Source organism: Benincasa hispida, chromosome 11 (genome assembly GCF_009727055.1).
Source record: "Benincasa hispida cultivar B227 chromosome 11, ASM972705v1, whole genome shotgun sequence".
Taxonomy (NCBI): Eukaryota; Viridiplantae; Streptophyta; class Magnoliopsida; order Cucurbitales; family Cucurbitaceae; genus Benincasa; species Benincasa hispida.
The window spans coordinates 82,034,329-82,106,417 of NC_052359.1; the positions used below are offsets into that span (position 1 = coordinate 82,034,329).

The 72,089-nt window shown below is 32.9% G+C and overlaps 2 protein-coding genes across 2 annotated transcripts; both read right to left on the minus strand.

Moving 5' to 3' along the window:
* Nucleotides 1–38,588: 38,588 nt before the first annotated feature.
* Nucleotides 38,589–42,202, minus strand: LOC120090059 (3-dehydroquinate synthase homolog). Its single transcript, XM_039047545.1, has 10 exons — nt 42,047–42,202; nt 41,685–41,936; nt 41,032–41,198; nt 40,490–40,588; nt 40,307–40,375; nt 40,090–40,230; nt 39,925–40,014; nt 39,653–39,820; nt 38,957–39,035; nt 38,589–38,847 (listed from the first exon to the last, which is right to left on the minus strand). The coding sequence occupies exons 1-10, from the start codon at nt 42,129–42,131 to the stop codon at nt 38,726–38,728; spliced, it is 1,272 nt and encodes a 423-aa protein (XP_038903473.1). The 5' UTR covers nt 42,132–42,202; the 3' UTR covers nt 38,589–38,725.
* Nucleotides 42,203–49,175: 6,973 nt separating this feature from the next.
* Nucleotides 49,176–52,613, minus strand: LOC120089767 (galactose mutarotase-like). Its single transcript, XM_039047157.1, has 5 exons — nt 52,352–52,613; nt 52,191–52,240; nt 50,458–50,581; nt 50,118–50,225; nt 49,176–49,999 (listed from the first exon to the last, which is right to left on the minus strand). Exons 1-5 carry the CDS (start codon nt 52,596–52,598, stop codon nt 49,377–49,379), a joined length of 1,152 nt encoding a protein of 383 aa, XP_038903085.1. The 5' UTR covers nt 52,599–52,613; the 3' UTR covers nt 49,176–49,376.
* Nucleotides 52,614–72,089: the final 19,476 nt, after the last annotated feature.

Here is a 72,089-nt window from a genome sequence, read left to right on the forward strand (position 1 = left end):
TTACCTCTGCATTTGTATGAAGTGATATCATGAGAAGGGAACATATCTGATGGCACAAAACCTGTTTGATTTTTAAGCAATCCTTTTAGCTTTAAACCTTACATAAAAAAAAACAAAAAAAACACAGATAAATGCAAAAAGATAGATTTCTAAGGTAAGCAATAGTAATCACCTATTCATTTGGAACTAATATCCTGAAAACAACAACATAATTTGACAAAAGGAACCTACAAGCAACAAATAAAAATTAAGAAAAAGAACATGAAGAAAGGAAACTCATTAAATTAGTAAAGAATTATGATGAGACTCCATGTACGAGTATAGAAGTATCTCTTATATGATCAACGATTCCAATTCCAAAAAGATCACAACCATTTCAGAAAAACACACATGTCAAACTCCTAACACGGGGACTTGTAGAAATGGAAAGAAAAGAAAGAATTAGACTTTGATTTCCACAAGGCAGCGAACAAATCTTTTCATAAAGAGGAGGAAACAACCCTTGCTACAAAACGAATTCACTGTGAATGTGCCTGAAGCCTTCAAAATCCATTATACATCTGATTTCAACGGTGAAACTAGTCGCAGATTGGAAGCCATCGCTGGGAGCGATCTCGGAGGATAAGGTAGTCCTGGTAGTGATGGGTGAAGCCATTGCTGAAATAAGCCTTACAAGAACGGGGAGGGACATGGGAGTGAGACCAAGGGAGATAAGAAGGCAAGATGGGCTAGGGCTTGGAAGAATATGGGTTTTCCGGGAAGGGGAAGCGTTTTTCGGAAGTGTCTTAAATAAATTTCACGGGGCTTGGAAGAAGATCTTGAGAAAGAAATAGGGAAATGAAAAAAATGGGTGGAAAAATAGAAAGTTAGAGGAAAAAGTGAAGCGGGTCTTTAATATCGATTTAAAACCGACATTAAAGGTACCCCTACAATGTTGGTTTAAAACCGACATTAAAGATCCACTTTTTTTAAAAAAACAAAACCGACATTATACATCCGATTTCACTTTTTCCAACCGACATTAAAGCCCAAAATTCTTGTAGTGTGGACATCCATTGAAGAGCCAGAAGATTCTTCAATTAATGAATTATCATGTGATGCTTGCTCTCAAAGTCAACTAATAATTAAACCATCACCAATTAAAGTGGGAATTGAATCACCAGCATTTTTAGAACAAATTCATGGTAATATATGTGGACCTATTAACCCACTAAGTGGACCATTTAGATATTTTATAGTATTAATAGACGCATCCAGTAGATGGACACTTGTGTGCTTATTATCAAGTTGAAACCTTGCATTTGCAAGATTACTTGCTTACATAATTAAGTTAAGAGCACAAATTTCTGATTATACAATTAAGACCATTCATCTTGATAATGCTAGTGAATTTACATGCCAAGCTTTTGATAATTATTATATGTCAATTAAGATAAGTGTTGAATATCATGTAGCTCATATTCATACACAAAATGGTTTAACAAGATCATTTATAAAACGTTTGCAATTAATTGCTAGACCATTGCTTAGAAAAGCTAAGCTTCCTACATTTATATGGGGACATACTATTTTGCTAGGACATGCTATTTTGCATGTTGTATCACTTATACGTATTAGGTCAATAGCTTATCATAAGTACTTATAATTACAATTAGCTTATGGCCATGAGCCAGATATTTCTCATCTCCGAATTTTTGGACGTGCAATATATTTTCCAATTACTCCACCACAACGTATTAAGATGAGTCTTCAAAGGAGGTTAGGAATATGTTGGATAGGATTCCCCATCAATTATAAAATATCTTAAACCCCTAACGGGTGATGTATTTACTGCACAATTTGCTTATTGTCATTTTAATGAGACAAAATTTTCAACATTAGGTAGAGGAATTAAGAAGATAAAAAATATAAATTACATGGAATACATCGTTATTGTCTCATTTAGATCCTCGTACAGATCAATGTGAACTTGAAGTTTAGAAAAATAATTCATTTACAAAATATAGCAAATCAATTACCAATGTATTTATATATGCTAAGAAAGTAACTAAATAACATGTAACAATTGCAAATGTTCCATAAAAAATTTATATCCCAACACAGCAAGTTGTCACTAATGAAATCTTCGAAAAATAAAAATAGTCAATAGTAAAAAAGACTTAGTTTAGGATATAAATACTCATGAGGAAATCCTGAATAGTGAATAAGGTGAAATACCTAAAGATAATAATGAGATTTCAATAAACTATGTCATGATAGAAAAAGATGAAACCGAACTAAGGTAGTTATTGACAACATTTTTGCGTATAATGTTGCTCTTGATATTATATCTGAAAATGAGAATCCTGAACCAAAACTTGTTGAAAAATGTCGAAACAATTGAGGCAAAATAAAACTCACTTTCAAAATGTCAGTTTTTTTAATCAATAATCCAAACACCAGAAGATGTCAAATCTGTGGGATACAAATGGGTATTTGTGGGAAAAAGAAATGAAAATAATGAGGTTGTAAGATGAGAAGCAAGACTAGTTGTACAAGGTTTTTCACAAAGATCTAATATTGATTATGAGATGACATACTCTTTAGTGGTAGATGCAATTACATTAAGATTTTTAATTGGTCTGACTATGTATGAAAGTCTGGACATACATATCATGGATATTGTCACGACATATTTATATGGATGTCTTGATAATGACATTTATATAGAATCCCATAAGGATTTAAGATACCTAACATATATAAATCAAGTTCTCGGAAACTGTATTCAATGAAGTTATAGAAATTACTATATGGATTAAAACAATCAAGACGGACGTGGTATAATCGCCTGAGTGAATTATATTTGTTGAAATAAGAATAACAAAATGATCTAATATGTTCGTATATTTCTATAAAGAAATCATAGTCTGAATTTACTATTATAACTATATATATTGATGACTTAGATATAATTGGAACTTTCGAAGAGGTTTAAAAAATAATAAAATATCTTAAGAAAGAATTTGAGATGAAAAATCTCGGAAAAATAAAATTTGTCCTTGGCTTGTAAATTGAGCATTTAGTAAATGGGATATTTGTTCATCAATTAACTTATACAGGAAAAATTTTGAAAAGGTTTTATATAGACAAAGTACATCCATTAAACATTCCAAGAGAAGTTTGTTTACTAGATGTGAAGAAAGATATATTACGACATCGAGATGATAATGAAGAACTACTTGGTCCTAAAGTACCATATTTTAGTACAATTGGTGCACTTATGTATCTTGCTAATAATACGAGATTAGAGATTGCATTTTCAGTAAATTTCTTAGCTAGATTTAATTCTTCTCCAACAAAAAGACATTAGAACCTAATTAAGCATATATTCTGTTATCTCCGATGAACAATTGATATGGGCTTATTTTATTCAAATAAAATAAATTTTGATTTAGTTGGTTATGCAGATTCTGGATATTTATCTGATCCACACAAAGTTAGGTTATCTGTTCATATATGGAGGAATTATTGTTGAGTTATAATAGTTTGTGTTTCGGGTGTAGATTATTTAAGTTTGGGTTATAATAGTATGTGTTTGAGGTATAAACTATTTTATTTTGAAAATGAAACAGTAAACATTATAACAAATAATAAAAAATGATGAAGGTAAAATAGTAACAACTACTACAAGTAATAAATACTGTAGCAAATGAGGATTTTGAAATAGTGTTAACTGTAGCTAATCGGTTATTTTCTTTATTTTATTTATTTATTCCAAATTTTAGTTATTTAGTTATTTTATTTTATTTGTTTTTATATTTTATTATTTTATTATATTTTCTTCATATCCATTTTTCCATTCTGCTCCTAAATTGCACAACAAAATTCTAATTTTTAAGATCATGGGGACTAAATTAACCTTTTCCAAAATATAGGGTTCAAATTTGTAGTTTACCATTTTTCTTCCTTTTTTTTTTTTTTCTCTCTCTCTCTCTTGGTTGAGAGAGAATAAAAGTTAAAATTTTGATATGGTTTTTTTGGTTAAATTTCACTTTGAGGCAATTAGTTTTTGCTGTGGCCAAATGCCTAAAATGGTTGGAAATTAGTTTATCATGTATGTAGTATTTTAAAAATATTGTCTTTGTATGTGTTCACATGAGAATTTTGAAGAAACGTGTTTCATGGAATTGAACTGAAACATGTTTCTTACATATAAAAGTAAGTATTTAAGGACACATTATTAGAACTTTTTTTTATGAACATAGCTACAAGTTTAGAAATAAATAGCTATTAGAAATTTTGTTGTTACAAAGATGATTCCGACTTTAAAAGAACCCGTTTGATAACGTTTTCGTTTCCTATTTCCTGTTTTCCATTCCCTGTTTCCAATTTCCTATTTCCTATTTCCTATTTCTTTATTTAGAATAAGAAACATGAATATGTTTGTTAACTATTTTTATTTCTTAAAGGAGAAAAACAGAAACAGAAATTTGTTTGATAATTATTTCTTATTTCTAGTTTCTTAGTTTTTTTTTTTTTTTTTTTTTTTAACAATATAATATAAAAAGAGAAGATATATTATACATTAAACATCGAAAAAGATATTATCAAAAGTTTATGTCATCTAATACAAATAAGTCCTATTGAAAACTAAATATAATAACAAATTGTATCATATTCTTTATATGTCGCCTAAATTTGATTTGCACTGTCCTCTCTAGCTCGAGTCATTTTTCTTAAACGATGTTAAGTCAAATTGAACTTAATTATATTATTATGCAAATGTCGTGGTTGTAAAATATTAAAGTTAAGTTAAATGAATGTCTTAATTGACAAAATTTATATATACTGTAATAGTCTACTCAATTTCAATTATATTAAAATATTAGAATTAAGATAATATATAAACATGTATATTGCAAAATTTAATAATCAAAAGTTGAAATATAAAAAAGAGTAGTATACATATTGAAAATTAAAGTAATATATAAATCTAAATATAGGAAAATTTTAAAATTCAAAATTAAAATAAAATATAAATATAGCAACATTATTTTTGTAAATAGAAAAATTAATAAATAAAATATAAAAGATGGAAATAAATATAAAAAAAACAAAGAGTAAATAAAAATGTAGAGTTGAAATTTGAAATATAAAAATATTAGAGAATTAAAATAATACATAAATCTAAATATTAGAGAATTTTTAAAATTTAAAATTTAAATAAAATATAAATATAGCAGATTTTTTTTTTTTGTAAAAATAAAATAAGAAAGATGGAAATAAATATAAAAGAAAATAAAAGTGCCTCTTAGGGTTTGAACACACAATCAAGTGGTGAGACAAAATTGTAGATATTCAAAACTATCAATAAGCCAATGATGTATTATTTTAAAGGAAAGAAACAGTTTATATAACACAGAAACAAAATAGTGAGAAACTTAGTTTCTCAAAATTTATCCATCTTTTAGGAACGTTCCTCAAATTTTAGGAATAAGAAACAGAAATAGTTATCAAACAAGTTTGTTTCTTAAAAAATGACAAACATAAATAAAAAACAGGTATCAAACGGGCCCTAAAAATTTAATTTCGAGACTAAACTTAGGAATTGGTCCAGTCTCCTATATGTAAGAAAATTATTAATATGACCTCAATGGTGTTGCCATTTTAAGATATATATATATATATATCTATATATATTTTTTAGAAAAGGTTTTTTTGAATATCTTTTTAGTCCTCGTATTAATGGAATTAATGATAGAAAAAAAAAAATGTTGCCTTTCGCTCATTAAAACAAATTCTTTCGAAAAAGATTCACTTCATTCAATGTTTTTAGTATAACAAAAGAAAAACAAGATAATTTGAAGGTAAAATAAATTAGAATGGAGAAGAGAAAGCACCCAAGGAGGGATGTGGTCAAGCCAAGGAGTCAAAAATGAAAATTGCAACATCAACGGCTAAATTAGGTGACAAAATTATTCCTGTGATTGACTAAAGAGAAACTCTGAAATTTAGTAACCATTAAAAAAAAAGGTTTATTATGGTGAATGTTGTTGAGTGAATGTTGTTCTCATATTATGGTGGAAAGATTTCTTGCTTTGGACCCACCGGTTTTTTTAGATGGATATTTGTTCTTTTAGTATTAGTTTTCTAAGGCGGATGTTTATTCTTTTGATCTTTCTTAGTGTTGTTATTGATGTTTGTCTAAAAAAAAATAGTTGCATTATTATTATTATTGTGCAATAGTATAAGAATAAATAAGCCCCATTTGGTTGAGGCATAGCTACATGAAACTAGTTTCACAATCTCAACTCAATTTTTTTATTATTTACTATTAATTTAAAAACATCTCATTCGAGAATAAATTCAACTAATATGTCTCTCATTTTCACCTATCAAACACAATTTTTTTTTGGTTTTAACACTACTTTTTTTTTTGGCGAATATAATTTTTTTAGCTCTAAATTTTGGAAATTATATCAATTTAAACCTCAAGCTAATAATTATATCATTTTTAAACATTGAAATTTGGTGGTTCTATCAATTTAAACTCTAACTTTCATAAATATATAATTTAAATCCTGAATAACTGTATAAATTTACACTTTCTTCCATAATTAGTTTGAAAAATATCATGCAAAACACTTAATTTTTTCAATTAAACTTATAAATTGTTGTAAGTGAATCAATTTATAACCTTTATTAGGATTCTATTTGAAAGTCGTGAATGCATAAATTATTATACGTGTGTATAGACTTCTATAAATGTCGATTTAACAAAATTGACGATTATAATTTTAATGGATAATTTTAAAATAAATTTTAATTAAAAGTCTAAATTGATTCGCTTGTTTAGAAGTTTAATTGATAAAATTATAAGTTTTACATGAAGTTTATCCAAGAAAAATCGTAATAAAAGGTTTTAATTGATATGATACACACTTACGAAAGTTCAAGGTTTAAATTAATATAATTATTAATTTAGAGTTTGAATGGATACAACCCTCAAAATGGAAGGTATAAATTAATATTTCCCATTTCTTTTCATTCGCAATCATCCAGAAAAACCCCAATTATATAGACGCTTTATTTGTAAGCCATTTCATGTTCAAACCTCTTATTAAGATTGTTCCTTATTTTATTTTATTTTTTCATTCCGATTATGAAGGTATAATAAAATATAAACACCAGGGGCAATAGTTTATTTTATTTTATAGTAGGTCAAATACGTTGCAAATTTATAAGGACTTCACACATATCATTAATAATTTTCTTCCGTTATTCTAATTGGCCGGCTAGTGGAATTGATGGGGTCTTTCTAGATAGAAAGTAATATGAAAGACCTAGCCATTTGAAAATGATGGAAGACCATAACATAAGAAAAACTACTTCCCTATTTAAAGTTTGAACACTTCATAAGCAAGTTGATTAATCTTATCTAAATGCTCAAGTGTGAAACTGTATTCTACTCTCAACAAATGTGACATAAGACATAGAGATGAAACCAATCTCTGCACTTCCGTAGAGATTGAAACCACCTCCGTAAGATGAACTTCTTCATGATTCAAGATACGGACAATGCTAAACAAATCAATCTCTACCACCAATGCATGTAAAGGGTCCACACCAAACAACCAGAGCTCTTCTACAATAGCCAATAATTCCAATGGAAGAACTGAGAGAGTCCCTTACATCAGGTAGAACCATGCATTCTTGGTTTGTCTAGAACCATCATGAACCAACCAACCAAGACCACTTTATAAGCCTACTCCGACCAAGCTGCACGCATAGCAAAATAATGCCAACGAATCCCTTAGAGGCGAAATCCACTGAGATACAAGCGGAGAAAGAGTAGGCATTGCAAGAACAACTGACTCCAACCCCATAGAAATTTCTTCATAGCACCTTAAATGTGTTATTTTTCTTGTGATTGTTTTGCTACTTAATGTGATAAAGATATTATTTTGTAGATATCAAGCACCCAAGAAATAGAACCAAGCGAGGAAGCTAACAAAACTAAAACATATCAATTCAAAGCCCTAACGAAGCAACTAGGTCAAACAAAAGAGAAGAAACATAAAAATGATGAAATTGTCCTCGGCCTCTGCTCAGTGTTGCGTTCGACGCAATTTCTAGAAGTACTTGTTTTTGGAGTAGCACCACGATGCTCCAAATTTTGATGGAAAGATTGCATGCCTATGCTCCTCAATACCCACCCCTCTACGCTTCAACAAGCATGGCCAGTGTTGGGCGTTGTCTCTTGGAGTTGAGGCGCCAATCCTTTTTATAAAAGGATTTTGGCCGATTTTAAGGTAAATGTGCTCGGGCTTTCAACACTAAAAATCAATTTTCTCATCTCCTCTTCTCCTATCCTATGTAATTCTTAGTTCTTGGGTATATTTTATGATTATAATTCTCGTCTTGGATCGATCTCATGGCTAAAATGATTAGCTAGCTTAGGTCTATGGTGAAATCCACGGATCTATTTTGAGGATTTTTTTCTTTTAGTCTATAATTTTTTTTTTATTGATTTTCTGTAATTCTTGAATGTATTTAAATTTCTATGCTTAGAATGTATGTTATATGACCAATCATCATATATTCTTTGTTAGGCAAGGGATGAAGGCATCTATGTGTATGAATATCATTAGAGCAAGGGTTAAAACATGCTTGTTTGTAAATTTTAGGTTGTTTAGAACAATCCTTTTACAACATTGCATGATTAATCAATTCAATAATGAAACCGATTAGTAACTTAGACTATCTAGGTTATTAATTGTCTTAGCTGAACCCATCAAACTTAATGTGATTGTTTATTTGTTAGGATGATATCAAATCCCAAACAATTGAACAATTAGTCTAATTAAGAATTAAATAGATAAATGTAAAAGTTTTGTGGACATTATTGAATCCAGTTAATCGAGCATCTAGTTTAATTAAGTAATTAATTAGCGATCAAGACATTTCTCTCGGCTATCCGAGCAAGTTGACTGCGCATATTAAATCATAAGAAATAATTCATAGTAATCATATGATCAATCGAATATTAGGTGGATCCTAAGTTTTGAAGTAGGCATTTTTACTTTTCTCTCATTTTTTACTTTTTCACTATTTACATTCCAACACTTTATTTTCCTCGCATCAACATTCAATCTATTCCAACCCCCTTCCCCCATTACTGCTTTAACTAGGGAATCTAATTAGCTTAAAAATACATTCGTGATTCCTACAGATCAACCCAGATTTGCCACTACTACGTCTTTGTAGTAGTAGTTGTAGCGTTCGATATATTTTAAATTTCATTTGATTAATGGAGGTTTGTAGGCGACAGTAAATTTCCTCTATCAAATTGGCATATTTGCCCAAGAAGCCAATTAGTTTCAGCTTATTGCTTTTCTAGCTAAAGTTTTCTTTTGTTTTAATCTTATTTCCTTTGAGTCTTAGTTCTATCATGGTGAATGAGGCTTTATGTCAATATTATACTTTGTGTGCAAGGCATGCCACTCAATGTGGTTAAGAGGTTAATGAGCTTTCTGATATTAGAAGTTGTTTATTTTAGCTAACCTTTATTGTTCGAGATTGAGCCATTAGGGAATTGCAAGATTTGGAGGCATGTAGAGTATGTTCACTTCAAGGTCACACTTTTGAAGCATGTCCTCAGCTGTTGCGTACCCCTGTGCGCAATGGCTACCCCTCATGAGAGTTTCCTAGCCCATACCTCTCTTATGGTGATTCTCATACATACCATCTTAGATGGGAGGACCATCCTTAGATGAGCTTCGGAGGCCAAGATGAGTAGAAGATTCCTAAAGCTTCAAGCCAAAGTATGACACTTGAATAAATAGTTTATAAACTTGCTAATTCCTCTTCTTAGCTCCAACAAGATTTTCTCCTAATCAAGGAAGAGTAACTTTAGTTCCAATAGGACGTCCAAGTTGAGTTGCAGAGCGTGGCTGGCCTTGTCGCTAAGCTAACCGATTCAGTGCTAAGGTCGGAGAAAGCACAAGAGCAGAATGGTGTCCATAACACTGAGGTCGAGTTCTTGGAGGAGTTTTACCTTTCATCGATTACGGTGTTGACTGCCCTTGCTATGTCCAAAACAAAATTGTGAGGTTAAGTATGAGCCCAAGCTTCATCTCGAGGAGCCTCAGATGATTGAGTTAGAGGTTGTTAAGCCTCATCCTATTCTTCCCTCTGACATCTTATATATATTTAAATATTGTTAATCTCATCCTTATAATTCTATCAGGTCTTTATTTCTGGTTGAGTTAGTCCTTGAGTCTTTTGTTTTAATTTTTCTTTATTAAATTTAAAAATCCAAAAAGACCTATTTGGTACTTTTCAAATGTAGGAATTCTTGGTAGGCTTTATTGACTCAAACAAAAAAGGACTAGAGAAATATGAGAATTTCTACATACCCTGATAGGCGAACCCCCTCGAGCATATTGATGTTAAACATGTTTCACTTCCTAGAGGCAATTAGGATTTAAATTTAATATTCACTTAGACCTATGTTAATAATATTTCTAATATAATTAGAAATAGGTTTAATCTTTTAATTTTCATTTAATAGGATTAAATTGGATTAAATAAAAGAGTAAATTTATAACATAATTACCTATAAGGAATCTTTGTTTAAGGAAGGTTCTGTCTAAAGCTAGGGTATTTAAGGTGACGAAAACGAAACACCCCTACCTGACAACTGAAGTGAAAGGTGAACTAGACAATAATGTTACATGCAATAAATGATTGTGGTTATTAAAATGTTTAATAAATAAGAATCATATATTGTTAGATTATCCAATACATGAGTTATATTGGGCCAATTTAATAATTCACTTAGATAAATTTATTAATCTAATTTATCTAAGTAATGAACCCTCGTTTGTAAAGCACTCAGTGGGATGACAATGATATATATGATATTTCATTTTTCTTTTCACGTTTCTCCCTAAATAGTTCACACCGTGAAATCTATGCTCGGCCTCGAGACATCTTTGCTTATGTCTCCCTATGGATGGTGGTTGCATAAGTCAATATCAAGGTGAATGGAGAGAATGTGTATAGTAAATGGGAGAGGGAAGTGTGTTAATAGATCCCATGGTCTCCTTCATTGGCTTACAGTCTTTCATGCTCGACCTCGAGACATTTTTGCTTGTGTCCCACTACGGATGGTGTTTGCATGAAATTTTATTCAAACTCTAGAAATGGATAGAATTGTTTTAGTTTTTTGCCCCAATCAATTTTTTTCTAAAGTTGGCTCATTGAGGCGGAACTCTAGAGTCTAAAATGAAGGGTTATACTTATGAGAAATGGTTAAGCAAGTTAATGGTTTCTTGACCAAAATATGGTAACTAAATATTATAAGAATAAGAGTTATTATGGTGTAATATTTGGTTAAGAATGTCTCATCCAGTGAAGGAATAACTGACTGCCCTAAGGTGGATTTTATTCTAACTCACTAGAGTATCATAGCAATAGAAATTTTGAATTAAATGAATGGGATTCATACTAAATCTATTAGGTTCATTCTTTTAATTTCTATACTGAATAAGAATGGATAATAGATTTTATATAGTCAATTAACATGTTTTATATAATTCAAAGTTATGTCATTTTCTTTCAAGGTTTTAATTTTTTAATTATTGATATAAGTAAAAGGGTTTGATAAATATGTTACTTTGAAAAGTCATCAACACATAACGATAGTGTAATTTTATCTTTTATTTAGAAAATATTCTCAAAAGGAATTGTTGCCAATTCATGAAGTGTTCATGAATAATCTTTGCAGTGATAGCTTACTTTTATTGTCTAGATTAACTATAAGATAAAGTCATGATGAAACATATTGTATGTTGGAGTTATGGGAAGCTATATGACCTCCAAAGTTAAGTATTATATGAGTCCAAGAAAATAATTAGAGCTAATATGGAAAGTGTTTCGAAATTAGTTTGGAATGTCACATAATGAAGAATTTTAGAAATGCCTCCAAAGGAAGAAAAATAAGAATAAGTAAATTTGATTTACTAAGTTCTTGGTGGAGAATACAAATTCATACTTTGATAGTTGAATAATGATTCACCATCATAATTTTTCTTCATTATAATTAATTGTAAATCTTGGCCAATATTTAATTTAGTAAAATAGTTCTACTAGTTGGAAACAGGAAGCTCATCTTAGTTAGTGGGGACATTAAAATATTGTTTATTTATGTTGAATATGGTGCTTTTATCACCATAAGAGAAATTCAATTTCTCCATATTTTATTACTAAACATTTCATAGAGTATGAATAGTTTTAGTGATAAGGCATGTTTTTAAAAAATGTTTTGAAAATATGTTCAGCTTTAAATAAATATATTTTTCCATGTTAAATTAAAATATTGTTTATTTACGTTGAATGTAGTACTTTTACTACCATAAGAGAAATTCAATTTCTCCAAACTTTATTACTAAATATTCCATATAGTATGAATAGATTTAGTAATAAGACATATTTTCAAAAGTTGTTTTGAAAATATGCTCCACTTTAAATAAATACATTTTTTTGTAGGTTAAAGGTTAACATATCTACATACTAAACTGAGAGCGTGTAAGGATTAATAAAACCAGAAAGAAAGAAAGAAAGATTATATTCTCCTAAAGGGATATATATCTTTGGCTTTTAAATGACAGTTACAGGTAATTCTCTAAGAGTTAGAGTTAAATTATTATTACCTATCAAAAGTCTTGTTTCTCATGCAGGTGTGTCATTAACACCTTATTAGATAAGGTTACCTGGCCATTATTAGACTTTCTTATTATGACCCAGGTGGTTTTATGATTGAAAGCATAAGTCTGGCTTCATAAATAAGTCATTAATATGATTGATGAGTATTTATGAATAAATGTGGCTTATTCTAATGCAACTTAAGTCTTATTTTCTTTGAAATGTTCAGACGAAATCAAACTAAAGTTTAAGTCATTTAGGTTGTTGGGAATGTCCTAAAACTCACAGTTTGTAATTCTGGAAACATATTCTATTTATCAATAAAAGTATTGTTAAAGAATTTATTCAATAAAAGTGTTATTGAAATTTCATTATGTTATAAAATCCAATAAACGAACCCAAGACTATAGTATAAATACTTTAACTTTATGTAGAGACATAAAAGAGTATCAAGTTATAGTATATAGCATAAAAGTTTTATAAGTGTATGGATGAGATTAGGTACCTCGTCCTAGGGACATTATGAATGCGGCTCACTTTGTATACTGATATAAACGATGTGATCCTGAAATCGTTCATGTGGAGACATCCTATGCAAAAGATGTATGCATAAGACCAAATCACAAAATAGTCACTTTTCTTTATAACGACTCTTTACTGCTAAAACTGACTATTTCAAATTCGATGACCTAGGGTAACTCGATCTTAACCCTGTGCTAACTATGAACTCCTATTTATTTGGGATTATCCTTTGATTTGTATAGGTGAGAGTAGTTCAACAGGATTACTCAACAAGCCTCCATTTTTGGGATAGGACTGGATAGATAGCTAGGGACATAGTTCTACAAGAAGGAATTCACTCCTACCCATTTTACGATTAACAAATAGGTTGTTCTCTTAAGTACTGATTCTCGATCTTGAACAAAGGGGTCTCACCCTCTCACGGCCAGGACAAGGTTTATTAGTTGAACTATAAGCCAGTTGTTCAATAGAAGATCAATGGTGACTTAATGAGCAAGATGTATTACCGGGGTAAAACTATTTTTGATCTAGTTGTAAATACGAACTACTGATCATGGTTAAATCAATGGACATAAATACATCTACAGTGAAGAGAGTGCAACCATCGAGCTATAGTGGTATGTCTCGGTGGTTCAGAATATTGATTGATTCGGGATAAAGAGTTTAACCGATTGATTTCAAATCATTGGAGCTCATGATCAGTAGGTCCATAAGGTCCCTCTACTAGCTCAAAGATTAAACCTTGGATTAGAAATTGAGTGAAATTTAAGTGTAAAAATTTCAATTTAGATTTGAATTTGAAGGGTTTGTATAACTATATTCGATATAATTAACGTTTAACTTCTATTGAAATTAAATGTAATTGAAGAATTCAAAATATTTAAATAATAATTTAAATATTGAATACATGAATGGGGATTCATGTTTGAATTAGGTATTACATTAATTTAATATTTGATATTAAATTATTAATATTTAATTAATTTCAAATTTAAAAGAAAATTCAATTTTTTGTAATTGAATTTAGATTATATTTAATTTATTTTAAAATTAAATGTACTAAAATAAATTGAATTAAGAATTTTAAGTTTGAGTAGAAAAATCCAACATTGAGTTTTTTAGTGGATTTTTCCACAGTTCAACACCTAGGTCACTCACTTAGTGCTAATTGAAGTGTCAATTAGCTGAATGAGTAAGTGCTTGCATGATTCAATTTGATAAATACTCCAAATTTTTAGAGTATTGATTTCATGCATTCTGAATTTTGAAAACTTTTCAGCTAAAATATTTTTTACTCTCAAGCTCCCCAAAGTCCACTTAAATCCCTCTCAATTTTGAGTTTCCACTATTCAATCTAAGGCTGAAAATAATAGAGAAGATTCTCTTGGTAGTCTACTGAAGAAATTGAAGATCAATTTTGTGGATCAAGCAAGGAGCAAGTGGAAATCTTCAAAGGTATACAATGAAACCCTCTTTCTGTTTTTTCAGCATGCTTTGTTATCAAATTAAGTGTAATTAGAGTGCTTAATGATTTTGTTAGTTTTCATTTTATGCATATCAGATCATAATGATTAGTACAAGATTATTATACTAAGCCTAATTGAAGAGATGAGATGAGATCTCAATTTTGAGAATTAGGAACAATTTGGATGAAATTGTGTTGCAACAAGAGTAATTTGACCTAGTACTTTGTTAAACATAGTCCTAATCTTTTAAAATTACACTGATGTCTAACTCCACTAAGGATATGCAATGAAGATTGCAGTTTTGAACCTTATTTTCTCCAAAATGTTTGCAAAACAATGTTGGATTATGAAAGTGTTGTAAAACTAGTTTATGACGTTTCAAGTTTTGGGTTGGTTGAGACACTTGTTTCAAAACAAACCTTTGATGAAATAAATGTTCAAAAGTATGCCTAGATGTAGGCAGTTCTTAAGGAGTCAATAAATGGCCTTTTGGATAGTCCAAAGCAAAATGATATATACGTGTGACAAATATTGATTCATTTGGAAAGTAAAAGATTGCAGATTTGCAAAAAGGTTAAGTTGTGTTGATGAATTAGTTTCAAGTAAAACCACGTATTTTCATTTGAGCATCAATTTCTAATTGTCAAATAAATAAGTCTTCATCGTAGTGGGAGAGTTATGAGATAACTCAACCTTTTACAAAAGGCTTACTTGAAGTTTTTATTGTCATATAAAATGACAAGATGAAAACTTATAAATCTTGCAGTAGTGGGAGAGTTATGTGATGACTTAACCTTCCCTATGATTTATTGGAAATCAAAGCTGTCATATTGGATGACAAAAATCGAATGGAGTTGACAAAGAGAAATTTTGTTAAAGTCATAAATTTGAGATAAAGTAGTGTACTTAATCTCAGTTAGCTTTTTATAGATTTTCATTGATGGGGTCAACCTCAAAAGATATGAATAGATTTACAAAAATGGAGACTTGAAAGTGTAGTAATGAGAGACAGAGATCTTCAAAGTAAGACTCTTGGCATCAAATGAAAACCATCGCTAAAACTGTAGGGTGAAAATGGACTGTGAGTCAATTTTCTAACTAGTTTTCATAACATAGTCTTTATGCATTATTTGATTCATTATTGCATATGAAATATGTAAAAATGAATAATGTCTTTTATAAAAAGAAGTTCAATGCTTCCAAACAATTTCAAGAAAATGTTCAAAGATTGAATTGCAAAAAGGTTTGCAAAATTCTAATGTTCATTTGAGAAATAAATTTCACAATTGGGATCTTTGAGAAGATGGTTTGATATAGTATCATAAACAATAACTTTGAACAATGACGATGTTCTTGTATAGACAAGAAAATGAAACATCGATATTTATCTGTTTTATATTGGTATTTGCTCATTATGAATGAAGTGGAAATCAATATTAAAGTTTAACTATTTAACCAATTTCAAATATGTAATTTGAAGTATTTTTGTATATTAAAAATCCGCATATAAATGTATAGGACATGATGTTAAATTTGTCTCATGCATCTTGTGTTTACAAAGTAGTTGTTTAATGTTTGATGCAATTACTTCAGATTGAATGGTAATGTACTATTCTACAATGAAGTCGATATGTCTAAGGGAAAAGTTTTCTAAGACATATCAAATGCTGAGGGGATGTAAATCTTACTTGAGACTTAATATACAATTGGTTAGTTAAATCGATAAAGTCAATTGCATGAGCATTGATTTTTTAAAAATTAAAACTTATGAATAATCAGATGTTGGTATATATATATAGTTTAAGATTTGATCTTTTACGGGACACACTATTTCATATGGATTTAGAGAAATCTGTGTTTTATCCTAGTTGATGAATATTAGACGGTAAGGAAAATTTTTGTTTGTGAAGCAATAATTTGCAAAAATCAAGTATGTCCTAAGATATTTGAAAGTTGTTTCGGATATAACTTAATTTGCCCACTTTATGAGATAATATGGCGCAAGAATTGAGTTTGAGGACATATGTAACCACCAAGTTGTAGGGATAAAACAGAATAAGATAAACATTTTATTGGTGAATAGAGGGTTCTTGTTGCTATAACAGTTTGAATTATATAAAAGAATTCTCTAGGCTAAAGTGTGAGAGGATCTCCTAGACTATCTGGGACTACGAGACATGTCTCTAATATGCTAGGGCAAGTGGGAGAGTATGTAGGGTATAGAGTATGCCCTAGGATATATGTCTCACCGACTTACATTTCCTCGACTTTAACCCAAGTGGAAGATTGTTGGGATGTATGCTCTAAAGCCTCATAGTTATGTGTTATTTGAATTAATAGTTGATTGTTTTATATGAAATAATCCATTAAACAGAGATCCAAGATTATTTGATGTGACTTAAACATGTACGTGGAGACATACAGGTGAATCATGTTTAAGTGAGAATCAAATTAATTTTGGTTTAATTTGAATTGTTCAAATTAATTAAAGAAAATTAAATATATAAGGCACAATTAAATAATGTACATTGATACATTATAATTTATGTTGTTACATTATAAAATGTAATGTATGTTGATACATTATATTAGTTTTTTTTAGAGGAATAAATATTTGATATAGTTCAAATATTAATTATATGAATATGATTCATATAGAAATTATATGTTAAAATTAATGTGAATGTGATTCATATTAAATGTATATAGTTTTATGAGAGAAACAAATACTTGAATATGATTCAAGTATTAATTATGTGAATATAATTTATATAGAAACTATATGCTAAAATTAATGTAAATGTGATTCATCTTAAAATTATATAGTTTTATGAGAGAGATAATCATTTGAATGTGATTCAAATATTATTTATATGAATGTGATTCATATAAATACTATAGGTTAAAATTAACACGAATATAATTCTTATTAATACCTTAGGTTGTTTGAAAGAATAACAAACTAAAAATTATATTATATGTAATATATATAAACTATAGATTATATGTTATATGTGATATAACATATAGTTTATATATATTAAAATGGTTAATATATATCAAATTCAAATTTTGAATTTGTATTTAATTCAATTAACAACTCCCTCTAGGAGTTATTCTCTCAAATTAATTAGAATAAGGGGATGTTATTGTAGGGAGAGAAAAATACGTGAAACGGTTTTTCACTGGAGAGATCATCTTCTTTCTCCCCCTCCCCCTCTCTGAGTGTTATTCTTTCTCTCAAGCTCTTCTCCTCTCTCTTTCCACTAAAATCGATCATTAGAAGCCCACAACTCTCTAATGATTCTTGTCCTTGAGAATAACGAGGAAGACCTCGTGGTGGTATCCTCTCCTGTAAGTTGTGTTCGTGGTTGCAGGTTCGGGAGATCGAGAAAGCAGTCCATCTTCGTGCTTAAAAGAGGAAGCGAGAAGACGCTATTCTTCAAGGATATGTGATATCCCTTCCCTCTTCTCTATTTTCATCACAGTACAAGCATGCTTAGAATTAATTATGTTTCTCCTTTAGTTCCCGTCACTCTGAATTACTCTGTATGTTCTGTAAAACAAAATTTAGAGACAATGGCATCCAATTACTTCCGTTGCGGGGAATTCCAATCCTTTCGATATAAACTTATATGCTTAGAATGTATGTTTGATATGACCAATCTTCATATATTCTTTGTTAGGCTAGGGATAAATGTATCTATATGTATGAATATCATTATGACAAGGGGTTAAAGCATGCATGTTGGTAAATTTTAGGTTGTTTAAGACAAAACTTTTATAACATTGCATGATTAATCAATTCAAGAATGAAATCGATTAGTAACCTAGGCTATCTAGGTTATTAATCATCTCAGTTGAACCTATCGTACTTAATGTGGTTGTTTATTTGTTATGGACACTAATGAACCCCAAACATTTGAGCAGTTAGCTAAATAAGAATTAATTAGGATAGATGTAAGATTTCTATGGACATTATTGAACTCAGTTAATCAAGCATGTAGTTTAATTAAGTAATTAATTAGTGATAAGGATGGTTTCCTTGGCTATCCGAGGAAGTTGACTGCACATAAAATCATAGGAAATACTCCGTAGTAATCATTTGATCAATCGAACATTGGATAAGTTTTGAGTTAGCCATTTTTACTTTTCTCGTAATTTACTTTTTCATAATTTACATTCCAGCACTTTATTTTCTTTGCATCGATACTTAATCCATTCCAAACCTCTTCCTCCGGCTACCGCTTTAGCTAGGGACTTTAATTAGTTCAAAACTACTTTCACGTTTCCCTGCGGATCGACCCGAATTGGCCACTATTACTACGATTTTATAGTAGTAGCTGTAGAGTTTGGTATAATATAAATTTCATTTTATTAGTGGAGATTTGCAGAAGACAGTAAATTTCCTCTATCACCTCTCGTGTCTGCATAGCCTCAAAACAGGAAGATGCAAAACATCGAACAAACTCCTGTGTAGACTCAATAATCTCCAAGATAGAGACCAGTCCACCATTAAACCCAACCTAATTTTGCAAACACCACATACACCACAAAATCACATGAAAACAATTTTCAACTAAGAATCTCTATTAGAAAGACCAAAACAAACATTAGGATAAAGGAACGAGTGTCAGATCATCGCTTTGCCCACCTTACATCGAAAATGATGGATTTGAGTAACTATAGAATTGCCACAAAAAACATGTGTGATTTCTATTAGCTTATTTCTAATTTGATGAGTCGAATTAAAAGTAAAGTAAATTTGTAAGTAAGTGAGATTAGCTCAACGATAATCGACAGGACCTTCATCCCTAGAGATTAGAGATCTGATCCCCACCCTACTGTTGTTGTAAAAAAAACAAAAACCTATGATTTTCTAGTTAATTACAAAAGGGGTATTATATTGTCATCATATAGCCTTCACTAGAGTTACTCACATCATGCTTTCATTAAAACTATTAGATTATGTGGTCTTATACTTCAAACCATATGATGTCATTTCTCTCCAATTAATATGGGTGAGTAATTGTTAGACTTATGTATTAAATTTTCAAATCCTTAAATGAAAAAATATTAAAAGTATTAATATGTAAGATTAAATTTACCATATATTTATCAACTTTTTTTTTTTTCTCTATTGTTTCAGTTTTTCAGTTGCAGCAAGGGCAAATAGCAGTGAAGTTGATGCCTTTACATAATAGACGACTTGTGGAAGGTAAGTAGTTCTTTAGAGTTTTTCACATTAAGAGTTTAATTTTGTTGTGCTTGTTTATCTTCCATAGACTCTTCTAAGAAGAAGTGGATTGAAAATTTGATGAAGATGCTGGAATTTGTTGGTGAAGGCTAGTTTACATCCACTTTTTACATTGTAGGAGCCATCTTGAGAATAATGCCACATCAAGGAGTCTTGTTTTGGAATGGTTCTTAAAGGAATAATTTGTATTACTTCAATCCTTCTTTTCTGAAGAGAATATTGAGTTTGGAGGTACCCTAACTTAAAATGTTAGGCACCGGTGTGATTTTTCTCATAGACAAGAAAACTAGAGCAAAAATATTATTTAGGGTTAGTTGTATAAATGACATTCAAGCTCAAAATAATAGAGTATATAGCACAAGGGATAAAATAATTGCGTATATAGCACAAAAATTGGTAAAAGACTACAATGCTCATGTCCAGCCCATCATTTCGTGCGTTTTTTCCCGATTTCTCAAATTGAAAGCTATCTGATAGCTGCTATCAGTGATAGCTTTTAATTTGAGAAATGTGCTATAAATTGCTACCATCAATGAATATCACTCATAGCTGTTATCAAATATGGCTTTCAATTTGAGAAATGTGTTATCAGTTGCTATCATTGTTAGCTTTCATTTTGAGAAATATTAAGAAAACAAAACTCTCGAGTTGTCCCTTCACTCCTCTCGCAATCTCTGCTATATGGGTCCTTCCCATCTAAACCCTAAAATCCATCTTCTCTGTCATGCGCCCAAAGTATGTGAGGGCAAACGTGGAGTTCATGCAGTGAAGAAGAAAATGGAAATGCGTGCACTACAAAAGGGCAAACTTAAAATTTTTTAAAAAAAAAAATACAAGTTGATCGGTTAACATTTTCCATATTTACAAATATTATAAAGATGTGCTATATTTTCATATTGTTTTCCTGATTGTACTATCTGCTATAATTTCCCTATTATTTATGGTGGGTCGGAACGAATTGACCCAGTCCTCATTTTTCCAACTAATTGAATTTAATATTATTAATCTTAATTACTTAATATTTTATTAGATATAAATATGCATGAATACTTGGTTTTTCTTTCCACACTTACTAATTTTTTTATTTTTTTATTATAATTATTATATATTATATGAGTGATTCTGGACCAAAAAACATAAACAACATTTGCCATGAACATGGACAACAAAGTCGAGAAGATAGCATGATTTGGATAGAGGGTAACAACCTAGGACCAAAATGGGCTTAGAGAAAAGGTTGGCTTGGGTCTTGGCTCAAGCTAGTATGCTCGGCCTTGGCCGCCTCATCAAATGCCTAAGATGCATACCTCACACATGTTCCAACCCAAGTGATTACTATAGACCTAAAGTATAGCTAAAGTTAAGTGCTTCACCTCAACCTTGGCACTCTAGTGAAATATAAAACAGGGCACACCCCTCACACATCCAAACCTAATAAGTCAAGAGAAAAACCTAAGTAATTACTAATATATATGAGGTAACTGGAACTTCAATTGACTCCTCTATTATCTAGTTCTATTACTGACTTAGATATCAGAGTCATTTTTCTTCGTTTTGTAGGTTCGCTCTTCTCCAAGTTATAAATTTATCGTTGTTATCATATGAAGGCCAGACGTATTTTTCCTTGACCAAAATCAATGATATAAATTAATTTTTTGAATTTGTAATATTTTCTATTTATCTTATTTGTCTGATTTTTCTCCATTGATTTTAAGTTTTGGTACACTATATAAGTTTGTTGTAGAAAAACTTTAATCTCAGTAATGTATATATTATTATAACTAAATTGACTCAATATTTAGAAGATTAGGAGCCCATCATAAAGTTTTAAAAGTACATGGACCTATACCTATTAGACACAATGATCCATCAAAGCTGACGAACCTCTATATATATATATATATATATATAACACCTCAACAGATATTTCTTAAAAAATTATTAAAACAAACTAAAAATATACAAATTAATAAATCAACATTTTACCATGCTTAGATTTGTCAATATTATTTACAGAATAATTATTTGAAATGATAAAATTGCTGAAAATATTTTCAAACATAACAAAATGTCAATAGTGACTTTTTTGTTATATTTATAAATAAATTAACTTATTTTTCTATATTTAAAAATAACCCTTATTTATATGCGATATTCACATTAATAATATTTTTTTTTATTTTTTTTTATGTTTTATTGATTATTTTATGATATTATAATGGAAATGTTGGTTGGTCCCTTGTGTTAATATTGAAGCTGTAGATACATGGTCCAACCACAGTCTAAATTTTAGTCCTTGCACTTAATTTTTATAATTTGATTTAATGGCCCAACCACAATTTATCATGACAAACTCTTTCTTCTTCTTTTTTCTAACAAAATATTTTTTTTTTTTTAGTTTTTTTGCTGTCAAATTTAGGTAGGCAAAAAAAAAAAAAAAAAAAAAAAAAAAACGAAATTGCCTCTCACAATTCATTCAAGTATTTTTCTTTGAAGAGATTGATTTTTTTAGAAAACGAAGAAAAGGTCGTACCACCGTTTTGTTATTTGATTTCAACAATGTTGTAGTTTAGTAGATATCATTTGATTGAAACTTTTTGTTTACATTTTAGGTAAAATTAAGAATTAAAAATTATGAAGTAAGAATGAAAAATGATCTAAATTAAGTAGATCTTTGGGTCATCAACTTCAAATAGGTGGAATTGGCTATTATAGTCCACTTCATGTCTCGAACTCTAATTATAATAATTGATGTTTTTAATTATTTTAATCTACAATTAATTACATTATTATTATTTCAAAGTATTCATTGTTACTGTTTTTACTATTTTCTACTCATCTTCTTTCTTCTTATTTTTTATATTGTTTACTATTTCTTACTCGGACTAAAATAGTCTACACCTCAAATATGAACTATTATAAATTACAAACTACTATAACCTATCAATTATAATAACCAAGTTAGTGCATCAAATACCTATAAAGATATTAACTCATGCAATGAATTGTACGAACTATTAATTAATTTTTCTTTTTTAACAAAAAAATTATTAGAGATGGATTTGTAGGGTAGGGATTTGGAGGCACATGGAACCTTCACCTAAAATAATTGGATATGGGCATGAAAAAGCCTTTTTTGTAATTATTTTTTTGAAAAAGAACAACTTCATTAATAAGTAGAAAAGTCTTTTCTTTGTAACTTTTGCAGCCTCAAACCATATTGCCAAAAGAAAGTTTAAATTTTTCTAAAAAAATGTTTTTTTTTCTTTCTTCAAATTCCTTTTTATTTTAATTTAAAGATTTGTGTATATCTTCTTAATTTATTGAAGGGTAAATTGTAAAAATCACTCACCTAAACTTTTAATTGTACCCAAAAACTTTAAATCGTAAAAATTGAGTCCTCAAACTTATACAAATGTTAAAATTAGACTCTTAAACTTACATAAGTATAGAATTGTAATAATAGAATAAATTTGATGGTCTAATTTTCATCAGTGGGAGGCTCAATTTCTACAATTATTGTAAATAAGAGGGTCTAATTTTAATACTTGTAAAAGTTTGAAGGTCTAATTGTTATAATTGGAATTTAAGAGTGTAATTACAACCACCACCATATTTCAAATTGGTTTTACAATTTGCCCAATAAATTTATTTGGTTGCATGTTATTCTACAAATGCTTTGCCTTAAATTTGAGGGCAATTTTGTATTTTCAGCCTTCTTTATTTTTTCATGTGAATATTTTAAATTTTTTAATATGTATATATTATTGAGAAAATAATTGAAACAGATCCTTCTTTTATACCTTGTCGGCATGCAATGCCCTATGTTGATCTAACTATTTGTTTGCAAATCTAAAAATATGAATAAATTATTTGAATAAAAATGTTGAGACATCTTTTTTCTTTCTTTTATTCATACAAAAAAAAAAAAAAAACAAACACACACATCTTGATCTTAAAATTTTAAATTTGAATATAATAGGTACGTAGTATGTAGTATGATATTTGATCCTCTTTAACTTCAAAAGAAAGAATAGATGTGAATTATCGTTGATCAACTATACTCACTTTAACCTTAAATTTTTAATTTGATTACCATTAAACTTATATTTATAATTACAACAAATTACGTTAAAACTAGTCCATAATAAATTAATGTTCATCATAAGCACAAAAATGCAAGAAGATAGTGCAATCATCAAATATATTAATTTCATCATTTATTTGGGTTAAAGTTCATTGTTCATATGCGTAAGTTATATATATAGGCTTTTAGGGACAAATATATAGAAATATCTCTAACTCTATTTATAAACCAGTTTGATATTTTTACTTTTGAGTTTGTATTGAATGGTGCACGTGTTATAAGATGGAATATATGACTTTATTTTCTACTCGATGTTAAAAACATTTTAAGCTCTGGTATATTAACTGTAGTTAAATTTCTTCTTTACTATATTTTCTTGTTTTTGAATAAGAAAAAGAAGTGAGCGAAAACAAAGTTTAAGAGTGTATAATTTTTATAATAAGAATTTGAAAGAGAATTTAATTTCATCGTAATATCAAATCCTTTGATTTTTTAGCTTGTCATAAAAGTGAGATGTTTTTTTCTCCCAACAAACAATCCATTAGTATAAAAAGAATAAAAAAAAAATTAATTTGATACATCCTACATATAGTCCTTATACAATGTCAAATTTCTAGTATGGTAAATACGAAAAGGGAATATGAACCTCTTATTTCAAAGAAAGAAAAGATATCCTTATCAACTCTTTTGATACTTTTAACTTTATATGTATTTTTTCTAAATATAATTTTATTGATAATTTTTTATAACAAAAAATTAAACTACATTTCTTAGGCAACATTAAAATTAAACTAGAATTTCTTAGGCATTATTTAAATTTAAAATATTTTTTAAAAAAAAATTGAGCTCGTGTACGAAGTACAGGAGTTTTCACCCTACTTGTGGATCAAGTCCACGAGTCCTGTATAGTTGGCTGCCCTTTATGACAGAGGAGGTGAAACAATGGAAACCGTATACCCCAGGTACATGATTTACTTCAACAACACTATCCTATTTTGTCAATAGTTTCAAGGTGAACCTTAAACAAGAAATCTGTTTTTTGAACAATATTTTCATAAAAAATATTGCCACTATTCTATTTTTGTCATTAGAAAATATTGCCACTATTCTATTTTTGTCATTTTTAAAAAAATATATATATTATTCTTGAAATTACCCTTCAAATATTTCATCAAGATTTATTTTGATATACTACTTAGTACCTCTCGGCTTCATTCATTACTTATCATAAAAGAAATACTTAATAACTATGTGGAAACCTATGAAATAGAATAATATATTTTCCAATAATGTGTTAAATAATGGAAAGAGTACGTTCACTAAGTAATATAGACTTTTTTCCTAAATTTATTAGAGGCGACATTTAATTTACGTAATTAAAAGTAAACCATTTGGGTGTAATTCATTTGTCGTCCCTGCTGTATTCAATGAAAAATTATCACGTGGAAATTAAATTTTTTTAAAAATATATATTAAAATTTACTTTTTGCATGTAGAAAAATGGGGACCATCTAAGTATTGGTCTAACCAAAATCATGGAGTGAATCAAGATGACGAGGCAAAAGAAAAGAAGTTAGGGTAATAATTATAGAGACATGTGTGACCATGAATAGGCACGTGGTGCACGTGAGCTCATAGGCTGTAGTTTTCCGACAATTGTGTGAGACCAGTGATCCAATGTTCTAAAAGCGAAAAGAAAAAAAAAGAAACAAAAGAAAAAGAAAAGAACTTTGGATCTCACAGCCCCAATTTCCATTTGCCATCATGGCTGCAGCTGGTGAAGGAGGCATATTTCACTTCATTTTCAACTTGTTTGTTTTAATAGCATTTTAAAAACATTAATCTTTCACTTTTGCCTTAATATAATATTTGAAACTTTATTCCATTTTAGCAAATAGATTATGTAATATAACTTTGAACATGCATCAATGAGTGATTAAAAATGAACTCTTTGTTGGGCTGATGACCCTTCACAAGTCCCAAATATACAAGATCAACATTCGAGAGATGAAGAAATGGCTCAGAACAATTCTGTCAAATCCTCGATACTCAAAACTCGATGTTCGATTACTTGCTACTCGATCCTTGATCAGAATTCCCTTCTTCATCTGACTAGTCTCTGTTAAATCCTTGATGCAACTCGACGACAACAGAGTTAATACTCGATCGTACTCGACGGTTCTTGAACGATACTCGGTGCAACTCAAAGGTGAAAACGATGTACTCAGACCTACTCGATAGCAATGAATCGATGTATGATTGGCTTGATAATCTGATTATTCGATGTGATTTGAAATATAAAAAAATGGTGTGTAATTTGCAGTAAAGAATTACTCGATTGAACAAGAAAGATGAGAGAAGAAGAAAGAGACACAGTGTTTACGTAGTTCGGCAAGGTTGCCTACATCCACAAAAAAATATGAAATCTTTTTACTTAATGAAGATTGCTTACAGATTTGTCGTTTGCAAAAAATTAAGAAAATGATGATAACTTTCTAATTTGAATTTGAAATCAGTGGTATTTATAAGGATATACCAGCTGACCGTTACAAATGTTAGTTATAAACAAACAGAAATCTTAGGTATTTGAGTCAAAGCTTCTTCAAATTCTCCATCTTGACTCCAATGCCTTGCAATCTTCATGATATTCCTGATTCTGACTGGTTTGTCTACCCTGTGTCTGAAAGCTCAAAACCAACCTGTTCTAAACATTTAAACAATTTAAGCTTTGAAATGGGTTTTGTTAACATATCAGATGCATTCTCTGAAGTATGGACCTTTAAAATTTCTATCTCCCTTGTCTCAATTTTATCTCTAATGAAATGATACTTGATATCAATGTGCTTTGCTCTAGTGTAGAATTATGGATTTCGGGACAATGGATAGCACTTTGATTATCACATTAGAGTTTCACTATTGTTTGATCTATTCTAAAGTCTTTCAGCAGTCCCTTGAGCCACAAAGCCTCTTTGATTACTTCAGTTGAGTCATATATTCAACTTCAGTTGTAAACAAGGCTACTATAAGTTATAGTGATGCATTCCAATTGATTAGATTAGGACCAAAAAGGAAAAGGTAACCTGTTAAGGACCTCCTTTTGTCCAAATCACGAGCATAGTCAACATTAACATATCCATAAAGCTCTAGTTTTGGTTCAATTGACCTTTGATAGATTAACTTTGAGTTTTTAGACCAAACTAGATACCTTAGGATCCATTTAGTAGCCTTCTAGTGTCTCTTACCAGGATTAGACATATATTTACTAACTAAGCTAGCTGAATATGAGAGATCAGGTCTATAGAAATCATTAAATACATTAGGCTTCCGACAGCTTGACTATAGGATATGACAACCATCTGTTTTTTATATTCTTGGTCAGAATCCTTAGGAGAGTTAATTGAGGAAAGCTTAAAGTGTTGGGCAATGGGTAAACTTATAGGTTTGGCATCATTCATGTTGAACCTTTTAAGGATCTTCTCACAATAGTTGGACTTACTGATGCTTAGAATAGAATCCTCTTTGTTCCTATGGATCTCTATTCCTAGGACCTTGCTTGCTTCTCCTAAGTCCTTCATATCAAACTCTCTTTTTAAGAAGTTTTTAACTTGGGTTAGATCTTCTTTGGACCTTTCTGCCAGTAACATGTCATCTACATATATGAGTAGGTAAACTTTATCCTTGTAAGAACCTGTGTTTACATAAGCACATATATCAAATGAACTTCTTTTGAATCCAATGCTAGAAATATAGTCATTGAATCTCTTGTATCATCATCTAGGTGATTTTTTAACCCATATATAAACTTATTGAGTAAGCAAAAGAGATTTTATTTTTCTTTAACTTCAAATCATTTAGGTTGTGTCCAATAGATTGTCTCGTCTAGATGTCCATGAAGAAAGGCAGTTTTGACATCTAGTTGATACAATTCTAGATTATTTTGAGCAACTAAGGATAGAAAAAATCTTATGGAAGGTTGTTTTACAACAAGAGAGAAAATCTCAACATAGTCTATTCCTTCCCTTTGAGGGAACCCCTTGTAACCAATCTAGCTTTAAACCTAGGCTTTTGATCACAGGATACTCCTTTTTTAAGTTTAAAAATCCATTTAGAAGCAACAGGTTTATACCCTTTTGGTAGAGGAACTAAAGATCAAGTGTCATTCACCTTTAGTGAATGTGTCTCCTCATTCATTTCCTCAATCCAATCCCTTGCATTAGCACAACTTGTTGCTTTCTCAAAGGTAGTTGGTTCTTGGTTAGTAGGAGCTACTACAGCATTTAAAACCAGATTCATATAATTCATTTCAGTATATCTAGCTAGAGGTGTGATAGTTCTTCTTTGTCTATCCCTAGCTAAGACATATTGGCTTAAATCAGGTTGCTCACATACTGTCTCATCATGTTCCTCTACATCTTCCTCAATTTCTCTTGTGATACTAGGTTGGTAGACTAATTTGGCTACTCATATGGTAACTCCACCTCAAATCCGGTGTTGGATGACCCTCCTTCATCCTCTACCTTTTTCTTATTTAGCATAAACATCTCCTATTCCCTAAAGGTGATGTCTCTGCTCACTAAGAACTTCCTTTCAATAGGATGCCACATTTTGAACCCATTGACAGCCTCTATAAAGACTACACACATACACTTGACTACTCTGACCTTTAATTTTCTCTTATTTTGGTGTACAAACCCTACACATCCAAAGACCTTGAGGTTATCTAGGTTAGGAGGATGATTAGTCCACTTTTGCTCAGAGGTAAGCAAATCTAAAGATGTGTAGGGCACCTATTTAAGGTATACACGGTATAGGATACAGCTTCTACCCAAAAACTTTCCCCTAAGATAGCATCAGAGAGCAAACACCTAACCCTTTCCATTATGGTTCTATTTGACCTCTCAGCAACCCCATTTTATTGAGGTGTATATCTCACTGTTCTATGCCTAGTTATACCATTCTCACTACAAATTTTATCAAAGTGTTCATTTCAAAATTCAAGCTCATTATCAGTTCTAAAGTATTTTAACCTTTTAGATGTTTGATTTTCTATCATAGTTTTCCATTCTTTAAACTTCCCAAATACTTGGTCCTTAGTTTTAAGAAAGTATATCCAGCTTTTCCTAGAAAAATCATCTATAAAGGTTAGAAAATACCTTGAGCCACTAAGGCTTGGTGTAGGAGATGGTCCTCATAAGTCAAAATGGACATAGTCCAAAGCTCCTTTGGTGGTATGCTGAAATTTTGTGAATCTTTGTCTGGTTGCTTTACCTAAGATGCAATGCTCATAAAAGGAAAGATGCTCACTGATACCTTTAGGCAGGATTCCTTGCTTGGACAGAGCTTGCATCCTTTTCTCACTAATATAGAAGAGTATTTTGTGCCACAAGTCAGCCTCTGTTAAGCTTATTGTTGAAGTTGTGTAGGCACTTGTTATCATCTCTACTCCTCTCACAATGTAAAGGTCATTGACCTTCTCACCAACTAACACAACTTTGGAATCCTTTATCACTTCAAGAACTCCACCTTTTCCTTTGTATTCACACCCAATGGAGTCCAACATGCCCAAAGATATCAAGTTTCTGTTGAGCAAAGGTACATGTCTAACATTTCTTAGAAGCTTGATTGATCCGTCCTTTAGTTTCAAGGACACTGAACCAACCCCTTTTATCTTGCAGGCTTCATTGTTGCCCATGTACACTAATTCTCCATCTATTTCCTTGTAAGTATTAAACCAAGGTTTGAAAGGTGTCATGTGATAGATACATCTAGAGTCTAGCACCCAATCATGCTTCCCAAGAGGACTGATTTGATTGGTTTGATTTCTGGTGGAGGCTAAGGCATCAAAGTAAAAATAGGAACCTTCAACTACTGATGCTTCTAGTTGTTTCCCCTTCTGATCCTTCTCTTTTTCTTGGTTTTTCCTTTTCAGACTGTAGTAATCTCTCATCAGGTGACCTTTCTTCTTGCAGTAATTGTATCTCAACTTGGTCTTAGGCTTGTGTTCTTCACCTGACTGGTTTTTATTCCCCTTGGACCGGTTTTGCTTATTCTTCCCCTTGGCAAATAGCCCCTTTGCACTAGGCTGCTCCTTCTTGACTGACTGAAGCTCTAACTCTCATGTTCTTAATGCTGAAATAATGGTATTTGTGGTGACTGATTCTCTACCATACTTCAGAGCATTTTCACCTCTTTATAGGCTTTGGGTAGAGAGTTTAATAGCACAAAAGTCTCATTCTCATCACCAATTTTCTCACCAAGGCTCTTGAACTTTGAGACTATCCTCGTGAATTCATCCAAATTTTCTAAAAGAAGCTTGGTAGAATCCATCTTGAACGTGAAAAACTTCTCCCTCAGATACATCTTGTTGAGGAGATCCTTGGTAGCAAAAAGACCTTCTAGCTTGACCCACATCTTGTAGGTTGTGTCTTGATCAATTATTTACCTCAAAATACTGTCACTAAGATTCAGAACCAGAGTCTCATATGCTGTGAGCTTCAAGTCTTCTCTTTCTTGTGTTGATAAGGTGATTGGTAGTGTTGATGGGTCCAAAAGGGCCTTGTATGCTCTTTGTTGTCCAAGAATGGCTTTGATTTTGGCCTTCCATAGGCCAAAATTGCCCTTCCCATCAAAATTCTCAATCTCATACCTTGCAACAGTCATTTTTTAATCGGACAAGTATCCAGTCTTGATTTCTTGAAAATCTTGAAGCTCCAAGAAAGATGACCTTGATGACCTTTAAACGCTCTAATACCACAAATTGTTGGGCTGATGACCCTTCACAAGTTCCAAATACACAAAATCAACTTTTGAGAGATGAAGAAATGGCTCAAAATAATTCTGCCAAATCCTCGATACTCAGAACTCGATGCTCGACTGCTTGCTACTCGATCCTCGATCAGAATTATGTTCTTCATCTGACTAGTCTCTATTAAATTCTCGATGCAACTCGATGACAACAGAGCTAATACTCGATTGTACTCGACGATTCTTGAACAATACTTGGTGCAACTCGAAGGTGAAAACGATGTACTCGGACCTCTTTGAAGCGATGAATCGATGCACGATTGACTCGATAATCTGATTACTCAATGCGATTTGAAATATAAACAAATGGCGTGTAATTTGCAGTAAAGAATTACTCGATTGAACAAGAAAGATAAGGGAAGAAGAAAGAGACACAGTGTTCGTGTGGTTCAGCAAGGTTGCCTACATCCACGGGAAGATCTGAAATTGTTTTACTTAATGAAGATTACTTACAGATTTGTTGTTTGCAAAAAAAAAAAAAAACTAAGAAAATGATGATAACTCTGTAATTTGAATTTGAAATCAGTGGTATTTATAAGGATATACCAGTTGGCCGTTACAAATGTTAGCTATAAACAAACAGAAATCTGAGGTACTTGAGTCAAAGCTTCTTCACCCTTATAAGTAATTTTTCTTATTATATCTATTAGTTGATATGAAAACATATATTAAAGGCTTGCCTAAGCTAGATTAGAGAGGAGCATTCATGCACTGTATACATGTGGGTGTTAGAGCAACATCTTCATTAGGGTTAAAACCAAAATTTTAATATGTCATTGTGAGAGACTAAGTAAAACCTGACAAAACCCTTGAATTCTATTAAGGCAAAATATCTCATACCATTGAAGATAGTTGTCCTCCTTTATAAACTCATGATCATCCTCTTATTTAACCAATGTGTGATTTTGGTCACATTCCCAACAAACTCATCATCCATCAGAATTCTTCATTTCTTGATCCATTTCTGATTAGTAGCCTTCCTCCTTATAGCAACAATCTCAACTATATAGTTAATATAGGTTGAAGAACACAAGTGATTTATATCTCTTAAATAACCGATCATACAATAAAATGATTATTATTTTCTTTGATGTCTATAGGAATATTAAAATGTAGTTTTCCCATATATTAAAAGATATAAGTTATTGTTTAGAGTTGAATTATTATATATTAGTGTGTCACATTTCGTGGGAGCTCCCCCTTTGTTCACCAAGTTATCAAATAAATCATCCCCATGAGGTGCCCCCTTTTGATAGGAAGCTTTCTGTTATGTCTTCAATGGCCCTTCATGGCTTGCTTTTTCCCCTTTTCTTGTCCTTCCTCTTATAATATGTTTAATTATTGTTACCTTTTGCCTCTTATGATATTTTACATCTTTTTCTTTTTCTTTTTTTCCTTTGTTTTTCCCCTTTGGTTTAAGTGTTTCTTCCTATACAGATTGAGTGTCTTACACATGAGGAGGATGCAATGATTTTCCTTTTTGCTGGTTTCTACTAGGTTAAAGTAAGGTACTCTCTTCTCTTCTTCTTTTCTATATAAAATTAAGACGAGTAATTCATGCATTTCGAGATGTTCTATCTATATGCAACACACTCTCATCACACTCTAAAAAAAATTAAAATATTTTTAAAAAGAAGTAAGAAAAATTTGTTATATGACAGATTATGATTAGACAATTTAGTTTGACATACGAGACAAATTAGGATTATCTCTAGAATTAATAAATTATTGTCATAATAATAATGTAAAAATAATGGTGCAAAATTACGAATAGAAATATGTTTTAGTCTCTAATTGTTTGAGTTTCTTTTGTTTTAATTATTATTTTAATCTTTGTTTTTAAAAATTTAACCTTTATTTTAGCATAGTTGTTTGGAAAATTCTTCAAAATAGCCCAAATGATTTAGGGTCCTTTTGGATTAAAAAAAATATATGTTTTTATTGTTTACTTTAAAAACAGTTTACATTTAAACAATCAATTCAAATAAACATTTAATTGTAATTACTTTTGAAAACAAGTTCAATTATAAAAACATTTAATTATTTTGTTTGACACAGTACTTCTTAAAAGAGATTTTAATTTAAATAGCTAATGTTTATTTTTCAAAATAATTTAGAATCGTCCCACTAATTAAAAGGGAGCATATTACATTTAAATCGAAAAAAAATAATGAGAGAGTTATAATGAACACGGAAATTACACTAGGTGGCAATTTAAGAATAGGATATTTAAAATATGTCACACACTTTTTTCATTTTGTAGATATGATATTTTTTAATGTATGAAGTGTATCGAAGGTATATCAGTAGTGTATCAAGTGTGTATTAGGTGTATCATGTATATCCGTACATTTTTTACATTTCATGGGTTGAACTTGTTTTTTGCCATTTGTGCAAAAAGTAATAAATCTCGACTATGGGTCTAATTTTTAAACTTATTTTACCAAATCTGCCAGAAATCCTACAAAAATTGTAGAGAAATAAATTTAAAAAGAAAAGTTTAAGAGAAAAATAAATAAATAGAAATAAGAGGAAATTTTTTTAAAAAAATATATCAAATATAGTCTTTTGAGTCCTTTTAAAAATAAATTATCCACTATATGGTCAAAATTTTCTCATTTTAAATACATCATAGTAATTTTAGCAATGACAAGGGTGATGTTGGATTATTTTTAAATGGGTCCTTATATTTAACCTATTTCAATTATATTTTTTTCATCAATGTACTTAAAAAGGTATGATATTTATTGTAAATTGGTAGAAACTTTATGAAGAGAAAAACTTTAGGTAAAGCTACTAAACAGAAATAAGTCACTCTTTTTTCCAACTTCTTAGTAACTTATAAGAAGCCATTAGAAACTTTCTTATCCTAATAACTTCTAGTGACTCACTAATTAATTTCATGTTTGGTAAGTTCATATTCAATCAATTATAACAAAAAAGAAATAAAATATATGAGTAAAATTGAAAAGAATACTCAAATTAGGGACTAAACAAAGATTGAAAGATAGCTTTAAAATTGCACATTAAATGAACATTAGTGTAGTATGTTTTCCAAACATCTCTCTAGTATTTAAATATCAAATCAAAATATTGAGCAAAACACTATCTATAGTTGTAGGATTTAGTAATAATGATTTGGCAAATATTGGACAAATGATCCATCACATCCCTTCTTTAGATGTCTTGTCTACTTGATTTTGATTTGAACATCCTTAGTATTATGGCCTCCACAAGTGCCATTAAGGGCATTTTGTGTCCCATAATAGTTGTTACTTCACCTTTCATCTATCCATATTTATGGCAGGTTTTAAAGGTTAATGTCGATAAAAATTATGATATCTTAGTGTTAAAAAAATGTAAGAAAATTGTGACTAATATATAAAAACCTCATTAAAATATTTAAATGAATAAATAAACATTTCACCATTTTTAAAATAAATGTAAAATCATTATTATAGATATTAAATTTACGTTATCTTGGATTGTCGAGTGTTGAAAGATATATTTGTCTATCTTTCTAAAGCTCCATTATTTTTATGTGGCAATCAATTAGCTCTTCAGTTTGCCAAAAATCATATTTTCCATGAACATATTAATCATGTGGAGATTGATTTTCATTTTGTAAGGGAAAAGTAGCTTCACGAGATACGCAACTTCATTTCATTTCTACAATTTAGCGGTCTACATATCATTTTACTTAGACACTAATCATTTACTATTTTTGAGATGCAAACTCATGGCTTCTTGGTGCTAGGGAATAATAGAATATAGGTAGATCAGTTACTAAGGGGGTATTTGGGGCAAAGTGTTGACTATTGTAGTCCTAGGTTATTATAGTTGGGTTATAATAGTTTGTATTTGGGATATAGATTATTTTAGTTTGTATTATAATAGTATGTGTTTGAAATGTAAACTATTTTAGTTTGAGAATGAAATAGTAAACAATGTAACAAAGAATAAAAAAAATTATGAATGTAAAATAGTAAAAATTATCGCAAATAGTAAATACTGTAGCAAATGACGATTTTGAAGTAATGTTGACGATAGCTAATTGGGGAATACAAAATAGTATTTACTGTAGCGAGGGGGTTATTATAGTCTTAGGATAGTTTTTACCCTAAATACACCCTAAGAGAACATTTGGGATAAAGACTATCCTAAGACTATAAAAACCATCTCTTGCTACCGTAAATACTATTTCGAAACATCCAATTAGCTACAGTCAACACTATTTCAAAATCCCGTTTACTACACTATTTACTATTTGTTACAATTTTTACTATTTTACATTCATCATTTTTTTTATTCTTGGCTACAGTATTTACTATTTTTTTCTCAAACTAAAATAGTTTACACCTCAAACAAACTATTGTAACTCAACTCTAATAATCTAAGACTATAATAACCAACTTCTTGCCCCAAACACACCCTAAATGGTTAGGTTCGGTTAGTTGTTGTTAGTTTGTTACAAATTTGTTTAATTATCGGTTAAATTCTCTATATCTAAAGTGTATCATCCCTATAAACACTTGAAGAGACTTCAATTAATAAATTGAGACATATTATTCATTTTCTTATTATCTTTAATATTTTTATCAATTTTTTATGACAGACATAAATAAATATTGATTCACTCTCCATGAAATTTGTTTCAAGTTTTTTATCCAATTAACTTCTAATAAACTTTACCAATATATACAGAATTACTACTTGCTTGTCATTCTTTTTCATATGGGGTGTTAGTACTTTAATTTATATAAGTTGTAACTTGAGATTATACCCCTAAAAAGCCTGTTCGATCTGAATTTTATATAAATTTATAAATTTAAATTTCATTTTACCTCCTAGTTTATCTTCCTTTCTTATCATCATTCAATCTTATCAAATTTTCTTTTTTATTTTATTGTGTGTACTTCCACATTTACAACACACCCATCATTATTATAATCAAACATAAATTCAAGAATTACGACGTGATGATGAAATAAATAAGAAAGATTATATTATGTTTGCAATTCTTTTTATACGACAGATCCATTTCTTAATTGCTATTATTATTATCTTATTCTATTCTACTAATCAAATGATAAATGTATTGAAAACTAAAATTATATCAAAAGATACCCACTTGTAAAATTTGTATATTTAAATAAAAGGAAGAGTAATTATTATCAATTAATTATAATTAAGGTGGCTTCTTGGGTAGAATGTTTGTCTCCTAAATGCCTTCTTCATTACTTCATGCCCTTCCACTATTTTTTTTATGTATCTCATGCATACAAGTTTTGATATTATTTTAATAGCAACATAATAATTAACTATAAATTTAGTTCTAAATACTTGTGAATTTGTTCAGTTTATAACCTTTAAAAATTCCAACTAGAATATTTTCCTATTATACAAGCACCAGAATGACATACTTCTTTTTTTTCTTTTATTTTTAAACAAATACTCCATAAAAACCCGAAGCTCAAAGGGACAAAAGATGACAAAGATCAATATTAATTACATCCAAAAACTTAAATAGGGAAACAAGTCCCCAGCCCTCCCTAAGTCTTCCGAATTGGAAGAGACGAGAGAACCATAATGAAACTTAAATTCAGGAGTGTAGCGGATTATATGGTGAGCAACTTGGTTACTAATGCGAGGATAAAAGGAGAAAGAGACATTTCCTAACATCCTCACCAATATAAGAATTTCATCAATTGTGTTCTTCACCTCAGTGAAATTAGACAAGTAGTTGTTATTCACCTCCCACGACATAATTCTTAAACATCATTTATTAAGATTTGTTATGAGTAATTTTGGACCCGAAAAAATAGGTGATCAATAGCTGAAAAATGTTGTTTAATAAAAATAGGTCAAAGATGAGAGTAGATCTAGTCTCAAATAATTCTACGGTCAACCAATCCTTAGACTAGTCATATCTAATCCTAACTTACATTCTAATCTTGAGACGATAAGGAAACCTCAGGACATTCTCTTTATAAATACATAATTAGAACTTTATATGAGATAAGTTCAAGGTTTGACTTCTTCCTCATTCTACATTCTCCATCTTAACTTTGACAGCGTAATCTTTTTCCTATGTTTTTGTAAGTCCTTTGTTCTCTAAATTAATAAATTTACCATCGTTGAATCACGTTAAACTCATGCGTGTTTTCTCATGTCTACATATTCTAGTATCAATAAAGACATTTATATATAATTTTCTTCTAAAGTTCTAGAATCATTTATAAATAATATCTTTGTTGTGTTTTTATAAGCTCAATGATTGAAAGAAGAAAGTATTTTCTAATTGAGAAAAGACTCAATAATTAAAGTATATTTGTAATTGATTATTACTGTATTATTGGTGTTATATAACTTAACGTGTAGAGGAATAATACATGATTAAGAAAATTGGCTCAAGATTAGGGGAAATAATGAATTAGATCTACCTTTAGTTAGAGTACATATCCATGGAAATTTTATACTCATATCTTTAACCAAACTATATAGTTGCTTCAAATATCTCTTTAAGTATAAGGTTTAATCAATGCCAAAAGCCAATTCCTTTTTCCCAAAAAAAAAAAATATTAACAAAAATTATCAGACTTTACAAAAATATGTTAAATTGCCAATTAAATCTAAACTTGCCAATTGACAATTTAACGAAGACTAACTTAATTAACTAAATAAAAATCGTGTCAAATTATAAGTTAAAAAAAGTTCAACTTTTAACCGTACACTTTTTAAGTTGTTTCAATCTTTATCCTCGACTTTCAATTTCATCAAATTTTGATCGATCTTCCATTTTCATTTCAGATGATGATGCTATCTTTTGGGGTTTTTGTCGTTTGAATTTGGCTATCCTTCATTAAATTTTGGCCCAATGAAGTTCTAGTTTCTTGGGGAAAAAAAAATAAAATGTTGATCTTAAACTTGCAACTTATACCTAAGATAAGTTTTTATTTGAAAATTTATTAAGAAAATTATTCTATATACTTTCACTGAATTATAAAACATTTGAATGATATAAAATCTATAAAATTCTAAAGAGAGAAAAAAATATTGATTTTTTGTTAAATTTTTGTGAGCTTTTGCAAAGTAATTCAGTTGTGCATTACTCAAAACCTATATTTTGGTACAACTTGATATTATTCAAATTCTAAAAATGTTAGTGGATAATTAATTAGTGAACTGAATAGTTGGTAAAAAATGCAACATTTAGCAAAATTTAGAGTCCTGTTTAATGAAAATGAAAAAATTAAAGGTAAGAATTGATCCAACGTAACAAGTTTAATAGTAAAATTTGATTTTTTTTTTTTTTTTCCTAAGTTCTTATACTTTATAATAATAATAATAAGAATAAGAATAGTACTACTAATAATAATAGTTATTATTATAATAATGATAATAATAACAACAACAGTAGCAGCAGCAGCATCTTATCTATTTTGTTTGTGTACCATGAAAAATATCAAGATCTCAACTACACAAAAGTTTCAAGAAAAATATCGATAAAGTATCTAAAAATATCTACATGTGGCCAAAAATTTAATATCCTAAGTAGTAGTACTTTTTTAACTTAATTTTCAAAATATGAACACTATAAATAAATAATCCATATTTGAGAGTATTTTTTAAATAATTAAAATCACTTTTGTTAAGCACTTTTAATCACTTTAAATCAATTAATATTTAATTTTACACTTTTAAATATTTTGAGGGGATTCAAACTCCAACCATAATCTCAGGGTCATTAACACATCTCGGATGCAAGTTAAGCTATTATCACTTTTAACATAAAATTGATTTTACCTATTTTAGGAATTTCAAAACCAAAAATCAAAAGTCGGTGTTTTCAAAAGATAAAATATACAACATATTCAAATGGTAAAAGGTGATCAATCATCATTTCTCCACGATAAACTCTTGGATTTCAATTCCTGTATGTCTTGCTTCTCCTTGCAATCTCAAGAACACTTCATCACCAACTTTAAGTGAGGTAACAGGGATCGATTTCTTCTCATTTCCTGCACAGCGTTGCAAGCAATATTTGGCAAAAACAAATAAGCAAATCAGTAAAAACTCCTGATTTGAAACAAAAAATCTAAACTTGAAATGACACGAGTTAAAGACGACCTCGACCAGGGCAGACTAAGGCAACTGTTTCCGCATTCTGCAGAAGGATGCTGTAAGGAGTTTGCTCATCTGAATCTCTCTGCAAATAGTAAATTATTCTCACAAGACATTTCCAGCAACAGACCTACTAAATTAAACTGAACTATCCAAACATTATCGATAAAGGAATCCCGATTGTTATTCTTATATATTCCGCGGTTTCTGTTATTGTCATGTGAATTATGTTTTCAAATTGAAACTTTCAAAACTTTACAAATTGATGTAGGATTATAGTCGATTTCATTTTGTTTCACAAAAATGGACAAATAGAATATTTCAGCTGTGGATTGTAACGTTCAAAGTACAAAGCATAGATTTCAACTTGGGTATGCGTATGATTGGCCCGAGGAGTTTGGAAGTGGGAGTTATGAACTCTACTCCTTGTTTGGCCCAAGGAATTGGTGGGTCCACTACCAAAAAAACATCAATTTTATACCTTATTCGACTTCTTACACTATGGACCCTAAAAGTTTACAACTCCCAGACTTCATAACTTCTTACTCCTCAGTCCTCTATTTCACTCCTAACCCCAAATACCCTCTAAGGAAGTTGAGTAACTTAAACAAACGAACACAACATTTTCAGTTTCCCCGTTCATAGAAACATCAACAGATTTTAAACTAACATGCAAGATTTGGATAGCAACATGAGGCGCACCTTTGCCTGGACAAGGATCAGCTGCCTGGTCTCGATCTTTACACGTCCAACAATAGCGGTTCGTTGTCTGCCTTCTTGATCAACTACAATTACCTCTTTGCCTGCATGTAACTCGGAAAGGTAGCTAGTTTTCCCTCCCGGGACAGCTACATAGGCATGGACAGGTCCCTGAACATTCACAAGATAATGAAAAGGCTACAACAGAATATAGTGCCATTCTTACAGCTTGCTCTGAGACTACAATTGAGCCAGAAGATAACTGTTGAACTCACAGCATTGACACGAAAAGGCCGGCTAGCAATGTAATTTGATTCTAAGCATTCCGAGTGAACAAGGAACAGTCCTCTGGCATAGGACCCGACCTAAGGAAGAATTTCATCCCTTTTACACAAGAAACTTGGAGGCAGTAGAAAAATAAGAAGAGGATGGAGGATTACAAGAAGCCCTTCGCCGGGTCTCATGAGACTACAGAGATCGACACAAACTCGATCTCCCATTCCAGCAACATGAATTTGAGTAATAGTAGCCTTAGTCAAGCTCAGAAGATTACTAGCTTCATTTCTTCTGTCAAAATAGTCCTGATGACATTATAAATATAACATAATAAGGAGCAAGACTTTGCACTAGAATAAATAAGGCAAAATAATAAACCACCTTTAGCTGAAAAACAGCTTCAGGATCTTCAACTTTCAAAATAACTCCGCCCAGACCATGTTCAAGCGCCTAGAAACACAAATGAATTCAATCATATTATAATGATGTCAAGAAAATTACACAGTTCTTCGGTTGTATTTATTTAGTCCATCTTTCTGCTCTGATACAGCCTCAAATGTGCACCTCAAGGAAGATTTGAGCTTCAATAGGAGTTTTCGAGATGGCAAACACTGTTTTCTGACTCCCCTGAAACGCTGCAACAATATTCTCTGCAGGTATTATCTGCACATAAAAACTAAGACCTATGAGTTGCTTTAGTTCAAATTGAGTTGCTTTAGTTCAAATGGGGAGTCCTAAGTTGAAAGGAAAGCACTTTCAAAATTTTCCAAGCTGTCTTTTCAATAAAAGTACTTTTAATATAGCTATCTGCAAGTAGATTTTTGTTTTGAATTCAAAACCAAACCTGCTGAATAAACAAGTCGCCCTGAATCCATCAACAAAACCCCATAACCACTTAATACTATAAATTCAAAAGCAGAGTGTTTATGGACTCATCCAAACAGATCAAATCCTTTTTTTACTCCCTACTCTAAATTATACATTCAAATTGAGCACAAATTACTGATATAGAGTAATGAAAAACCAATGTTTCGGATTTGAAGATCTCAAAACAAAATTAAAATAGTTAGAATTATGAGCAGCCTTATCAGAAATAAACTGTAAACCTGCCAGTCTTGTAAATCAACAACAACAATGTCTGCAGATGCATTTGCTGGTTGAAGCTGCTCCAACTGCTGGGGGTTAGAGACCTCAACGACTGAGGCAATTAGTCTACCCTCTCCATCAAAAACTCCATTCTCTTTGATAAAAAGAGGATGTATTAGTGCAATTGCTGCACAATCCAACACCAAACTTCAAAATATATACCTAATAACAAGTTCACAGTGATCATGGCACTCTTGAACTGAACCAAATATATCAGATCTGCTCCTCCATTTCAGGCTAAACATATCATTTCATCCCTTGTTTCACTTCTGTACTCAAGATATCAAAATTATAAAGCAAATCTCTACTGAATGACACCATCAAAATTATAAAATGGACTGGTGATTTGTCATTTAAAAGATATTGTTTACTAAAGCAAATGATTATTAAAAGGGCAATAACAGCATTTCATCATCGTGGCATCAGTCCTATAAATCATCATTTTCCATATAGCATCAACCAAGAAGTCGAAAGTTCGAATGCTTGAACTTAAAAAACATCTCTACTCCTTGAATTTATCTTGCCTAACAAAAGCTCATAAATTTGACAAAGATAAACAATAGCAAAAAAGAATCTATATTCAGATAAACAGAAAGTGAAACGTAAAGCTTACAAGACCATTCATCAGCAAGCTCCGTATTATGAGGCGAGAAGATGAAGGTGCTCCATCCCCTCTCAACCGCAGCCGTCATAACCTGCTGACACTCACTCCAAATCCATACCCCCTTGGACGCCTCAGTCGGAGACATTGCAGAGGGCAAGGAAGCGTAAGAACACTGTAAACGACTCACATTCGAAGATTTACATTCACCAGCATAGGCTTCGCCAAAATCCCTCGAAATTAGGGGCCGAAGTGTTAAATTCTCTGAGAACCTCACCAGAGATTAAGCGGCAAACGGGTAAATCAGTATCATAACATTAAACGAGAAATGGGATTCAAAATCTCAAATTGTTGAAGAGAAGAGACGGGAGAACCTGGTGTTTTGTGGTAGTAGCTGATGCGCTGTTTGGAAAGAAATGGAGAAACAGGCGAGGAGGAACAGAGCAAGGCCATGCCCATCGTTTTCTTCCTTGACAACTCTCTCTCGCTCGTCCCTTTGAAAGCCCAATGGCCCTGTGACCAAAAAAACAAAAGGGTGGGCCGTTATACTAGTAAAACGACAAGTCGTTTTGTTTGAAACTTTTTTTTTTTTTTTTAGTCTCTTAACTTTGAATCTGGTTCTATCATAGTCTCCAAATTTTTAAAAACTTTCATTCCAGTCCCTAAACTTTTAAAAGTACTTATTTTGATTTCTTAAATTTTTAAAAAGTACTCATTTTGCATTCAATATTTTTACTGTTCACTATTTTTTCAAAAATTCAAAGTCCACAGACCAAAATAGGATTTAAATTTTTTTTACAATATGTGTTTGAGTGGATCAAACTTCTAATCTCGATATTAATACATACTTGACGTCAATTGAGCTATATTCAATTTCGTTTTAAAAAAATTAGGCAAGGATCATCTGCATGCAATGGAAAATTATTTCTTTTAACCTAAAAAAGTTTTTACATCTCAAAACTAGCATCTTTTTTAAAAACTATATTTTTAAACTTCTTTTTTACTTTTTTTAGATTTTAATTTGAGGGTCTCACTGTTAAGGATACCAATACAGCCAGCCACATCATCAAAGGAAAATCCACTCAGCAGCTTCGTCAGCAGTGCAAGACTTCATAAATTACAATCTTACCTCTTTACCAAAAGAATAGGATGGTTACAACAAGTGTCTAACCATTTTTTTGTTGAGTTATTCTTGCATTCCCAAATTAGGGATTCCATATTGTATAAATACAACACCTATGTACATTTCAATATATAAGAAATCATAAACGAAAAGTTGGCTTGCCACTATCGTGTATTGTCTGCCTGATTGAAACTATCGTTTACCTTTCCTAATACTATCGTCTACCTCCTGACGTTATCGTCTACACGATATCGTCTATCTCTTGACGCTATCATCTACCTTCTTCAGACGTCATCGTCTACCTCCTCTAAACGCTATCGTTTATCTCTTGACGCTATCGTTTACCTGTCTAAGTGCTATCGTCCGCCTCTTGACACTATCGTCTACCTCTCTAGCACTATCGTTTACTATCCAGTCATATACCTCTTCGAACGCCAATGAGCACTTCGACTTCCCGCGTGAGTCCACCGTCTTCTTCAACCTCACTTTCTAACTTGATATCAGAGCACATAATGACCAACGTCAATCAAGGAAACCTGGAAGCCACCCTCGGCACATCTAACTTCAGTGGCCCACCCTTAAACCAACTTCTCAATCAGATAACCTCCATTAAACTTGATCGTAGCAATTTCCTCCTATGGAAAAACTTGGCACTTCCAATCCTTCGGAGTTACTGACTCGAAGGGCACCTGATCGAAAAAAAGGTTTGTCCCCCAATGTTTCTGTGGCAACCTGCAGTCGATGAGAGCATACCGACTAGATCAACTGAAGCAGAAGCTGCTCAGCGCAGCGCAGAAGGAAGCTCCAGCAGTGGTGCTTCCAGTTCGTCGACAGCAGTTGAGGTAAATCCTCAATACAAAGTGTGGATGGCTGTAGATCAACTCCTCCTCGGCTGGCTGTATAACTCCATGACACCAGAGGTTGCCATTCAAGTGATGGGATGTGAATGTGCAAGGGATCTGTGAACTAGCATTCAACAACTCTTTGGTGTTCAATCCAGGGCTAAAGAAGATTATCTGAGACATGTGTTTCAAACAACCAGAAAAGGTAATTTGAAAATGGAAGAGTACCTTCGAACTATGAAAATGAATGATAACAATCTTGAGCAAGCTGGTAGTCCTGTGCCACCAAAAGCTCTTGTTTCACAGGTATTACTAAGACTTGATGAAGAGTACAATGCCATCGTGGCCACGATCCAAGGGAGAACAGACATGTCGTGGCTTGATATGAAATCAAAACTTCTCCTGTATGAAAGGAGATTGGAACATCAGTCAAACCAAAAGACGACAGTAGACATCAACCAAGTCAGTAATGCATCAGTGAATATGACAAATACTAGACATGTCAACCAAAATAACAAGACCAATAGCAGCAATCAGTCTACTAAGGGAGGACAACGAGGTGGTGGTGGCCATGGCAGAGATCGAGGCAGAGGAAGAAACAACAACAAACCTGTGTGTCAAGTCTGTAGGAAGGTAGGACACATAGCGTTTTACTGCTTCAACAGGTATAACAGAGATTTTGTTCCTAATTCTCCTCAAAACAAGAGACAACCTTTCCCCAACAACCAGACAAAAAACACACAACCTCACCCAACGCCCTAGCCACTGCTTATGGAAGTAACCCCTTTCTGACAAGACAAGAAAACATGACTGATGCAAATTGGTATGTTGATAGTGATGCCTTCAATTATGTTACCTCAGACTTCAACAATCTTGGCAACCCGATTAAATACTTAGGTACTGAAGCAGTCACTGTAGCTAATGGTAATACTCTAGAAATTTCTCATTTGGAACTGCATGTCTGTCTAGTGATGCCTGCAATTTGAAACTGAATGATATGTTATGTGTGCCTGCCATAGCAAAAAATTTGGTCAGTATATCTAAGCTAACAAAAGATAATAATGTGTTTATTGAATTTCACACGGATTACTGTCTTGTTAAGGACAAGGGTACGGGACAAACAGTAATGAAGAGAATGCTTAAAGATGGACTATATCAGTCAAAATGTGCAGAAGTCAGCTCAAAGTCAGTAGGGAACGGAGTACTATCGCAACCAGTGCACAAGAATAAAGATCTGTCTGCTTTTAGCATATCTTCGAAGCATAGGGTGTCTAAGGTTACATGGCATAAAAGGCTTGGCCATCCTTCGTAAAAAAACACTAGAATTTATTATCAAAGCTTGTAATCTCCCTATGTTATCTAATGAAGAGCTCAAATTTCGTGATTCTTGTAGCTATAGCAAATCACACTCTTTAGCCTTCCCTAACTCTAACTCAAGAGCATTTGCAACCTTTGAACTTATACATACTGATTTGTGGGGTCCAACTCCTCTCTTTTCTACAGATGGGTACAAATATTACACTATCTTTGTTGATGATCACAATAGGTACACATGGATCTATCCTCTGAGATTAAAAAGTGACACACTTGCAGCTTTTCAACACTTTCTCACCATGATACAAACTCGGTTCAATACACTGATCAAGTCCCTACAGTCGGATAATGGTAGAGAATTTGTCAAGATACACAAAGTCTGTCATCAACTTGGCATTGCCTCCAGGTACACCTGTCCATATACGTCAGTACAAAATGAAAGGGCTGAGAGAAAGCATAGACACATAGTGGAGACAGGGCTAACCCTACTAGCCCAAGCACATCTTCCCTTACATCATTGGTGGGATGCTTTCTTATACTCAACTCTGCTGATTAATGGTCTTCCCACCCCTATTCTAAATGGACAGTCTCTAATGGAAGTGATGTTCAAAAAGAAGCTCAGGTTTGAGGAGCTTCGAATATTTGGGTGTGCATGTTTCCCCTGCTTGAGACCGTACAATTCATATAAGTTGAGCTATCACACAGAAAAGTGCATCTACCTCGGTTCGGCTACGAATCACAAAGGCTATAAATGCCTCAACCCCAATAGTAGGTTGTTCATCTCGCGGCATGTTGTGTTTGATGAAACTGACTTTCCTTGTCAGGTGTCTCCTACCTCTTCTAATCGTCTACCCACCAATTGTTTACCCAATGATCATTTACCCTCATCGTCTAGTGTCCATCCCACTGATCGCCTACCCACCAGTTGCTTACCCAACGATCGCTCACCTAACGATTGTTCACCTATCGATCGTTTACCCAGCGATCGTTTACCCTCATCGTGTAATGTCTAGCCCACCGATAATTTACCCAACGATCGTTTACCCACCACCCGCTTACCCATCGATCGTTTACAACCCATTTGTTTACCCATCGATCGTTTATCCACCAATCGTTTACCCTCCGATCATTTACCTCCTGACTCACCATCACCTACCGCCTAACCCATCGATCGTTTACCTTCATCGTCCACTGCCCAGTCTTCACCCAATACTATCCCACACCCTATACTTGTATCTACTCATCCCATGATTACATCGAGCAGGCAGCATCTTCAAACCCAAAATACTGTCCTCACCAAACCCACAAAGATTGGTCCTAACAAGCCCTCACGCAGTCATGAATCGCTGCTCAAATAACCACGCAGTGGACAAAGCGATGAGTGATAATTTCAAGAGCATCTGATGAAAAATCAAGACCTGGACCTTTAGTTCCTCCGTCCACCGTCATGATGACGATTGTTGGAATAATGGGTTTCAAGAATCAAATGAGTCATAATGGCTCTCATTCAAACGCTACAAGCACGGACATCAGTAGCAAAAGGCACCTTCCATCAAACTCCAGCATTGTGGATCTCTTCGAGAACATTTTAGTCCGTGGTAAATGTATCCACCATGCCGATCGTCAATTAGCCTTGTTGTATCCAAAAGGTGCAGCTGAGACAGTTAGAATTTCAATAACGCCTTCTTATGGTGTCTCTCGATGAAGAAGTTTATACATGTGCACAACCGCAAAGAGATTTGTTCATCCTCAACTAAAATCATGTCTGTCGCTTACACAAGACCATATATGCCTCAACAAGCGCCAAAGGCTTGGAGCAACACACTGAAAACAGCAACTATGTAGCTAGGGCTTTCAGAATGCTAAGTATGATAACATTCTCCTTCATATATCGAGCACTTCTGCCTGATACTCTCACTGGTTTTGTTGATGATTAATTATCACCAGCTAATTGATCCACGGGTAATCAACAAGCTTGTAACCAGCCTTGGACGTCCAAGTTGCTCTAAAGGATCTTTGGCCAACTCCATTACTTCCTTGGAGTCCAACTGCACCACTATTCGCAAATGGAGTTCTATTGAATCAAGGAAAAGTATGTCGAGGACCTACTACAACCGCCTGACCTTGGAGATCTAAAACCAGCACCCTTTCCGAGTGTTCTATACAAGCAACTCTCCATCTTCGATGGACCTTCTCTTGACAATCCCTATATCTATCAGAGCAACCATTGCGCCCTACACAATACTTATACCACACGAGACCTGACATTACATATGCGGTTAATTCATTCTAAGTCAGTACTTAAAGCAACCTACGGACGTTCACTGGCAAGCAGGAAGAGAGATACTAAGATATGTGAGTGGCACTCGACACTTTGGCCTTTACATTCAACATGGGTTCAACCTGTCTTTTCTGGCCTTCTCCGATGTCGATTGGGCAGTCAACATAGACGATCGAAAATCAATTGCTGCTTATTTGCATCTTCCTTGTGGTGATCTTGTCTCCTGGTCCACAAAAGAAACAATCCGTTGTTGCCCGGTCCAGCACAGAGTCTGAATATAGAGCGCTTGCTCATGCCTCTGCAGAAATCATTTGGGTGCAATAACTACTGTCTGAGATTGGGTCAAGCATAAGTCGGCTCCAGTCTCTGTAGTTGACAACCTTAGCCGGTGCTTTAGCCGTCAATACTGTTGTTTCATGCCTGGACCAAGCACATTGAGATCGACATTCACTTCGTTCGTGATCAAGCCCTCAGTGATCAGCTTGATGTTCGTTATAAATACCATCCTCCGATCAAATCGCTGACTACTCAACCAAGACCATTAACAACTCACTAATTCTTCCACCTTCGATCCAAACTCGGTGTAGTAGAACTACCCTCTCGTTTGAAGGGTGATGTTAAGTATGCCAACACAGCCAGCCACGTCACCAAAAGAAAATCCACTCAGCAGCTCCGTCAGTAGTGCAAGACTTCATAAATTACAATCTTACCTCTTTACCAAAAGAATAGGATGGTTATAACAAGTGTCTAACCATTTTTTTGTTGAGTTATTCTTGCATTCCCAAATTAGGGATTCCGTATTGTATAAATACAATACCTATATACATTTCAATATACAAGAAATCATAAAGGAAAAGTTGGCTTGCCACTATCGTGTATCGTCTGTCTGATTGAAACTATCGTTTACCTTTTCTGATACTATCGTCTACCTCCTGACGCTATCGTCTACACGATATCATCTATCGTCTACCTCCTGATGCCATCGTCTACACAATATCGTCTATCTCTTAACGCTATCGTCTACCTCCTTCAGAGGTCATCGTCTACTCCTCTAAATGCTATTGTCTATCTCTTGACGCTATCGTTTACCTTGTCTAAGTGCTATCGTTCGCCTCTTGATACTATCGTCTACCTGTTGACATTATCGTCTACCTCTCTAGCACTATCATTTACTGTCCAATCGTATACCTCTTCAAACGCCAACGAGCACTTCGACTTCCTGCGTGAGTCTGTTGTCTCCTTCAACCTCACTTTCTAACTCTCACGTAGCTAAAAATCTATTTTGTCCATCATTTGAGTGTCTTCAATTTTACCTTTACCTAACTTACATAACACAACTTTTCATACCCACAACTTCAAATGTTCCATTTTATTTTGATGAAAAAGTTATACTTAGAGATTCATAATGAGAGAATTTATTTTCTTCCTTTTTCTTGAGGTCCCTTTGAGACAGCAGGTATGGTGTTTGTTTTCATTCATGTGGTTTATGTTGTTTTCTATTTTTGTTGTTTTTAAGGGAAAAAATTTTGTTGATTGGGAGGGAAAGGTTGTTTTTAACCCTTTGGTGTAGGAAATGTCTTTCAGGAAGATGCTTTCTGAAAGTAAGAGAGTCTGCAATCAACCAGTGATTGAAAATAAAGTCAAACATCATTTAATTTATTGTATATCAACGTTAGACATGATAACAAACTAGTATGCGGACAATTGCTAATAAAACTGAAGTTTAATATCAACGATATCAACGATATATCGCTGACATGTTAGAAAACAACTCTATAAGTTATCAAACCTCTCATATTACCAATACAACACCAATGTTTCAGTCGGTGTTATAAATATTTTCAACTATGGTTGATGTCATTTTTGCAACTTTTAAAACTTCAGAATGTCTATTTGAGCCTACAGTAATTTCATATGGATACACCTCAAAGAAGGGGGTAAAATAGATTAGTTGAACTGATGGAGAAAGCTAAGCACTCTTCTTTATTTCCAGTCTCCACATTCATTCCATTGACATGGTACATAATATAGAGCTTCCAAAAGCTAGAAGGAAGAGGAATCTTATTTTCAAAGCTACATCAGTAAAAACACATTATGAAAGAGGTTAACAAAAAAAGACTTTGTCAGGTAAAATAGGATGAAATTCACTTAGTTGAGAACTTGAACAGCATAATGTGATTGTAAGGCTTCTTAGGAGTTACAATGGTTGAAGGAAAATTGTGGTGATTGACTGCATCAGGAAAGCCTTGAGTCTCCAAACAAAGCGCAGCATGAGCTTGGTACACAAATCCTCCCTTCCCTTTTACATCCTTTATATAGTTTCCTGTATAGAACTGCACACCAGGAGCATTTGTCAATAACTCCAACATTCGTCCCGATTTCTTGTCGTGCACAACTGCTGCTTTCTTCAGTTTATATTCCCCGGTGCCATCATCAAGAGCATAGTTTATGTCATAGCCTTTTGGAAGCTTGTTTATTCTGCTTCCAACCGTCCGCGGCTTGAGGAAATCATATGGAGTTCCTTTGACAGGTTCTAACTTTCCAGTGGGAATGAGATAGTGATCGACGACAGTGATATCGGATCCAAAGATCTGAAGACGGTTTGATAGAATATCACCACTGTTATGTCCACCAAGATTCCAGTAGGTGTGTTGAGCTAGATTTACAGGAGTAGGCTTGTTTAGAGCTTTGGCATTCATTGTTAACTTCAGTTGGTTGTTTGCAATGAGTGTATATTTGACAGTCACCAAGAGATCACCAGGAAAACCTGCAGGAAGAAAGGCGAAACAAGCAAGTTTGTAAGAGACGATTCGAACATCCTCAACAGGATCATTCATGATTAAGAGATGGTTAGAATGATTTGCTCATCATCTTTCTATTCTCACCTTCTTCACCATCGAAACTGTGGTAGGAAAAAACGATTTGAGGAGAGCTCCCATCTTTCTGATACTTGGTCACTTTCCATACAACATCACTGAAACCTCTAGTGCCACCTAAGGTTTGTAATCACATATGAGTTAGGTGTCAATGTCGACAGAAATGCCAAAATCTCAAACTTCAGTTGATATTTTGAGAAAAATGATATCACCCCCATCATACCATGGAGATGCTTAGATTTATGAAAATATCAACAAAAACTTACATCATGGTACATCAGTTAACTTGGCCAGAAAAGTTCAGAAATAAACCAGATCAGAAAGTATCAAGTTATGTGAAATAATGTACCATGAAGTGTGTTGTTGCCTTCATTAGCAATCAGCTTGTATAGAACTCCATCCAGAGTAAATTTTGCACCACCGATTCGGTTAGCAACTCTTCCAACAATCGAACCAAAATACGATGTATCGTTCTACAAAACGAAGAAAATTTTCATTTGTTATTTGAGTTTAATAAGGAAAGGAAAATTTTCAAAGAGGAAACTCATAGATCAAGGAACACCAAGCTTAAGAAGGATAATATTTTGACCCTATGGCTTTCAAAGATTCAATTTGGTCCCTATGACTTTAATTTTCTTTTAGAGTTTCCATAATTTGGTTAAACAATCTGATAGTTTTATCTCGCATCATTCATAGACATAGTATTACCTTATACAAATTGATAACTCAAGATCTCCTTTATTTTAAAAGAGAGTAAAAATTTTAAGAGAGAACTCAAAGGTCAAAGATCACCTTGCTTCAAAAGGGTTAGCATTTCATTTATCAATGCCTCCTCTTTTTCTGCAGGAGAAGGATTTTTTTGGCTGATCCTATTGAAAAGAATAATATTCCAACTCAAGAAATATTAATTCCTTTAGTATGATATGCAAGCAACATTAGAATGAAAAAAGTAAGAGTGTTAATGACTTCTTAGGAATTAATTAATGTTTAACAAGAGGTCAGAGGCTCCATATGTCTATTATTTTAATTTATTTGTCTACACAATTCATTTTTATTATATTTATCAAATATGTTGAATATAATATTAATTCTAAACAAGCAAAGGTAGGGCACACAGAGCTCCTACTTATTAGCCTGTTTAGGACGTTGACATTTTTTTAAAAAAATATTACAACTATTATAAAGAAAAAACACACACACATATCATGGTAAAACACCTATTTAAAAGGGGGGAAATTGCCAATAGAAAAGATCAAAAGAAGAATCTAGGTTAAGTTACAAGTTTAGTCCCTAACCTTTTAGTTTATATTTATTTAGTCCCTAAACTTTAGAAGAAGTCTAATAGATATTTGAACTCTCAATTTTATATCCAGTAGATTCCTAAACTTTTTATTTTGCGTTATTATAAGTTCACAACCTATTTTGAATTTTTTTAGAATTCATAGACTTGCTCCATACAAATTGAACTTTCATGTACCTATCAAACATAAAATTCAATTTGATATCTAACAAATCAATACATGATTTAAAATTTTAAATATGTTAAGAATCTACTAGAACGAAAGATAAAAGTTTAGGGACCTATTATGAAAATTAAAAGTTCAAAAACTTATTAGATACAAACATGAAAGTTGAAGGAATAACCTTATAATTTAACTAACTTACACCAACATGTGGGAACATCGTTCTAAAGGAAAGACAAATCACAAACAGAAAAGAACAATCTACAGCCAAAGTTCTCTTTACAGGCATTATCTTTCTACTATCATAGCAAACCTCAATTTGTTTCACCTTAATTGTTGCATCATTCTACTATCAGCACAAACCTCAATTTTTTCTCACTTTAAATATCACATCTTAAAGAATTTGGGCCAGGCTTGTTTAATCATGACAAGGTTATGAGATATTTTTATTCCCTATGGCTTTTTACCTTTCAAAAGATGGAAAATGGGAGCAATTATAAACCAAACAGAAAGCCAGAAACAGGAGTAGAAGTATCAAACTTCACAATCAGAGTGTCCCGTTGGAAAAACAAGGCTCAAAGCAGCTAAAACAAGCCATATGGAAAAAGAAAAACCTCACCTGATACTCCTGAATGGAATCATACCCAAGAACAACATCATCCAACTTCCCTGAATGAAAAAAGAAAAATCCCCCATAAGAGAAAAAGGGAAACAAAATAACAAACACAAGAACGGAAACCTTAAAAACCCCACAAAAAGATGACCAAAATGGGGACAAACCATGCTTGTCTGGGACAACAAGAGACACAATAGTGGCACCCCAGTTGGTGAATTTCACTGAAAGGTCACCTCTCTTAAGCTCAAATATCCCAATCTCCCCTTTCTTCTCATACCCATTAGCAAACCCAAAAACAGATAAAGCAATAACACAGAGCAAAGCAAGGAAAAATTTGGCCATATTTGCCCAAGAGAGAAGAAGTCTTGCCCTCCTCCATATCTGCTTCAGCTGCCTTATAAAGAGAAGCATCGAAATGGAAGAAGAAGAAGAAGAAGAATAAAAATCGTGAAACTGACAGACCCATCTGGCTGGAAAGAGACATGTGAGTGCTGGGTTTGACTTAGAAAACAGAAAAGAGAAAAATTTATTATCATCAAATTGAATTTTGGACGTAGTGGCCCCAACTTTATTTTGCCCTTTCTTCAATGGCAACAAGTCAAAATGTGTCATCTTTCCAATGATTTTTCTTTGGGAAAAGTATATTTTTTACGGGTGATAGATAAGATAAAGTAGAAAGTTTAGTCCTACTTATATTATAAAAATAAGTGATTAGGACCATGTATAACATCATCTTTTCAATGAATAATCATTAGTATTTTAATGATCACTGTGAATTGCTTCAATATAAGAGAAGGGACCAGCTGTAAAATGAATTCTATCTTGCCATAAAAAGTATATTATCCTTTTATGTTAAAGATCCCAAAAATTAGTGTTTAAACTTTATTTCATGGGAATCCTAGATGTTAGGAGCATTTAAATTCTCATGTTTATAGTGAATAGATGAATAATAGTTGATTACAGCATGAAAAATTAACCCTATTTAGATAATTGTATATATACAAATCAACCACTAGTGGTCTAATTTGAATAAAAAGAAATTAGATATATCTTAGACATAAATTCTCTTAAAAGTGATGTATAATCATGTTTTGTGAAAATTTATGGATGTTCTTTATGTATAAAGATAAAATTTTACGTTGAACGAATAATGAAAAGATCATATCATATGTAAATAACAAGACTTTTTGGATAAATCTAAAACCAAAATCATGAAGATTATGTCTAATATTTAAAGAAAAAAAAAAATCTACCTAGTTCATGTTTGGTTAATTTACTAAAATAAAATATTTAGAAGTACTACAGAAACAAAATAAAAATATGGAAGGTTTTAAGATTCAAAATAGAATTCAAAACATACTTTTATTTTATTTATTTATTTTAAGATGAAAGAAGAAGAAGAAGAAGAAAAAAAAAAAAGGAAAATGATGAAGATATTTATTGGGGGGAGGATCATTTTCCTTAGCACATGGGACATAGTTAATTGGACTTTTGAAATTGCTAATAAATATTGACATGAAGTCCTTATGAATTATGATGTGGAAATAGCCAGCTTTAAGATTCTTTTAAATCTTAACGAACAGTGTTTAAAAAAAAAAAAAGGATGACTTATCTGCTCACCCATGAAGAGTACATGAATATATATCCTAATGTTTTTTTTTCTTAATACTAGATGATGCAAGTTGTCATGTTTGAAGCTAGATATATATGTTCTATTTAATGTCATTTTTCATGGCACAAAGTTTGGAGATTTTATTATAGACCCAAATTTTTTAAGTTTGTTATTATTATGTGTTAATTAATATATTTAGGTTTAGTTTCATTGGATTCTTCCAGATAATGTTAATTTATTTGATTAAGAAATAGTATTTAAGAATGGTAAGTTGTTTGAATTCTAAATGTTTTTTAGTATCAATTGGGCTTCTTATGTTATCAAAATAAATTACATAAAATTGACCTCTTTATAACATAGAAAAATTGGACCAATAAAATACTTCAAAGGCTAAAAAAAGAGGATCAAGAAGAAGAAGAAGGTAGCAGCCACAATGCAAGGGCCAAAGGCCCACATGGCCCCTTAAATGAAGGGCGAGGTCGAGATGCTTATCCTCCACTTAGGCATGTCTCAAGCACGCATCTGGCTCAGGTAAAATCTTTTGAGACTAACTCAACCTCTTCTTATTTGATTCTAAGTCGAAAAATGGGAAACCTTAACACAGACCAAATAGAAAAACATCGCTCCAAGAGAGGTATTGTTTGGTGTGAAATAGGTGTCGTTAATTCTATCTTATCCAAAACAAATGAAATTTATTATACTCTAACTACAACTAGAACTAACACGTAGTAATAGCGGAGTAAGAGATCGATCTCAAGAGAACCGCAATTAATTGGCCTAAAATAGACTACTTAAATTGCAAAATGCAAAAGATTAAATGGGGGTTGTTTGTTTTTAAGAACTAGTAACTAAGTAAAAAGACAAGAATTGATATAGAAAATTTATTGATGAAAGAAATAAGAGAGATTATGAGATAAGATTCAATTGAAATGAAATCTTGGGGATTTTATGTAAACTAGACAATTCTATCATTGACTTAACAAAGAATCATGCAATTAAATTATTCGATAGTTCATTAAGAATAAATTCCTAATGCCCTAATTAGCTAATTTGACAATTAACCCTAATCTAGGTCTTAATTGCTTCTTAAAGACATTTCACAATTAATCCCTAAATTGCATTAAACTCATGGGTTTTCTTAACTATTCTAATCTTGAAATCAAAAAATTGAAAATTCAAGATTGATTGCATGAATGTTCTGAACTAATAGATTCCTTAAAGAAAAGAGTAAAAGAAGTTACAATTTCTATCAAGACTACTAATTCTTGCAACCATAATTACAATTTTGTTATAGAACCATGTAATTTTTGCATACAAAAATTGATTGATCTTGTGTCTTCAATTCAATCTTAATTAATTTTATTCCAAATCTCAGCAAGAACATTCAAAAGAAAGTAATTACATAAAAAAAAATTAAGGAAAAGTGTCAAGAAAATGTCAATCTACATAATTCCCCAAGAAAAAGGATTACCTACCCATGGATAATGAAATTCTTCAAGAAATCCATTGATAGTTGCATATTGATACAAAGATTGAATATAAATTGATTGAATCTCACAAAAAATTACAAGAATCGCTTTGTAAATTCGAGACCTCTCTCTAAAAAATGAGTTTTTCTTCTTTTCGAAGTTTCTCTCTCTAAAAATAGGTTTTTCTTTTCTTCCAAGTTTCTCTCTAAAAAATTATATCTACAATATATGTTTTGCTAAAGAACTGGACCAAAATTTATATCAGCAGCAAAGCGACGTGAGGCACGGGGATGAATCAAATCAAAATTTGGAAAAAAGAATGAATGCATCGAGTTTTTGCAGTTTAAAAAGTGAGCTTTCTGTTTTAAACCCGATCCTCGATGCACAATGATGCTTTACTCGATGCTCGATGCTGGTTGGCCTTTACTTGATAGCTTTTACTCGATGAAAAAATGAATAAGAAGAAACTCGATGGTTGATTACTCGATGATGTTCACTGGCATTTACTCGATGCATTACTCAATGATATGAAATATAGAATACTCGATGCTCGCTAGCCTTTATTCGATGGTATTTGATAGAATTCTGCTAAATGCTCGATGCTCGATTACTCAACAACCTTACTCGATGGCATTCTGGGAATTTATTCGACTCTCCTCAATTTATTGGTTTTCTTAGTCATTTTTTTATCTTTTTGGCCCGATTTTCTTGTAATGACTCCTAAACTCCTCAGAGATCATTTTACCTACAAAATTAGCAATTAAAGCAAATAATTAACATAATTTTGGGGAAATTAACATAGAAAATATACATCCTTTAAAGACCTAACACCCTTTTTACTTCATTTTTCTATTTAAATATCAAAGCTGGTATGGCAGGCCGTGGTTGATGTCCTAAATTTCGTGAATTTTGTAGTTTGTAATTGTAATGTATAAACAATTTATTTATTTAATATGAGATGTTTTATTCGACATTTAGTAGAACTAACCCACAAAACCAGTAAAATAACATCCGAGGTTATTTTCTTTAGCTTAAACATATATGTGGAGACATACAGGTGGATCATGTTTAAGTGATAACCTAATTGGCTGTAGTAAATGGATAAGGCATGGTACCTTATTCTTGTGACACTATGAATATGGTTCACTTTGTAGATGTTACCGGTGAAGGTCCTTGAGTGGAAATAGGGATCGGTCTCAAATCCCAATTTTTACAAAATGCACAATTTTCAAAATCATTATACTTTATGCATCAAATTAAAAATTACAACATGTTAATTGGTAAATTGAATAAAATGGAGTTGGTTTAATGTATTTACCGAAATAACTTAATCCTTTTTTGCTAAGACCCGCATAGAAATATGCCACTAATGTGAGTAAAGCTAAAGCAACAGTAGTATTTATTTCATTTGTAAGTGTGGCTAACTCTCCGTGAGGTAACTATATGATTTTTCAAGGTAAAAGAGCCCCTGACATAGAAAAGAGACAAGAATACCTTTGGAGAACTCTTCTTCAAATTCCTTCTCCAAAAAATCACAAACAATCAAGATGGCCACCGCCAATTGGTTTCATCTGTATTCTCTGGGATGAGAATCTAAGGAGTTTGTGGGCTCTTAGAATTCTAGGAGAGTGAAAGATGAGATAAGAGATGACAAGAGAGATGAAAAAATTGGGAATTTTTCATAACTGTTCTATATTACCTCTCCCCTGTCAAACGAAGAAGAAGATGAAAACTCTCCCAACCACCCACTTACACTACATGAGTTGAAAGAGAATAGAGGGAAGTTATTTCCCTCCCTAAAAAAAATTCAAAATTAAAATAAAATAATTTTAATATATATATATATATATATATATATATATAATAACCAACTTGTTATATGTATATATATGTATATAACTATATGTTATATCATATATAACATATAACCTATGGTTTAATACTATATCACATACAATATAACCTATAATTTTAATTCTCTCAACAAAGATATTTAATATAAATTCTATTTATATTAAATTTAATTATAAGCATCCAATTCACATAATTCATACATGAATCATATTCAAATATTTATTTTCTCTCAAATAAACTTTATATTATAAGGTATCAAATATATTATAGCAATTATATCATATATAATTATATTAAATTAATTATATCACATATAATTAATTTTCTCAATTAATTTGAACAATTCAAATTAATCCAAAATTAATTCTCTTCAATCTCCATTGAGCTACGGAGGGAACCTCATGGACCTGTAGCTTGAAGCTCCAATGGTACTTGAATAATTAATTAAACTCCTTTAATTATATTATTTAACATCCATTAATTGTCAGGCACTAAACTAAAGACCGACAGTTGCACTCTTCGCACTACAGATATATTTTTGTGTCCATTGGATATAATCAGTCAATAGTGCGATGACTATTCACAAATTGCTCGTAAGTACAACTAGGTCAAAATTATCCTTTTGCCCCTGTAGTTACATTTAACTTCTTAAGTATCACTGATCCCTTTAATGAACAATAAGTCATAGTCCAACTATGACTAAACCCCTCTCGGGCTAGGAGAAGGTGTCACGCCACATTATTCAAGCCCCGGAATTAACCCTTAAGGGAGTAATTTATCTATTTTCCCCGACATTAGGGAATGAGTGAATTCCGTCTTGTGTAGCTGTGTTCTCAGCTCCCAATCAGACGAATCCCTAAAATGGTAGACTTGTTGATTCAGCGATCTAGCCAGTCTCACTCATACAAATCAGAGGACCAGCTTCACAGGCAAGAGTTCACAACTCACTCAAGATTCAGGTCGGGTCACCTATAGTCATCCTGGTGAAATGTAAGTCTCTATTATGAACGGCATTATATAATGAGACTAGTCATTTCATGGTTCGATCTTATACAAACTCCTTGATATATAATACCCTCGCTCACATGTCTCTACATGAATGATCAGGATTAGATCATTTGTAGCACTTTACAACAATTGTAACATCTACAAAACGAGTCGTATTCATAGTGTCACAAGGATAAAGTATCCAGCCTTATCCATTTACTACAGACTGTTTAGGTTATCACTTCAACATGATCCACCTATATGTCTCTACATACATGTTTAAGCTACAGATGATAACCTTTGATGTTAGTTTATTGGTTTGTGGGTTTAATGCTACTAAATGTCAAATAAGACATATCATATTTTATTAAATAAATAAAATGTTTGTACAATACAATTACAAACTATAGGATCGTACGAGATTTAGGGCATCAACTCCAACAATCTCCCACTTATCCTAAAGCTAGTAGAGTGTACAATATACAAGTACACAAAGCAATAAACTAGGGCATAAAACGCACCTAATGCAAAATCTCCAACTTGCCCTAGACTAAATGTGGCATATCCCGTAGACTCATATTCTGCAAGTGACCCTCAAACATCTTAGCAATGAAGGTCTTTGTAAATGAATTAGCAATGTTGTGCTCCGAAGCTATCTACTTAACGATCATATCCCCTCAATGCACAATCTTTCAGATGAGATGATACTTATGTTCTATATGTTTCCTGCACTTGTGACTTTAAAGCTCTCGGGAATTAGCCACAGCACCACTATTATCACAATAAAGGGTGATGGGCTTTGACATGTCTAGAACTACTTCCAGATCAATTAGAAATTTCCTGAGCCATACGACTTCCTTAGCGGCTTCACAAGTCGCTACGTACTGAGCCTCTATGGTGGAGTCAGCAATACACCCCTATTTGGTGCTCCTTCAGACTACTGATCCTCCGTTAAAAGTGAACATTGATCTTGATGTGAATTTCCTAAAATCCTTATCAATTTGGAAATCAAAGTTCGTGTATCCTGTAAGAATCAAATCCTTAGAACCATACACAAGTATGTAGTCCCTCGTTATCTGTAGATACTTGAGGATGTTTTTAACGGTGGTCCAATGATCAAATCCTAGATTAGACTGATATCTACTAACTATCTCCACTGCATAGCAGATGTCAGGTCTAGTACATAACATCGCATACATCAGGCTGCCAAAAGTCGATGCATAGGGGATATGTCTCATTTCCAAAACTTCTTAAGGTGTCTTAGTGTTGGGGTTGATGCCCTAAAGTCTCGTGTCATGTAGTTTGTAAACAGTATATACGAACACTTGTGATTGTTAATATATGATATTTACTTCACATCTTGTAGTTTTGCTCGGTTATTTATTTTATTTTCTTTACCACAAACCAATAAACATAAAATCCCTAGTTATCTGTATGTGACTTAAGCATGTATGTGGTGACATACAAATGGATCATGTCTTGAGTGATAACCAAAACGGACTATAGTAAATGGATAAAGGAAGGAAACCTTATCCCGGTAACGCTACGGACGCAGCTCGCTTTGTGGAATGGTCACAAGTGTTGTGACTTGTCACAGATGGTCTGATCCTGATCATTCGTGTTGGGGACATGCGAGCAAGGGCATCCTATATAAAGAGTTTGTATAAGACCTGACCACAAAGTGTTAACGTCTCGTTATATAACACCATTCATGACAGAGACTTCACTTCACTAGGATGACCATAGATAACATTACCACAATCCTGAGTGAGTTGGGAACTCCGGCTATTGAGGGCGGTCATTTGATTTGTAAGAGTGTGAGTGGCCAAGTCATTGATTTAAATCTACCATTTTGGGGATTCATCTTATTTAGGAGCTAGAAACTCAGCTACACAAGATGGAATTCACTCCTTCCCCGAGGCAGGGGTAAGTAGATAGATGGCTCCCTTAAGGGTTGATTCTGGGGCTTGAACGATGTGGCGCCACACACCTTCTCTTGGCCCGAGAGGTGTTCACACATAGTTGGACTATGTTGTATTGTTCATTAGAGGAATCAATGGTACTTAAGGAGTGAGATGTAACTACAGGGGCAAAACGATAAATTGGCCTAATTGTACTTACGAGCATCTTTGAATGTTCATCGTATTAATGATTGGTTATATCTGATGGACACAGAAATATATCTATGATAAGAAGAGTTCAGTCGTTGGTCTTTAGTGGAATCAATGACAGTTAACGGATGGTGGATCTCGTGGCTAAAGAGTTTAGTTAGCTATTCACGTACCGTTGGAGCTTCAAGCCACAGGTCCATTAGATCACCTGGGTAGCTTGGATAAAGTCGAGAACTAGTGTTTGGGTTAATTTGAAATGTTCAAATTGACAAGAGGAAGTTCAATTATATATGAAATAATTGTACTGGTTAATTATATATGACATAATTGGCTAAATATATGAGATACATTATTTTGGAGAAAATGAGATATAAATATGATTTATATCAAGTAAAAGAGAAAATACTATAGTAGATATATGATATCAAACTATAGGATGTAAATATAATATGATTATATTTATTAATTAAATTAATTGATTAATTATTTGATAATTAACCGATTGATCCACGTTCGGATGTGGGAAGTGGGGCTGTAAAGGTTATGGTAACCGGCGGATTAAAATAATGAAAATCGTTTTCATTTTATAATTCAATCGTGCATTCGTATCGCCTGTGCCCAAAAGAATCCGTGAAAGAGCGATTGCGAGAGCCAATACGATAGAAGCTCGTTCATCTAAACGATCGTCTAGCTCACGCGTTCTCTAAACGATCGTATACATTTTTCCTAAACGATCGTTCAATTTTTCCTAAACAATCGTGTAAATCTACTATACAATAAGCATTTCCGCTATACGATAGCAGAGTTCATCTCCCACTTGCTTATCGTCTACACGACGTCTTCTCCTCCATCCTCTACCAAACTCACCGAGCCCACTCTTTGGGTTTTTGACGCCGAGGATACCCGGGTTTCTCTTGTGGTGGTGCGTCCCTACGCATTATTCGTGTACGTTCAGATCATGTTGTTGCAGTCGACATAGTTGCCGGGTGTCAGTAGATCGATGGGAGGTTTTCCGCTACTGAGGGTTCAGACATACGAAGACAGTCTTCATTTGGTATATACCTTTCTTCTTTGTTAATTTTTGTATTCTGAGCATGCCGATAATGAGTTTTATATGCATAATTATATGTTTGGAATGTATGTCGTTTGTGTTCTGGTCACTGTGAAATCGGAGTGATCTAAGCCCGCTCATGGAACTCTCGATATGAGATCCTTCACTTAGGATACTGTTCCTTAGACAATATAACTCCATGCCTGAAAGGGAGTAAACTTTTCTTGGAGTTTTGCATCGAAAATTTGAAAATATTTTGTCAATATATGATGCATGAGATAGAGCTAGCATTTTGCTCTTTCAATCTCTAAAGATCTGAATGCCCAAAAAAAACTGTGCCTCTTCCAAATCTTTCATTTGGAATTGGGTCGCTGGTCAGTTCTTAATTTCAGTCAGTAAACCTACATCATTCCCAATTAGTAGGATATCGTCTACATATAGCACTAGAAAAGCTACTAAACTATTGATGATTCTTTTGTAAACACAAGGCTCATCAACATTTTGATCAAAGCCATAAGATTTGATTGCAGTATCAAATCTTACAATCCAAGATCAAGAAGCTTGCTTCAATCTATAGATGGACTGGTTAAGCTTGCAAACTTTTTGCTCTTGACCCTGGGTTGTAAATCCCTCAGGCTGCTCCATAGAAATGGTCTCCTCAAGATTGACATTCAGAAAGGCAGTTTTAAAGTCCATTTGCCAGTTTTCATAGTCATAATATAAGGCAATGGACAGGAGGATCCGGAAAGACTTTAACATGGCAACAGGTAAGAAAGTCTCCTCATAGTCGACTCCCTCAACTTGGGTATAACCCTTTGTCACAAGTCTAGTCATGAAGGTTTGCACCTTCCCATTAACACCCCGTTTTCTCTTGTATATCCATGTGCACCCTATAGGTTTGGGAGAGTCAGAGTCAAAAAGAGGATTCCTCATTTCTTTCTCTCATTCAAAACCGTCAATGAGACTTTCATCTCACACGGCTCCTTGGCTAAGTTCTACTTGACTAAGCCTCGTGCTCGTCCAAGGAGGGAGTTTGCTTTTAAAACCATCAGGTTGATCTATAAAATTCCAAACAGAATTGAAGTACATAAACTCCATTTCGAGATCCATAACTTTGGTCCACTCATCTTTGTCAACATTCTTCATTGCCTTCTTGTAAGACAATAAATGCTTAACATCTCCGTTAGTTATGATAGCTAGGATTTCTATTAAACCCATATAACAGACAGGCAGGTTCGCAACCCTCCCACTACGTCGAAGTTCTTTCAACACTTAAGGTGAACATGACCCACTAGATAAACTAACTTCATAACTCTTGTTGAGGTGTTAGGTTCTTCAACAACTATTGTTGAAGGTTCAATAGTTTCCTTGGAATGTTCATTCAATACAATCTTACTGCAAGGCTTATGCTTCTTTATGTGGTCCTCTTCTAAAAATGAAGCATTTGTCGACACAAACACTTTATTTTCTTTAGGATCTTAGAAGTAACCACATCTTGTTTCTTTAGGATAGCCTACAAATAGGCACAATTTTGAACGAGGTTCTAAGTTCTTAAGATTTACCTCAAGCACATATGCTGGGCAACCCCAAATTCTGAAATGGCGTAAACTACCTTTACGGCCATTCCATAACTCTAAAGGTGATCTCGTGACACTCTTGGATGGAACACAGTTCAAAATATAAGTTGCAGCATGTACTGCATATCCCTAAAATGAGTCAGGCAAGAAGCATAACTCATCATAGACCGAACCATGTCCAACAAGGTTCGATTTCTGCTTTAACATTCATTGGACCACAGAGGTCTGAGGTTTACTGAGGTTTACTTGGTGCTGAGAGTTGGGATAAAATTCCATGTTCAATCAAATAGTTCTGGAATGTAAGATCCAAAAACTCTATACATCAATCAAATTGAAATGTTTTAATTGTTTTATTTAATACATTTCAACTTCAGCCTTAAACTTTTTGAACTTTTCAAAAGCTTCAGACTTCTATTTCATTAAATAAATATACTCATATCTTGAATACTCATCAGTAAAAGTAATGAAATATTCAAACCCTCCTCTTGCTTTAACATTCATTGGACCACAGAGGTCTGAATGTACAAACTCTAACTATCACTTTCCCATACCCGGAGTAGTACTCTATAAAGTCGTTGTTGTTGCCCATTGCTTTCTAGTATACTACAATCTTTCTTTCTTTATTCACACTCTCAAAAATGCTTTCGAAAACCTTTTTCTGCAAACCCGTTTTCTAAAACTGTTTTCTCTAAAACGGGGGTAGAGGTTGCGATAGGCACTTGGTGTGCCACTGGCGGTCCATGTTTGAGTTAGCTGACTTGTTCATGAGCGGAAACAAGTGTCGCACAATCGCTATGAGAAGCTTCTGAAAGAGCGATTGTGATAGAGGGTTCTGACCTTTTCTAATAAAAGATCTTTTAGTCATTTTGCCTTCAAGGTATGACTCATACAGGTAAATAAATTTCTTCTAACTCGCTTAGAAGTCCATTCTTAACCAATCTCTCAATCCTATTAAGACTGATGTGTCCTAACCTTAGGTGTCAAAGACGGGCATTTTCTTTATGAGAAAATTTAAGTCTTATATTCTGAGTTATCGTAGTTTTAAACATTTCAGTGTTCATGAGGGCTTTAGTTACTAACGATCTTAATACATATAAATTATTTTCCAGCTTAGCAGAAAAAATATTGATACCATTTTTGTAAATAAACAATTTATTTACATCAAAGAAAATAGTATAATTGTGTTCCAATAAACATTTTACAAAAATTGAGTTCCTCTTTAATTCAGGAACAACAAATACATTTTCCAACAACATATATCTATTCTGCAAAGTAAGTCGAAGTCCTCCCACTGTCACAGTTGAGACGACGTGCCCAGTTCCAACACGCATCGTCATCTCCCCAACTTTCAGTTGCCACCTGGAACTAATTCCTTGAAATGAAGAACAAACATGGTTAATGGCGCCAAAATCAATTATCCAGATTGAATCGTCATTCTCTACTCAAGTCTCCTATACTAGTAAATCACATTTAAATTGTTTGGCCTTCTTTTTTTCTGCTAAGTACTTGGGACAGTTCATCTTCTAATGTCCCTCATGCTTGCAATGGAAACATATTCCTTTTGCAACCTTGGCCTTCTTGCCCTTCTGGGCAGCAGCTGGTGGGTTAGCTTTCCTCTTTCCATCTTTCTTCTTCTTCCAAATTTTGGTACCGGAAGAAGAAGGTACAACCTTAGTCCCAGATGTGGAACCTCTGTACAACTTCTTAAAGGACGAGGCAATATTTTCCTCTCCCTTTTGTTCCTTGCTTTTCATCAAGGACTAGAAAATTTGTAGCTCAATGAGCAAGGTGGTCAAATTGTAGTCAATTCTCTTCATAACACCATTGTTACAAAACTGTAGGAAACTTTTAGGCAAAAATTCCAAGATGAAGCTAATCTAACTGACCTCATCGATGACAGACCCATTCATCTCCACCACGTTGAAATGGGCCATCATGTTGAGAACTTGTTCTCTAACAAATGCCCCCTCTTGCATACGAGCATTGAAGATGTGTTTTAGAGCGTCATGCCTGAGTTGTGCAGATGGTTGTCCGAATATCACCCGCAGGGACGACATGATCTCACGGACAGTGATCATGGGCTCATGTTTTTTGGCCAAGACTTCAAAAAGGCTTGCCAAGATATAGGCTCGGGCCTTTTCATTTGTTCGTGTTCAACACTCATATGCTTCCCAAACGTTTCAAGGAGCATTTTGAGCAGGACCAGGAGAACAATCCTCAATAAGGACAAATCTTAGGTCATCGATGATTATTATTGTGTTGATTGTGTTCTTCCATGTTGCATAATTTTCACCAGTAAGTTTGTCGGCAGCAAGTAAATTTAGCGTCGTGGAAGTCATAATGAAATTTGCTAAAACATACAATTTATTTAAATTAGTATTCAATCATTATCCATTTGGGAAAAAAAACCAATCAAATTTAGAAAAATAATATAATGCGCCCTACGTGACATCTATTTTGCAATGATGTTTAAGTGAGGCAGAGTAAAAACCACCATAGGGCGATCAGTTACCACTTCTCTGAAATGAGACTATCTTAAATAATTTACAGAACAATTCCTTGTTACTGTAAATATCAGTCACCATTGTTAAGTCTAGAAACTATTAACTCACTTAACATTTTCTTGTAAGTGGAACCCCTCATTTTAGATTCTAGAGTTCCGCCCCAATGAGCCAACCATAGGGGAAAACCAATTGAGTTAAGAACTAAAGAAATCATATCCATTTCTAGAGTTTGAGTAAAAAGTCAGGTAAATGCCATTTGTAGGGGGACACAAGCAAAGGTGCCTCGAGGTCGAGCATGAAAATTTACTACAAACTAATGAGATAGACCGAAGGAAGTGTTGATACACATCCCGCTCCCATTACTATAAACACTCTCTCCATTCACCTTGGTATTGACCTATACAAACACCACCCATAGAGTGACATAAGCAAAGGTGCCTCGAGGCTGAGTATAGATCTCACGATGTGAACTTATAGGGAGAAACGTGAGAAAGGAAAAATGAAGTATCATATATTCATTTTCCTCCCACTGAGTGTTTTACCTATGGTTCTTTAAATTAGAAAAATAAGGCTAATTATTTTTACTAAGTGATTGTTTAAATTTTCCCAAAAGTAATACTTACTTTGGATAGTTAAACAACTTTGATTAATGTTTATTAAACACTTTAATAAACTTTAGTCAACAATTGCATGCTTGTAGAAAATCTATCTAATTCACTTTTCCAGATAAATTCCCAGCATGGGGATTCATCTGATTTGATTTTCTGATTTTTCTCCCTATAAGTTAACACGACCACACCGTTCAAGCCCTGGAATCAGCCCTTAAGGGAGCTATCTATCTACTTACCCCTACTTCGGGCAAGGAGTGAATTCTATCTTGTGTAGCTGAGTTCCCAGCTCCCAAATCAGATGAATCTCCAAAATGGTAGTTTTGAATCAACGTCTGGCCACTCGCACTCATACAAATCAAAGGACTGCCCTCAATGAAAGCAGTTCCCAACTCACTCAGGATTGAGGTCGTGTTACCTTTGGTCATCCTAGTGAAGTGAAGTCTCTATCATGAATGGTGTTATATAACGAGACATTAATACTTCGTGGTCAGGTCTTATATAAACTCTTTGTATAGGACGCCCCCGCTCACATGTCCCCCAACACGAATGATCAGGATCATATCAAACTGTGACAGCACAACACTTGTGACCATTCCATTGAAAGCGGGCCAATCCATTAGCGTACCAGGATTAAGGTTCCCTCCTATATCCATTATACTACAGACCATTTTGGTATCACTCAAGGGACATGATCCACTTGTATGTCACCACAATTATATACTTGAGTTACATACAGATAACCAGATATTTCTAAATTTATTGATTGTGTGGTAAAGCAAATAAAATTATGCACTGAGCAAAAAAACAAGATATAAAGTAAATTATCATATATTATTACCAACACAAGCGTTTACATACAAACTATTTAACAAACTACAAGGATACAAGACTTTTAGGCATACACCCCAAACTCACACATATAAATATAGTGTAGTGTTCCACTTGGTATATAACCAATCAATGAATCGATGACCCTTCAATAAAATTCTGGTAAGTACAGTTACGGCAAAACTTACCGTTTTAACCCATGTAATATACTCTAACTCTTTAGTACCATTGATCCTCTTATGAACAAATAAATCATAGTCCACTATGACCAAACCCCTCTCAGCCAGGAGAGGTGTGGCGTCCTCATTGTTCAACGCCCCCAGAATCAAGCCCTACAAAGGAGCAAATTTATCTACTTTTTCCCCGACGTTGTGAGAAGAAGTGAAATTTCGTCTTGTATAGTGTGTTCTCAACACTCCCCAATTAGAAGCAATCCTAAAATGATAGGGCCTGTTAAGTCGGCGATTTGGCCACTGTCACCCATACAAAAATCAAAGAACCGCCTCCATATGGCAAGACTTTCACAACTCACTCAAATACTTCAGGTCAGGTCACCTCATGGCATGCCTGGTGAAATGTAAGTCCTATTATAAACACCGGTTATTAATGAGACTAGTCATTTATGGTCCAATTTTATATGAAACTCCTTTGTATATGAAATTTCTCGACTTGATGGAGTCTGGCATGCAATTAAATGGAAGCAATTCCGAATCATTAAGCAATCCTAATTAAAGTTAATCTTGAGTAATCAAACATGCAAGATTCATTAAGGTTTCGGGGAGCGGAGGGTGGGAGGTAGAACATACCTTTGAAGAAGCCATATTCAAATCTTCTCCACTCCAACTTGAATCTTCATCTAACTAGATAGATCACCACTTGATCTTACCTACTATTCTATTAGACCTATTGGTTTGTTGGAACCAAAATGAGCTTGAATTTAGTGGGAAAAAATGGAGAAATTTTCTAGTTTTTTACAAAAACGTGAAGAACCGTTCTTCATCTCTTTTTTCAGGAAAAAAAAAACTATATCCCAAATCATAGAAAGTATGAGTTATTTTTGTTCAATTCTCCATGCAACCCAATTTCACTTCAAATTGACACCACCTCAAAGGCATAAAGAAAGTGGAAAACCTTGGTGTTCAAAGTGAGAATTCTCCACTAAATGTGAAATTGAATTCAAAATTCAATTTAATTTTGTCCTTTTGAATTAGTTAAGAACATTCTCTCTTGAAATGACCTGTTTGCCATCCGCTGTAACACCATCTTCAATGATGCTTCCCACAAGTCGTACACACTGGTTTCTTTGCTGAATTAGTTGTAAACTCTCCAGGTTAACCTAAATGGCCACCCCAGCAGACTCTGCTGGATAACTAGACCTTCTTTGTTCGTCTTTGCATACATCCCACTATATTTCCCCTAGAAGTAGACTGACCACTGAATGGGGCATAAAATTTCCCTTACTAGATACTCCTGACACAAATCTCCTATTCGAACATTCACGTGGTCCACTTGATAGTTGAGCAGCTCGTCCACTTCACCTTTTTTTCTTGCTTTTCCTATGCTAAGCTCTTCTCTATTCTCATAGTAGTCTCCACTAGCTTGGAAAAAATCGTCCAGTCAGTAGTAGAGATCACAGAAGTATGAATCTCTAGGAATCTCTTTCCACAATCCTTCTTTAAATTTCTTACAATGATTAGTCTCTTCTACAATAATGGTGTTATAACCCTTTGATAGTTTGGTATACTTTTTCTCATACCCGGTCACTATCCTTGAACCTTGGACCATTCTCAGAAACTCATTTTGCTTGGCTTCACAGAAAGATTTGGGATAATAGTTATCCTAAAATGTCTTCCTGAAGTCCTTCTAATTCATTGCACATGTGTCTTCTCTTCTAGTTTTCAAGATTCTCCATCAGTCTTCTACCCAATTCTAGAATAGGAATGCCGCTAGTTTAACTTTTCGATACTTAGGGCATCGCATAACCTTGAAACATTTCTCTATCAGATTCAGCCAAGCCTCAACATCTTTTGGGTCTGTAGTACCCTCAAATATAGAGGCACCTAGTGCCTTAAGCCTCTCAATACCATATTTCTTCTCTAGATCCTCCTATACGGACCTACAGTAATAGATAACCTCTGAGCTATCCTATTGAAAATCTACTATTCAATTCTCTATTTCTTCTCTGGATTCGACTTTCCAGTTTCTTAAGTTTGCCATTATCTTCTTCACCAAAATCAACAATGTCAAGGGCCACATTGTTCTTCTTCAATTTCCTTCCTATCATCTACAGTAACTTTTTCTCATGTTTGACAGGACTGTACATCATAAATTTAGTGATAAATTATATTGAAGCCTTTTTTTCAAAAGTTAAAAGTGGAGTATCAAAGTTCATCTTAGCTAGGATCTTAGTTTCTCCAAACCTTCATAAGCCAGTTTAAGAAGGGAAATAACGCCACGTACTTAAAGTCTTCCTTCGAATATTTCCCTTCTTGAAGGCCACAGAAAATATGCAATTGAATTTAGATTGCCCGACAGTGACTAAACTCCTCTTTAAACCCTATACTCCCCACTACTGGTTCTTAGTAGCATTCTAAGTCCCATTTTCCAGGCTGCAGTCTACCATGTTGGGCTGTAATTCCTATAATATATCATAATATTAATATATTACAGAATATGCATGCTTCTAGCTAATATGCATGACCGTAGATTCCCAACATCTTTGCTCTGGAACAAACTTGTCACACCCCCTCCCGGATTACCCTCTTAACCTAGGAAGGGATATGAAGATAGCAAATATCAATCTTTTATGACATCTACTGCCCACCTATTTCCTATTAGACCTGTTTACTTGTTTGACCTGATAAGTATAAATATGTTTATAACATGCATTCATTTCATTCTTCAAGCCCTTAGGCAACTAAAAACTTTTACAAATGTGGGTCCAACATATAAGAATATTTACAGATTTCTAAGTACATCCAGAAAGTTTCTCAAAACCCTAACTAATATATACAATACATTGTGACAAACAAGATATATAATTAATACTTAGAAGACTTTAATCTATCTTACGAATGAGGATGTGGCAAATCTTTTTGTTGTAGGCTAGGCACCGAGAACTTGTTTCTACTTGGGGAAGAAAACATTTTAAAAACATTAGTGACTAGTTAAGTATAAACATACTTGGAAGAAATAATCGAGATTGGAATCAAAACATGCTTTCAAACCTCAAGTGTATAAAATATCCAAGGAACATTTCCATAACTTATAGAGATATTAAGAAAATTTCAGATCTAGAAAACATGTTTAAATCTCATTACTCATAAATAGTTCATGAACTTGGGATCAATGCCTTAGTTGAGGTAGAGCAAGCTCAATACACTCGAAGTCGATAACCTTAGTTGGTGTAGAGTAATCTCAATACAATTAGCGTTGATAACTCTCATACATGCAGGTAGAAATGCCCCCAAAAGATTAAGCACCCCTGCATATAGCCCAAAGCCTATGTGTGTGTCAAGGTCAGTCTCAAAGACCTATATTATATCCATCCAATAGACTTCCTGAATACCTTCATCTCCTTTAGTATCGGGAGCCTTTAAATTAGGGTAAATGATTCAAGAGTTCATAAAATTGTACTTTAACATCAGAATACTATAAACATATCATAGGCATCAAAGTATGAATAATAAATAGATTCCCTTAGAACATATTGATTCAAATCATACTAGTATAATGCAAGTCTCATAAATATGCAAGCCACCTAATTAAAAGATAGTTGAGATGCTCTTTACCTACTAGCATCCCTCTTGGCCACACATTCCCTTCTTCATTGCCTCATGCTCAACCACACCAACGCATCACTACAAGAAAAAGTTCTCCTGACGCCTAAATAGAGCGTTGGGAGTTAGGTCGTCGGGAGAGACCGTCTCTCCCGACGAAGTAAAAGATCGTCGTGAGTTCCTTCACCATAAAGGTTCGTCGGGAGTTCGCTGGGGAACTCCTAACACCGGGTGTTGACCGTCAGGCGACGTCGGGAGAAGGGTCTGGTTTAAACCAAACCTTATTCTTCCTCACTCCCCCATTTTTTTCTCCCCACCATCGCCGCCGCCCCTATTTTCTTCCTCTCCCTTTCAAAATTTTTCCTCTTTCTCCCATTTTCCTCATTTTGTCTTCACCATTCTTCCTCCCTCTCCCCATTTTCCCATCATTTTACACTTTAACTCCCATTTTCTTCATTTTTCCCATCCAACTTTTCTTCCATTTTTTCCATCAAACTTTTCTTCCATTTCTCCTTTTTTCTTCCATCCTTTTACACTTTCCCCCCATAAAATTTTTCTTCCATTTCTCCCTTTTCTTTCATCAATTTTTGCTGTGGTCGCCGCTGCTGCAATCAACTACCCGTCGCCATCATCGTCTCCTTGTCGGTAATTTTCTCATTTTATTTTATCTTGTATATTTATTTAAATCATATGTGAAATGACCATTAAAATGTGTTAAATATTGTATTCGCTTTTGTTAATTTTCTGAAATTGTTGTACAAATCATGCCCATCAATATTATGCCCATTAAAATCTTATCTGAAATTTTTTTGTACAAATCATGCCCATTAATATCTTGTCAATTTTGCAGAATATATTTGTTTTACAATTCTCTGAAATTATTGAGAGTAATTTTATAACGAACATGTCATATGATGTTGGTTATTTGGAGCGTAAGCATGCATGATTTAACATTTTGAAGATGTTGAATAAATGAAAGACCTATATTAATCTAAAAAATATAAAATAAATCTTTAAACCTCCAATTTGGTACTTAACACATTTAATATTTTAAAAAAGTTTAAAGAATCTACTAGACATAAAACTAAATTTTGTGTCTAATAGAAAATTGAACTTTAAATTTTGTGTCCAATAGGCTTGTAAATTTTAGAAAATGTTCAATAGATGAAAGGCCTATATTAGACACAAAATTGAAAGCCTGGAGACGTACTAAATAAAACATTTGAAAATTGTTAAGACAATTTAAGCGGTCTAGGGACCTATGTGTTTATTTTGCCTTAAGCAATGAAAATTATAGAACTCAATGCTTAATAATACTTTGTACTTTGTCCTCTAATCCAGGTTATTGTTTTGGATTACAAGTTGGTTAGAAAATATTTATTTTTAAGGATGAATAAAGAATGGATTAAACTAAGGAATAAATTATAGAGTATAGAGAAGGAATATCACAGTTCTTAGATATGGCAAGGTTTCATGTTAATGATTTCGGACAAATAAGATGTCCATGCAAGAATTGTAT

What these genes read in the sequence shown, in the direction of transcription:
- LOC120090059 (XM_039047545.1), bottom strand. Translation starts at nt 42,131, where the DNA reads ATGGGCATGGCCTTGCTCTGTTCCTCCTCGCCTGTTTCTCCATTTCTT. An exon ending in CTACTACCACAAAACACCAG is followed by an intron (nt 41,937 to 42,046) that starts GTTCTCCCGTCT and finishes TGAGGTTCTCAG; the next exon opens with AGAATTTAACACTTCGGCCC. An exon ending in AAGCTCAAATCTTCCTTGAG is followed by an intron (nt 40,376 to 40,489) that starts GTGCACATTTGA and finishes TTGTGTTTCTAG; the next exon opens with GCGCTTGAACATGGTCTGGG.
- LOC120089767 (XM_039047157.1), bottom strand. Translation starts at nt 52,598, where the DNA reads ATGCTTCTCTTTATAAGGCAGCTGAAGCAGATATGGAGGAGGGCAAGA. An exon ending in ATTCCATTCAGGAGTATCAG is followed by an intron (nt 50,582 to 52,190) that starts GTGAGGTTTTTC and finishes TTCGTTTTGTAG; the next exon opens with AACGATACATCGTATTTTGG. An exon ending in CAGTTTCGATGGTGAAGAAG is followed by an intron (nt 50,000 to 50,117) that starts GTGAGAATAGAA and finishes TTCTTCCTGCAG; the next exon opens with GTTTTCCTGGTGATCTCTTG.